The 68,459-nt window shown below is 41.2% G+C and overlaps 3 protein-coding genes across 3 annotated transcripts; 1 reads left to right on the top strand and 2 right to left on the bottom strand.

Moving 5' to 3' along the window:
* Window positions 1–588: 588 nt before the first annotated feature.
* On the top strand, window positions 589–14,054 carry TSPAN13 (tetraspanin 13). Its single transcript, XM_054161152.1, has 6 exons — window positions 589–716; window positions 8,593–8,760; window positions 10,098–10,178; window positions 11,028–11,141; window positions 11,802–11,912; window positions 13,023–14,054. The coding sequence occupies exons 1-6, from the start codon at window positions 654–656 to the stop codon at window positions 13,095–13,097; spliced, it is 612 nt and encodes a 203-aa protein (XP_054017127.1). The 5' UTR covers window positions 589–653; the 3' UTR covers window positions 13,098–14,054.
* A 3,597-nt stretch (window positions 14,055–17,651) lies between these two features.
* Window positions 17,652–21,935, bottom strand: LOC104299900 (anterior gradient protein 2 homolog). Its single transcript, XM_054161153.1, has 6 exons — window positions 21,789–21,935; window positions 21,466–21,529; window positions 21,339–21,391; window positions 20,112–20,185; window positions 19,688–19,751; window positions 17,652–18,773 (listed from the first exon to the last, which is right to left on the bottom strand). Exons 1-6 carry the CDS (start codon window positions 21,916–21,918, stop codon window positions 18,682–18,684), a joined length of 477 nt encoding a protein of 158 aa, XP_054017128.1. The 5' UTR covers window positions 21,919–21,935; the 3' UTR covers window positions 17,652–18,681.
* Window positions 21,936–45,977: 24,042 nt separating this feature from the next.
* AGR3 (anterior gradient 3, protein disulphide isomerase family member) lies at window positions 45,978–55,240 on the bottom strand. The gene is made up of 8 exons (XM_009900108.2): window positions 55,066–55,240; window positions 52,756–52,888; window positions 50,262–50,325; window positions 48,992–49,044; window positions 48,277–48,353; window positions 47,962–48,025; window positions 46,855–46,938; window positions 45,978–46,099 (listed from the first exon to the last, which is right to left on the bottom strand). The coding sequence occupies exons 2-8, from the start codon at window positions 52,859–52,861 to the stop codon at window positions 46,050–46,052; spliced, it is 498 nt and encodes a 165-aa protein (XP_009898410.2). The 5' UTR covers window positions 52,862–52,888; window positions 55,066–55,240; the 3' UTR covers window positions 45,978–46,049.
* Between the last annotated feature and the right edge of the window lie 13,219 nt (window positions 55,241–68,459).

The raw sequence follows: 68,459 nt of genomic DNA on the forward strand, positions 1-68,459 counted from the left end.
ACCATCATAGCAGGAACTAGGAGGAACGCCTTGTGCCCTAAACAAGAAAATGGCCGAGGAGATACCAAATCTCCTCCAGCTATCCCTATATAAGGCCCTAGTAAGTTTCCCCTTTCCCAGCTCATCAGAGCACACAGCCAAGAGCCGCCCCTCGGCTGCCTCCAGCACCTGTGGATGTGGCCCTGGAGCAGGTGAGCCCACAGCCGGAGCGTGGTGGCCGGTGTCCTGGCCCGGGCAGGGCAGCGGGCAGTGCCCAGCAGGCTGACCGCATTCCGCAGCCTGAGGGGTGAGTGAGGCCTCACCGACCTGCGTAACAATAGACTGGAAGAAAGGGGGGCAAGGCCAACACCCCCTGCCCCAATCGAGCACTGCCAAGAGGCGGGGGGTAACGCACAGCCGCCGATGTCCGCCGCCGATGTCCGCCGCCGATGGGCGCCAGAGGCCGGCGGGCAGAGCGGCTGCCAGCCCTCCCAAACCCCTCTGCGCTTTCTCATTTGCATATTTTTACCTTTGCGCCCCGGAGCGGCCAATCAGCGGCTGTAGCGAGCGCCGCTCACCTGCTGCGGCCGCGCCCTCTCGCTGGCGGACTGCGGGGGGCGGAGCGGCGGCCTCCTGCTAAGCGGTTAGGCGGCGGCGGTGGCAGCTGTGTCGCGATGGTGTGCGGGGGCTTTGCCTGCTCCAAGAATTGTCTCTGCGCCCTCAACCTGCTGTACACGGTGTGTGGCTGTCGGCCAAAGGGGAGGTAGGGGGGAGGGTCTGGGCCGCCTTGCTTTGGTGTTCCTCGATCTGCGGGGTCCGCCGCCGGACGAGGAGGGGAGGTGGCGGGTCTCGCTCCGGCCTGAGGCGGCCTTCTCTTGGCAGACTGCTGCTTGAGGGCCCGGGGAATTAGTCGCTGGGGCGGCCGCTCGGTCGCGGCCTGTGGCTGGGTGGGGAAGGTGGCACCGGTCAGGCTAAGCTTTGTCACCGCGGGGACGTGGCTCCCTAGGATCAAAATCCAGGGCGGTTCGGCAGCGGGTGGCACAGCTAACGCTGCTCGCCCGCGGGGCCACCGGGAGATGTTTCCTCTCCTGTGCCGCTGCCGCCGGGCTGGGAAGGGGCAGTGGTGAGGGTAAGCTCGGCCCGCAGGTGCCCCTTTTGCGTGTTCGGAAAGGTCGCAGCCCCAGCCCCCACGTGAACGAGAAGGGTTTATTTTGTTATTCCTCAACCGAGGAGCAGCTCCGGAATAAGAGCTGTTCAGTGACACACGAGTGCCGTGCCGGTGTATTGGGTCCTACGGGACCCGATGAGATCGCAGCACTCAAGGAAAGTCGGGGGGTGCGCTGGAGAGACGCTCGGTCGCCCTGAAGAGCAGATTTCCCTGCTCTTCTCTAGGATGGACTAGCGAGTTACAAAGTCTTGCTGCTTCAGGGTCGTGGGAACATGTGTGAGGTGGGAAAAACAAAATAGCGTGCCAAACCGAAATAGCCGACTTACTGTGGAGTCCAGGCAGGTGCATGCTTTTATTTGGGCAAGTTGTAGGACAGAACAATAAAATTGCCACTTGTGGCATAGCTGTGGGGTTTTCTTCACATTATCTATGTTGAAGTGGCACAGAAATAGCAAGAAGCAGGCACGTAATGGCTTCCTCTCACAGCGCTGTGAGATACTGTGTCCTCTAATGTTTTGTGTTAACGACCATGGTTGGGGCTGTCTTTGGACAGACTGAAATTGGGGTCAGCCAGTGCGCACAGGCAGTTGTATTAGTGCTTTTCTGAAAGGACTGCCTGCTCTCCACTTAAGGCAAGACCGGGGAACAAACATGTCTAACGCTATTCATCAGAACAAAAGGTTCTTCTAGCTGGAGGTTACTTGACCTGATGTTGATCACCAGGATGCAACATAAATGGTTGTAGAAGTGCCTGTGCTGAAGCCAGAGTTGATTGTTAGTATGTTCTTTGGTGTACGAGCTGATCCTTGTTCTTGAATGGAAACCTTTAATATAGGAGAGGCTGTGCAGTAGAGGAACTGTTCCATCCTGCTTTCTCTTGTTAGTAAAGCAGAGGTTAATGCAGGACTTCTGGTTGTTGTTGCTATTATTTCTTGAATGAAAGAAAAGTGAGAGAAATCTGTATGTAACATAACGTGTACAAACCTCATTTTGATGTCATGGACAGCAGGTGTTTTTGCTGAAGACGTCACTTGTACTGCAGCCACACAGCAACAAGGTGTAAGGGGCCTGGTATGTCTATTAGGAGTATTTGACCTCAGCAAGGGTGGGTTGATCTTTGGAACCTTTGTAGTTCTGCTTGTGATACCTGTATGATGCACCTATGACCTTAACCTTCCTCTGATGTCTCCTTGAGTAGAATTTACTTCCTGGGTGTCACTTTGGTATTTCATCTGACCTATACAGATTACAGCCTTGTGCTGAAGGGAAGGAATGATTTCTTTGAATTATACTAATTGGAATATCCAGTTGTTACTGCTTGTGTTGCTTATTAGTTGTAGGCAAGTTACAAGACTAATGCTTTTAAATTCTGATTTTCAGCAATAGCATTAGATCAACCAATCTAGCCAAATGTGTAGATTCCTCAGTTCCTTGCTTGGACAGAAACCTGACAGGGCAAGACTTGGATTGCAGTAGCACAATGCATGACTGACTTTTTCTTTTTCCTTTTTTTACCCATCTGGAAGAAAAAGGACATTAGAGGAAGTACTTCATCATCATCTTTTAAAACAATGTTAATTCACAGTACTAATTGATGGGAAGGGTGTAAGAAGAGATACAAGGTCAAATAAGTAACACCTCTTAAATGTTTTTCCAGCTGGCATTGATGTGTCTATCACACACTTGGAATGAATTAACCCTCAGAACTGTCTATTGGAGGTGACAGTTCATATTCTGGGGTTTTGGGTTTGTTTGTTTTTTTTAAACACTTCTAGAATAGGATATTGGCGCTTGATTTTTTTTTTTTTTTTAAATGCTGTCTTGTTTTACTTTTTGCACTAGTGTACCAAGAATAATATGTGCCCTGGCAGTAGGAAATCAGTTACTGGTTTGGGGCAAGAAACCAGAGTTGCTTGCTTATCGTTCTTAGCAGGGGGTACTTTGCTGATGACTTTGGGTGCTTGTCTGGACTAAGTTAATGTCCTTGGGCCATGGTTCTATTTTAAAATTTGGTTTATGTGAGTAATTCTAGCATCTGTGCTGATTATTGCTGACTCCAGTATGCTTCCATATGGGTATTGGAAGAGTAGAGAAAAATAATTGAGACTGTTGATTCAGTGTGTATATAGTGACATGTATTGCTGGAATAAAGTCATACATGGAAGAACTGCTGGCATACAAAACCTTTAAAATGCTGGGTTTGGATATCTGACCAATCTTGTCTTTATTTATTCAATCATGTTTACATTTCCAATCGAATGGCAAACCCATACAAACTGTTTAAAATGCCTGTCCACAGAACTCAGCCAAATTCAAAGAGGTGTATGTAATTCAAGGCTTCTAATCTTCCATGTAAGAGAACCTTAGATGCTGTCTCCAGTCATATTTGCTCTCTTTAACCAGACAAGGATTTCCTTAGGTAGATGGTGTTCCTTCCAAGGAAGTTTTGAGTCATGTTGAGGTGTGAACAGTTGATATCTTACTTCAAATCAGAGTCCCAGAAAGGAAAGGGAAATTCTTAAGTCCTAGCTAGTGATAAAAGAATGAAGTGGTAGCCAGACCACAAGATTAGATTAAAAAAACCCCAGTCAGTTCATTTGGATGGTGTGTGCTGGTTTTGTCACCCAAGCAGCTACTCAATTATTGCTGCAGCAGCAGACATGATCTGTTTGTTGTCAGCATGGAAAGGTCAGTATGTAAACATGTTTCCTTTGTTTTGATAAGCAGGCTTTCAGTTTTTCTTACAACTAGAGTGGCCATTGGATTTAAAGTAAAACCCCTGTGATAGAACCAGCCCTTTGAATGCCCTTTAGTAGAGTTGTAGCTTAAATCATTAGTAGTGTTTTTTTTCTGATGCTGTTTTTGAGTGAGATATGCATGGAAGAAAGATCTCTGGGGTCACCAAGCTTCTTGAAAGTGTTTCGCTTCTTAAACAATGAAAAAAGTGAGGAAGCAAAAGCAAACCTTTCAGAAGTTGTTTCTGCTACACAGCAGAAAGCTTGCATTTCAAAAATCAAGGAGGATCAAATGGGTCAAATCTCACAGCCATTTTAACATGAAAGAAGCTTGTAACATGTTCAAAACCAACAGCTAATGTGAAGAATTCTGAACTAGGATGTAATACTGAAAGAACTGTCTGTCATTATAAGGGACAGGAATGCTGCCTTTCACTTAACATTGCTTGTTCCACATCATGTGTCTCAAGGCTGTTCAGTAACCAGGCTATGGTTTGCCTCTCACTTAAATAACTCATCTAAAGGTAGAAGATTCCGATTTCCGATCTCCTTTGGAGATGCCCAGAGCTTTATTTACTGTAAATGTAATGTACTTAATGTAATGCCCTTTGCTTTCAGTAAAGCTGAAGAAGTGCTGTAAGGAGATGAAGCCTGCTTACAGGTCGGTTAGCTTGCTGCTGTGATGGAAATCAATTTAGCTTAGTCTTACCTCGCTAAAGATGCAGCACTGCGTACAGCCTATTGCTTAAGGTGGTGTTTTCAGATGAAGTGCAGGGAACCAGAAGGATTGTATTCTAGGTTCTCTATGGCTGTGCAGAAGAGGTTGGCCAAGTTGAAAAGGAGGGTGGTAAAAATCTCTAATTTCAAAATATATACCATTCAAGGCTTAAAAAATTAAGGCCCCTTAAAGTGGGGTATGAAATTATGTGGAGAGGATGCTTCATCGTGTGTGTACCCTCTCTGGTTTTAGTTCCCGTTGCATATCCAGCCTGACAGCCATTCTGTGAATGTTTCCTTTGCTGATACTCCTGGAAATGCTGTATAGTCTCTACTCAGGAACGATGAGGCTGTATTTCTTGATATTTAAATTCTGAAGTGCAGTTCTTTATAACTCCTTTTTCAGCTGAGGCTGCAAGAAAACAGTGGGAACATGAAGTTCTGCATATGACTTCCTTCCTAGTGAGCAGTCCAAGCTAAATGAAATGCTGAAAAGTTGCTAGTTAGTCAAAACAGCTGATTTGCTTGTGGCTTGCTGTTGAATGAAGGAGGAATTGGGTTTGATACTTGAGTTGTTTCTCACTGGTGCTGTCTAGAAAAATAATTTGTTGGTGCTTTGGTTTCTTTTTGTAATGTAGACCAGCAGCCTGTGGATCAGTACACAAGGGGTAAGTGTGAAGAGAAATACATTTCTCCAGTACAGGAGTGAGAGTAATGAGCAGCTATATGCACAGAACAACTTGAATTTAAAGGATAGAGCAAACTACAAGGTTGATGGGGCTTTGTGTCTTTGTTGTTTTGGTATTTTTGTTGCTTCTGAAGTCGTATTTTATGCAGCAGTAAGGGGAAACAGCTCCCAAGTACAGTAAAGGCTAATGCTTTAATCATTCTAGGAAGTTAACTGGAGAGCAGGACAAACAAGCTTGTGATGACTTTACTTCTGTGACAAACTTTTCTCTGCCTAGAAGTGTGATTATTTCTGAAACGTCACTCTGATTTGCAGATATGTGTGTGTGTGTAAAAAACAACCAACAACATCATTTTATATATGTATATAAAAAGGGAGTCAGTTAAAGTGAAATCTGATGCATTCCACTGATCTTGAACTTGCAGTTCCTAAAATGTTTTCTCCAGAGGTGCTGACATTGGAAATAACAGTTTGTCTGTTGGTAATATGCTTGGGTTTTGTTGTTGTTGTTTGGGGTGCGTGTTTGGGGTTGTTTTGGGTGGGTGGGTTGGCTGGTTGGTGTTGTTTGGTTTTGTTGGGGATTTTGGCTCTGTAGAGAAAGGTCTGGGATCTCATAGTGAGAATGACTGCTCTTCACTTAGGAATTGTGCTGCCCATAGGCTTGTTCCAGGGCAGCATTTACTTAATTTCAAGTAGATTATTTTATATAGTGGATTATGCCAAGCCTGTGTTTGCATGTGTGCTTTTTAAATAAGGTTGCTTGGGTTTGTATTGATGGAGAAGGCAGTATTTAGTCTGTGAGGATATTAAATTGATAATGCTAGCTGTCCTATCTCCCCACACACACGTACCCCATGTCTCTGTTGCTGTTCTGGTTTGTGGACAGTGTGTGCTTGTAGTATCCCTCTGTGAGGCAAATAGCTCGACTGAGATGGTAATAAATTCTTTTATGCTCAATGCCTTTTGGCCTTCTATGTCAACATGTCTTAAGTGAAGAGAAGCTTTTAAAACACTTCTCAGAACAAAGCTTGCACTTATTTTTTTATGTTCAAGTACTCCCGAAAACTGTTCATTGCTTGTAAGAAGGTGTGTTGTTGATACGGGGTTTGGGAGCTGGTGGTATTCTTGATTTAATGAGCTAAGGGGTAGAGAAGAATCCTTGCCAAGTGCTAAATCTGTTCCTTATTGGTTTATGGTGTGGAGAGCAGCAAAATTTCCATGGTGGAGGAGTTGGCTGTGGTGTGTGCAAGTAGAGGTTGGAATGGACTTCAGGGGCTCACCTGGCCAGGTTCCGGCTCAGAGCAGGATTTGCTAGCTGTGGCTTTGTCTGCTGAGCCTGGAAAACCTCTGAGAAGAAAGACTGTAATTTCTGTTGAACACAGTATCAAACTACCACTCCAAGCTGAACCTCCCAAGCCATTATTTGTTGTTGCCTCTTGTTTGTGGTTGGTTAATAATGACAAGTGTTTGCCTTCATTGTTGTAAGGCACCCTCACCTTTAGTTGCTGTTAGATTATCCATAGCTTGCTTCTTTGTTAAACAAAACAAACTCGCCTCCCATCACTCCCTTTTCAAACATCATCTTCAAGGCTCCAGGCCATGTTTTTGACTCTTTCCAGGTTCTCAAATTCCTTTTCAACCTGGAGGACTTGAAATAGGACACAGTATTTGAGCTACAGTCTCACCAGCATTGAGTTTTGTTTGATTGCTCTCTTCTTGGCTTTTCCTGTTTGCAATGAGAGCACTCTCTTGGCTCCTATTCTACTTGACAACCAGTGTGCTCCCCAGGTCTATCTTGGTAAGACTGTTGTTAAACCAGTCTGTTGCCAGAGTGCACTGTAGAACCCCAGGAGCAGAATTTTGCACTGTTTCTGTTGGCTTATTGCTCAAGTTTATCACCGTCCCTTTGAGCTGAATCTCTATTTGGATAGTCAGTTGCTTTTCCTTATGTGGTATCATTCACAAATTTTCTGAGAATTCATCCTGTCTTATTACTCAAGTTGTTGATGAAGGTATTGTATGTTAGTGGCCCCAGCATCCGCCTTTGTGGTGCTCCTTCCTGCTACCAGATAGATGCTGAACCATTGATGGCTACCCTTTAAGCTCAGCACTCCAGCATGTTGCCATTCAGTCAGAACAGGCCAATTCTCCAACTCATGCCTTCTCAGCTTGCTAATGAGAGTATTGTGGGGTAAGCAGGTAAGTCCTAATCACTACAAACTGGGCTGTGATTTCACGGATTTCTGGTAGATTGATCAAGCAATTAGAAATTCTGGGTATGTTTTGGTGAGGTCAGGGTTTTGGTAAGCTAAAACTTGGAGGTTGAATTGGTGTTATCAACCATTACAATCTGTGTTAAATATGTTACCTGTAGGTCTAACTGATTCGGACTAGGATGTTGGATATTATGTACTGGACATCTGAGTTGGCTTTGTCTGCTGCTTCCCTCCTGTTGTACCTCATTACAGCTTTCTCTGCAGCTTTTCATGCTGAGATTTTTTTTTGTTGTTGTTCTGTGTTTTTGGCATGGAAACAGGAAAGGCTGGAGCTTCCTGCCCTTGTAAACAGTCAATCCCAGGCACAGATTCTGCCTGCCTTCCCTGAATACCATCTTTAAAAGGAAGGAAACAGCATAAGAGTGTTTTGGGTATTGAAATAGCTGTATGGTGAAGTCAGTCCTGTTTTCTTGGAGAAACATGCAGCAGAGACAGGACACCTTTTTAATATTTTGCTACATGAAATCCTCAACAAACAGATCTAAAAGTGTTTTTATGTGACCTTGTTAACGCTTGGCTTACATCATCAGCTATGTAGGAGTTTCTCTAATGATTTATTACTACTGTATTCCTCATGACAGTAAGTTTCAGCAAAGGGCATTTTTTAACCTGTTCAGAGCTGTGGGGCTATATATCCTATTTTCTTTAAATGCACTGCCTGTTTCATAAAAGATCTGGAAATTTCATTCTGTTTCCATTCTGTGAATTAAGGGCAATGATTTTTAGCTTGTCAATTCTGTTATAATCTACATTTCAGTATCACAGAGAATGCAACATGGCTTGACTTGCAGGTAGATTCAGTTGTAACAGCTCCCCGTTAACAGGGTTGAAGAATATGTGTGCCTTGAAACGTCTGGAAACGAAGTTACCTCTGCAGTGAAGAGGAGGATTGGTTTGTTCGGTGTTGTGCTTCTCTTTACACTGGGAAGAAAAAATGTACCTTGCTAATAACTTTAAATAATGTATATGTGTGGGGATTTAGCTAACTCTATTAATATGCAGACTAACTTTGTTTTCTCTTCCCTCCAGCTGGTCAGCCTGCTGCTGATTGGAATTGCAGCATGGGGAATCGGCTTCGGCCTGATCTCTAGTTTCAGAGTTGTTGGAGTGGTCATCGCAGTGGGAATCTTCCTCTTCATTATTGCCTTAGTCGGATTGATTGGTGCAGTGAAACATCATCAAGTATTGCTGTTCTTTGTATCCTGATTCATTACATGGATTGCAGTTTAGTTCAAGCCATGTAAACAACCTGCTCTGTCAGCTGATACTAACGTGGGAGGTGCTTCAGAAAAAGAACAGAAATTCCCGGTCTGATTTTGGTCAAGTGCATTCTAAGTTAAGCTTCCTTCCTGTTTAACTTTTATTCCAGCTTCCTTTTTCTTCCTTGTTTTTGCTCTGAAGACAAACAATTTTTAACAATCACAATACTTAAATTTTTTGTTTTTTTGAGAGCTTTTTATGGTGGGTCACTCTATCATAGGTTCCTCTTACTGTGAGCTCAGTCCTGCACCAAGCTAGAGTATGTGAACTATTAATGTTTAACGACAGGGAAAGCTGATACTTCCAGATATCAAGCTGGCTGTAGCTGGCAGGGGAAGGCAGTGTGGGTAATACAGGCTGTCAGGAAGCACTTTCTTTTCATACCTAATCTTTACTTGGGAACAGACAGACTTTCTCAGTATGCTCTGCTGCCCCTTTATGCTTGCTGACAGCGTGTAAGCAGTCTTTGGTGCTGTCTTACATAACAAAATTGATCTGTTTGGAGGAGAAAAGAGGATGATCAGATAAAATTCCTATTTTACTGTTTGGGGCCCTTGAATAAGTGGCGACTTCCACTTTACAAACACTTTAATCGTGTGAGAGAAATACCTGCCTCTGAACACAGCAGCCAAGTTGTGAGGTCAGTGACCAACTTTTGAAGTGTGATCTTTAGTATCAAAGTTTGTTCTTTTTGTTTTATACTGTTTTCAGATGCATTAGTCCAAAAGTGTGTGAGGCTGTGTTCTAGGAACGAGTTTTACCTTTTCTTTTGCTTTCCTCCTTTATTTGTTTTTGTTTGGGGTTTGTTTGTTTTTTAATCTGGGCTAAAATTACCATTTGTAATTAATTACAAGACTGTGTCTTTGCAGGAAAGAAATTTTCAGGATATGCAATACTGAGAGAATTATTTTACTTATTGCTTTATTTATGGGTAGTACCTTGGAATGACAATGTGAGTCCCTAAAGCTGGAGAAAGTGGCTGTGGTTTTTTCTCTCTCAAAGCTCCTTTTATTAACTTTTATGCTCATGTTGTCTTGCTATGCAAGAAACATTTAACCAAGGGACACCAGCTATGTACAGTAGTAGCCAAAAGGAGATAAGATATGGTGATTTAGTTCTGGAGACATTATTTAGGTCATCTTTTCCACATGCAGTCAGAATATACTTCTACAGTTTTAAAGAATTTATTGTTACCCAGTGGACTAAAGAATACTATTAGGCACATGTGTTATAAAAGCACAATTTCAGTGTGTATCCTTAACTACCATTTTTAGTACATGATTATTCTTTTGCTAGTCTTTATTGTCCAGTTTTCTGTCTCCTGCGCCTGTTTGGCACTAAACAAGGAACAGCAGGTAAGACATTTCCTGGCTTCTTAGGTAATCTATTTTATAATAGTATAAATTTAGAGTACACATGCACTTATTTTCATAGATATGAAAGTAAGTGTGTACCATATAAAGCACTTACATAGTCTTCCACAAAATGGGGAGAGCGTATAAGGAAGTCAGCATTATCCTTTTAAATAAGGACTAGACCTTAGGCAGTGCTTGGCTGTGATAGCAAGAAATGCATCTACCTTCTAAAATTACTTTCAGCTGTCTGTTTTGGTGTTTTTTAAGCTTTCTGTGTAGGTTTCTGGTCACAAATGTAGCAGAATGTTATCTTGACTGTATCATGTGTTCAGCAATTTCAGATTAGCTGATGAAATGTTACAGTAATCATAATGTAAAGGCGATAAAGCCGCTGACTTGTTCTTGCATAATGGAAAAGGTTGCCACTGCATTTGGAACAGAGGTAACCCTTAAACTGTGAAAGTAAAATCAGCTTCCGTGGGGTATGAAGAATAAGAATCAGGCAAGGGTACAGGGACTAAATAACCACCTTCCTACATGAAACTGCACTTGTCAGCAGTCATGGTTAGACCAGTTGGATGTCCCATTTACCAGCAGTCTTAATGGGCTTAGGAAAAAGGAAAGAAGGAAATTAATTTTAACCCTGAATGTGCTGCTGGTAGGGGCTGCTATTTCTTTAGCCACATACTCTGTTGGAACATTTAAATCATACTTTAATATATTACTCTGTTAGACTTCAGGATCTGAGGCTTTTAGTTAGGAAATTCTCATCTTGGCCCAGTGTACTGGTTTCCAATAAAATGCAAAGCTGTTGAAGTAATATAATGTGTATTTGCTTATTCCTTCTAGAGTCAACTTCTGGAGGTGGGATGGAATAACACCAACAGTGCAAGAACAGATATCGAAAGAAACCTGAATTGTTGTGGATTCAGAGCTTTTAATCCAAATGAAACCTGCTCCTCTGTAAGTTCTTCCATCATGAAAAAGCTTACAGCTTCACTTGGTTTGTTCAGATATGGACAGCTCTATCTACAACTACCTAAAGGGAGATTGGAGAGAGGAGGGGTGACAAGCAACAGGGCTGGAGGAAATGGTTACAAGCTGCACCAGGGGAGGTTTAGGCTGGATATTAGGAAATAATTCTTCACTGAAAGGGTTCTCAAACATTGGAATGGTCTGCCCAGAGCAGTGGTGGTGTCACCATCCCTGGGGGTGTTCAAGCAGCGTGTGGACCTGGCTCTTAAGGACATGGTTTAGTGTCGACTCTTCAGTGCTGGGTGAAGGGTTGGGCTGGATAATCTTTGATGTCTCTTCCAAGCAGATGTATTCTGTGAACTGTTTTCATAGCTGCAGAAAGCAGACTTTTTTGTTTTCTTGAAAAGTGTGAGGTAGTTGTTACAGTGATACTAAGTTCTTTAGATTACTTACTGGAATTGTAATCACACAGCACCCTGCAAAGGTTGTACTCCATTGCCATTTGTATACTTGGCTTTTTGGAGTCTTTTAAAGATGCTAAAGTTTTCTCCATGGCTGGCAGTCATGTATAGAGCTAACTAGATTGTTTTTTTAAAATCAGTGAAGTGTCATTTGAAAATGGAGTGAAATTCTCTGTATCTGCTGCAGGATTGTTTTAGAAGTCACCAGTGTCAACCATGTGCACCAATAATAGAAGAATATTCTGGGATGGTGCTGAGATTTGTTGGAGGCATAGGACTCTTCTTCAGTTTCACAGAGGTGAGTAGCAGGTTAGAGAATTGAGTGCTTTTTTTCCCTTCTTCTAAGGCTTGGTTTTGTGAAACTATTAATTTTAGGGTATTTATTACAGGAATTCTCAGTACTATCAAAGGAGTCAAATAATGAGGTCAAATTTTCTCAAGCTATCAGCTAGCTTAAGCCTGGCCGAAGGAGAGCTTGTCTTTACTGTGGGAGTTAGTGCAACTTTGTTACTTAGGCTACAAACCACAACCAGATACCACAGGAAAACGTGGTGCTGTAAACTTTTAAGTTTGCAGGAAGCTAGCTATTCTTCTCCCAAGTCTGGGGGTTTGGGGATTTTTTTTTGTGTGCTTCCCCTAGTGTAAAGATACCTAGTTTCGTGATGAGTCAGCTGTATTTGAACACCAGGTTAGAAAGATCTTTGTGCTTTAGTGTCCAGTTTATACATACACTTGTTTTATTGATCAGTGGATAAAAATCCTCAGAGCAGGTCTCTCATAACACCACAGCAGAGCATGTGAAAATACTCCTGCTGCTTAGTGCAGTTTTTCAGAAAGTTTGTAGGTATTACAGCAGCAGAAGGGACACAGCAGCTTGAACAGAATCACTCTGACTTCTACCCTCAATTTGTTGACTAAAAATGTGAAGCTGGTGGGGGGAGAGAAGGTGGTGGTTGGAAAGAATGACAGAATTTGACAGTATACTAGAAAAATAGCCTTAGAGTTAAATGGTAAGTGTAAAATGAAATAATCTGGAGGATTTGTTTATCACTGCACTAAAATCAGGTGTTTGAATATTTATCATTTGGGGAGGGGAAAGAATAATTCAGTACTAGACATGGCTATAAAAAATATTTTACCTTGAAGACAGAAGTTTGGCCCTTTTTTGTGTGTTGTGTGTTTTTCCTTCCCTCTGTTGCTAGGTGTGAATTCTTTTCTGAGAGGGTTCCATTTGCTCATTGAGAATGCTGGTGTGTGGTTGAGCAATTTTAGCAATAATAGTAAAATACCCTAAGCTCAGGTACTGGATGTTCATTGTCAGGATTTTGTTTAAAACAAATATTGTAAATCTTTTGGAAGATGGGGTGGAGGCTCTCCCAGTAATAATATCTTTGGGTTTTGTTTTCAGATTCTGGGAGTGTGGCTGACATACAGATACAGAAACCAAAAGGATCCTCGTGCAAACCCCAGTGCATTTCTTTGATAAGTTTATAGAGGACTGAATCTTCCCTCTGCACCCTCTACTTCAAAGTACTGGTTCTTCACAGTTGTGGAATCCCTATTGCAGATAAATACCAGTGTACCCAAAAGAAAACTTAAATTTCCCAGAGCAATCTGTACTTTCCTTATTTAGCATCCCAATTCTTTTCCTCCGAGAGTGTCTTTCTTGAAGTAGGCTGGTCCATTCAGTAGCTGGGCAGAGTCAGGCTTTGCCTCTGAGCTGCTTAAATAACTCTGCTAAGACTTTGGTAATCAGTGTGGTGAACTCTATACAGTGAGGTTTATAAGTACTACTGGCTTCTCAAACAAAACAAACAACAAAAAATCACCACAAAAAAACTCAACCCAAAAAAACCCACCCAAAAGTGTTTCCTGATGTATCTATTGATTACAAAAATTGACAAGATTGCTCATTAAAATGATGAAAACATACAATGGATGGTTGGACTGTATGATTTGATTAGGTTTTAGGATGAACTCCAGTCAACTTTTTGTCCCTGTAATGGTCTCCCACTTTCCTGTTAAGGTAAAACTTAAAGTGCACATAAGTATGTGTTCATGACTACTGTAGTCTTCACCCCTCCCCTTCTTTGTTTGTTTGTTTTGGCTTTCTGGTAGCTTTAGAGTTTTGTTAGAGAATAAAAATAATTCTTGACTTCTAAATGGATATCTTCACTATGAGAACAATGAAGAAAACCAGAAGAATGTAATCTGCAGCTGATTAACTTGAAACTTTTTTTTTTTCTTTGACAAGTGAATGAAGTTTGGTATTTGCACAACCTCAGAATCAGTAGTGTTTTGTAATCTTTAATGTAAGAAACTTGATGTCTGGGAAATTGTTGTACAGCTAATTTTTCAGATGGTGTAAAATCATTGTTACAATAACTTGGCTGTGTATGTTCTTCTGTCATGCAGTTCATGAGAGATAAAATGATGGGGAGGGGGGTAAAAAGGGATGGTTTCCAGTAGTTTGCTTAGTTTTTGTTTGTTTGCTTGCTTTTTCAAAGAAAAGGATTAAAGTTAGAATGGTACATTATCCATGTAGTATTGTTTGAGCTGAAGGAAAGTATAGTCCCTCTTCCAGCTTGATTGATGCATCACCTGGAACATCAGACATCTAAACCACCCAAGGTATGTAATTGTTACATTTGGTTCTGATCACACTGAATTACAGACCTGCCCTGGACTTTTTCTTCCTTCACTTTCTTCTGGTAGGCAGCTGCTGTAGCCTTAAAGCCAGCTCCTCGGGAGGAAAAAGAGGAGTATTAATGCCATCTGCCAAGGAATGCAGCAGCTGAGCAAGGATGAAACAAAGACAGTGAGGGCAGACAGAAGTGGGTTCTCCTACAGTCTCCCTTTACTAGGGAGGTGTCTCCCTTCCTTCTGCAAAGGAGGCAAAAAGTTGAAATACACACCCACTTTCAGACTTCCATTTGCCCAGTGCTCCTAAAGAGGAGTAAGAGACAATAAGAGTTGAATCTGACTGCAGAGGGACGTCAAGAACTTGCTTCTCTCCAGGTGTAGTTGGTTCAACATCTGCTGTCAGCGCCATCTCCTGGTGTTTGGTTTGTGAATGGCTGCTCTGTTGAGAAGTAGTGATGTCTGCTTCAAGCATGTACTTGTACATTCACTGTTAAGAGCCTACTCGTGTGCTGAAACATCTTGAGAGCCTTCAGGCTATTACTGAAGTATAAAGTAAATGTATGCAGCTTTTTTTCCCCCAAGTGTGGTCCTGTGTAAGCAACTAACCAGCCGTTGTCAAGAGGACAGTGCTCATCTTATGGCTGTCTTTAGCAGCAGTCAGTTTTCCTATTCTAGATAGGTTCTGTATTTTCTACATTACTGTAATAAATTAAAAGAGGGACTTTCAGGAGAGGGTGTGTGAAGCTTGAAATAATACCACATTGCTGCTTCAAATTTGACTTTTATTTTTCCCCCCTATTTGTTCTTCGTGCTTAGTTCTGGGTAGATGAGGTTTCATGAATATAGTAGATAATATTGGAGTGTGAATGTGCATCACTGAGAAAGTACTGAAAATGTTACTGCTTGAGAAACTCAAGTCTCTGAATTTTAGTAGTCAAAAGACAGATCAGTGGATCATACGATTTAAGTTTTTCTATCCTATTAATAATACTTTATCTCTTCAAGGCCGATTTTAAAACCAAATCAAAACAACAACAACAAAACACTCAAAAAACAAGCCAAACAACAGAACACAACCCTTGACATTCACATCAGAGGCGTATATTCACTTTCATAACCTAAGAGAGGCAATAAACCACAGAGTCTGACCTTGGTTTTGAGGGGAAGAGAGCAGCCTCCCTCAGGAGAGGTCTGACTCACACCGCAGTGTACATGAAATGTACTATTTTGAGGTGTGAGCATTTCTTACCAATATTTCCTCTTGAGAAAATTTGGATCATATAAAATGTTTTTGACTGGTTTCTAGAGAGGCATTTTAATTTGTGTCTCCTTGCTTGAGAATGAGACTTTAATTGTAACCATTATTTTCCAGAGGCTGTTTCATATATGAGTATCAACAAAGTGTGATTTAACTTTGGGCATTCTTAATGTGTCATTAGATATCTTTTGATCTTAGTTATGTTGAAGTGCTTTCTTCAAGCTTGTTATGCTGAAAAATGTAGAATTCTGTCCTGACTTCCTTCAAGACCCCCACACTTTGATCCCATAAAAATAATGAGTTACAAAATAAAACTGCTGTGCATCTGTGCAAGAAAGTGAATCCAAATCTTAGCTAGCATGCTAGTATCACTCTACAACCTCTACCTCCTTTCATATGAAAAGAAGTATTAAAATAAAAGGCAAAAAAGCTTGCATAACTTGAATTGGTAACTGTGAAAATGTACCTTTAAAACCTATAGCTGATAAGGGAATAGGAGGGTGATGGAATTATTCGCTTGCATGACTATTTCTAGCCCTAATTTAAAGGTTGTCTGAATGCTGATGCGTTTCTGGAAATCTCATCATGTGCACTTTAAGCTGCTGAGCATATATACTTCTGAAATTATGTCCTAGTTGCTCCAGCCTCCCTCTGGGCTCTCCCTCTGCTCAGTGGTGTAACCATTTACTTTTTGTGGCTGACAGCTGATTCTAGAGAACATTTCTGCCTCCACTGCGTTCTTTTCTGCTGTCTTCTGGATACTGCAGTTAATGTCTTGGTGAGCTGTGAGGGAGTACTCAGCTGCATGTCTGGGGCCATTTCCAGGTACCATTTCAGATTTTCTGTTTGGTAGGGTTCACATAGCTTGCCAAAGGATAGGTTCCATGCTTCTAATTTTGCTGAGAAATTGCTACTCTTACCTGTCCTGGCCTCCCAGGCATATTCCTCTCTTGTGGGTCTCATAACAGCTAGTACTGGTAGTAATGGCTGACATTGCCAAAAAGCTAAGATAATGGAGGTATAGTCCTGAGAAAAGTTTTTATCACTGATGCTGCTGCTGAGCTGTTAGATATTTGAGGGAGGAAAGTCTCCTTTTGGTTTAAGTATTAAGGTGATGTGTATTCCCATGGTGTTCAGCTGCAGTTTCTTTTTGTTCTGACCTGTTGCTTTGGGGCTTGTAAATTAGCAATCACAAGCTGTAATGCAATCCCCAATCCATCCCTGTACTCAGTACAGTATCACTGCTATTGATCATCTCAAGGCTTTACTGAAACCTGATGTAAACAAGAGTCTTTTAAGGAATACAGGTTGTGTATTTTAAAAAGTAAAATGTAATTTAGGTGATCACTTCAGGATGCAGCCAGTTTTAAAAAAGAAGCAACCCCTCTCCACACACAAAAAAATCCTGTCCTTCAGGCTCAAGCACTTTCCTGTTAAAGGTTTGCACATCTTGTTATCAAACTGTAAAGAAAGGGCTGATAACAGCTTCACATAGGCTGGTGCTACAGAAAATGGAGGTAAAGCCGGCTGAGCACTACAGAGCTTTAGCTAGCTGGTGAAACTGGAGATAAAAAGCTGCCTTCCTGTACTGGGTTTGGCTGGGTAGAGTTAATTTTCTTCATAGTCGCTTGTATGGTGCTGTGCTTTGGATTTGTGACCCAAAGAGTGTTGATAACAGGCGTGTTTTCATTCTTGCTGATGCTTACACGGAATCCAGGCCTTTCATGCTCCTCAGAGGACCTCACAAGCAATTAGGCTGAGGCTGCACAAGAAGTTAGGAGGGAACACAGCCAGGACAGCTGACCCTTCACTGCATACCATGTGACATCAGGCCCACCCTGTAAAGCTGAAGGAAGAAGGATGGGGGCAGGGGCAGCATGGGTGTATGGAGTGATGGTGCTTTGTCTTCCCATGTAACTGTTGGGTGTGACTGGGGCCCTGCTTTCCTGGAGGTGGCTGATGAGGAGTAGTGAATGGATCCCTTGTTTTGCTTTGTTTGCATGTGCAGCTTTTGCTTTGTCTATTAAATGTTTTAATCTCAACCCGTGGATTTTTTCATTCTTACCCTTCCCATTCTCTCTCCCATCCCTCTGAAGGGGATCAAGCAGTTGCTGTGTGGAGCTCAGCTGCTGGTTAACCCACAACAGCCCATTTCCTTCTAAAGTGCTTGGATGCGAAATTGGAAGCTGAGGTCTCAAGTAACACAGCAATGTTACTCTGATAGTGGTAGATAATAAGGAACAAACCAAACCACACCAATGTTTTGTATGTAAACACTGGAAATGGATTTATTTGTTAAAAAAATCATTTTTACAGTTGGATCATACAGTATTCTTCTGCATGCCTTACAGTAAAAGCTTTCAGCTTTTCAAAATGCTGTCCAGTACAAAAGTGCTAATGTAAAACTGTATTGTTTATGTATATAAACCAGCACTACACATCACTAAATATCACTAGATAGTCTCTTCACCAGTTTCAATGAATGGAGAGGAGACGGAGGATCGTAGTACTCGAGGGCTTCCTTCTTCCCCTTACAGCTCAGTCTTCAGGAGCTTCAGTGCTTTCTGCATGTTTGAATACACTAGAAATGAAATATTCATACATGTTATTTTTTGTGGTTGCAAATTCCTTTGCCAGCAACTCCAACTACTGGAGAGAAAATGTCATTAAAGCTTTTCCTCACATGCCTACTGCTATTCGGATTCTGATGCACTGTGCTCTTCCAAGCACTTGTGAATGTCATCTGTTTAATTTTGGCTGGTGAGAACATACATCTGTTAATCCAAACGCAGGCATTCACAGGGCAGAAGTGAGAGCTGTGCAGTGATGTGGTGAGGGCTGTAGCTCACAGCTCTTCCCTGCTCCCAGAGGGTTTCCTGACCTGGCCTGGCAGGGCTTGTTCTCAACCAGTGCTTGCTGTGAGTGCTGCTGAATTATGCAAGTTCCTCTTGATGTATGCTGTCCTTTAAAACAGATGGATGCTTAAGGCTCTAGGGCTCTGGCATCATTCTCTTCACCTCGCTGAGTTTGAGGCTAGCATACTGTTTAATTCTAGTTCACTGTCTTTCAGCAGGTACTGATTGTGAGAGTGTGTAATACCTGGTGTTACTCCTTGTATGAAAAGCATGACAGCTTTCAGAGCATATCAGACTATTTCCCAGACATCCTACTTACACAGTGAAATGTCAGAGGGCTCATATGCATAGAGACGGTTTGAGTATCTTCCAGTAATATCTGCTCTCACAGTCAGGGAAGGATCTAAAGAAAAAGGAGGAGAGAAGTTGCAGAGAACAGGATTAACCCCAAGCAGAAGGGAATAAAACTTCCTGTCTTTCTTCGTGCTCCTTAAATGCTTCTGCAAGATGCTTCTGCTTCCTCTAATAACAAAGAGGTGATTCTTGGACTCAGTCACTGACATTTCAATTTTAAGTGTTTTTGTGGGTTTATTAAGAAGGGGATAGGTTTAATTCTGATCAGTGTTGATCACTGTTTATCAGCCTTGCACCCTGTGCCACTCTATTGTACCTGAATGACCTCGGAGGCTGCTTTCAGGCTGCAAATGTTATTAAAGAAATAACAAAGGAAGAGATAACATGACAGTTGCTTGTGTTGAAAATGGTGATTGTGCCATAGATTTATAAAGGTATTTGTTAATGATGCATGTATTCAGTGTGCTGCTTTGGAGGAGGGAGTAGCTGGGTATTTGTGACCACTAATACGTCTCCAGAATTCAAATGCTTTGGAGGAGTTTGTGGCACACAGAACTGAGTGCAGAGATCTGAACATCAGCCAGTGAGCATCGAGGGTCACTGCTGTTCCTGCAGCTTCCAAGATAGTGCTACAAACTGAGACTAGAAAGGTTTACAGTGTTTCTAGAGACAGGAGGATGAGCAAGGCTGAGCCAGTGTTTACCCATTCCAGTGACACTGATACCATGTTATTTCAATGACGTGATGGGAAGAATTCCATCTTTCATGGAATCCATGAGATAAGAATGCTGGACCTGTGAAGATAATGACCTGTCTGGGATTCCTTTGAAACTTCACCTAACAAAACCAACTAGGAATTTTATATTTCTCATGGAATCAAATCCCATTAATAAACCTGAGGATTTGAGATGCATGGTGTGGCAGGGACTTCAGCCTGAGATCAGCTTTGGTGCTTGAACTCACCTATAAACAAAATCCGAGGGACATACTGGCCGTCAGGAGCAAGATTCTTGTCTGTGGTTTCATACTTGAAGAAAACAAAGTGAGTTCCTGGTCAAAGAGGGCATGTGATTCCCCCTTCCCCCCCTTTTACTTTCTGTTACAAAATACAGCTCAAATAATGCACTTTGCTGTCTGGGATGCAATCATTTAACGTCTGGAACTGCAAACTGATGATAACAGCTCATGTTCTTATTAAACTTGAAATTCCTTCATATTTTGAGTTTATGATAGCTACAGATGAAAAAGACTTGTTCCTAAATATATTATGCTTCAGCTCTGGCCATTTTCCTAGCCAGCCCTAGCTATCTGACTGACTATAGCTAGAGAAGCCATAACTAAAAGTAGAACTTTGTTGCTTTTAATGAAATATAACTGGACAACTTACCACAAGGTTCAGGAGAATGAATTTTTCAGCCAGTTTCTGTATATCTTTATGTTCAGCAAAGGCCTTCTTGAGGGCTAGAGTGGAAACAAATGGGAATGTAAATAGGAAATATGCCCCTGAAACATGCTGTCCTTGAAAAACAAAATTGAGCCAAATGACAGAACAAAAATGAGAATCTTCAGTTTACAATTAGAGCAAATGAAGACTTCATTCCACAGGAAGATGATCAGCTTATTTATCTTCTGCAGTAAAGAGTGATTCTAAGAGTAAAAAATGTCCTTCCTTCCTTCAGATGATGCAGCTCACTCAAATTTGTCTGCTCAAGTTTGAATTTGAGCATTTGATCCTTCAAACTGCCTACTCCACTATTGCAGTTTCTGGCTCTGGTTCTTAAGGCACTGGCAATACAGTGTGTAGGACTTCGGGCTGAAAGGTATGGAAAGATTTTGATGCTTGTACAAAGATCCTTCTGGAGTTACTGGAGCTATGGATGAGCACAAAGGTCTTACTGTGTGGATTGGCTTACAGGAGGAAGGACCTTCAGATAAATTCAGAAACACTGGGAAAAGGGCAGTCCCAGTTACCAGAAATCCCACAAGAGCACAGTTTCAGCCTGGTTTGATTGAGTCCCTGGCTTGATTCAGCCTCAATCATACTGAGAGCCGAATACAGTCATGGAATTACTTTGTTTGGAAACGACCTTTAAGACCATCTAATCCAACCATTACATGGCTTTTTTGTGTTAATTCTGACTTTTTACTACTACTGGTCTTGCCATAGGTTTTGGCTGATGGTGACATGAACCAAAATGATGTTTGTCACAGGGCAACCCCTGCTGAGCACATTGGAAAATACATACATGGCACAGTGGCTGGAAGAGGACTCCCCATGCTTGTGCAAGGTCGCATATTTTACCATGAGGGTCGTGGAACACCGGAATGGGTCACCCAAGGACGTGGTTCAGGCCCCATCCCTGGAGATATTCAAGGTGAGGCATGACAGGCCTCTGGGCAGCCTGATCTAATTGAGGATGTCCAGCTTACTGCAGAGGGGGTTGGACTGGATCCTTTAGGGGTCCTTTCCAACCCAAACCATTCTATGATTCTATGATTTCCTGAGGCTTGCCCAGCAGCAAGCAGGATGGTGGCAAACTGCAAACTGTCTTTTTAAGCAGCATTTAGAAATGGAAAACCAGATGATTGATTTTTTTCAATGCAAAGGACTTACCTTGGCTGTGTGGGCAGTCTTCCAGGTGATGGATGATCATCAGGGGTTTGTTGCTGGAAAAGAAGAGTCCTGGTTAGGGGCTGGGGAGGTGCAGGGGGTCTCAGGGGTGTGGAGCATGGTGCTGTACCTGTGCTTGGCACGGAAAAGGGCTTCCTCGTAGGTCTGTGTCCAGATGAGCTGGTCTCCCCAGCCTGTGGGGGAGGACAAATGGCACATTATAAGCAGGGATAGTGACCAGGAGTAGGGCTTTGAGAAGCCACACTGCCAGAGGGTTTTAAATTGACAGTAAAGGGGAAGGGGGTGCTAGGAAATGCTAGAAAATGTATTTGCAAAAGGAGTTGCTGGGAAATTAACCTATTAAGAGCACAGGAGTCAAAACTTCAGCAGATTGCACTTAAAACAAATTGGTTTGTTTGGGGTTTTTGTTTGTTTTTCTGTTTCTTTGTTTACCTCTGGAGAGTGTCTGAGGCAGTTTTGGCTTAGCCGCAGTTTCCTTTGTCTCCTTCTTGCCTGCATCCTTTGCCAGAGCACAGGAGATCACAATGAGCAGCAAGAACACGGACATGTAACTCTTCTCCATGGCTGCTCCTGCGACAGATGAGGGAAACTTCAAGTTGTGCTGCTTCTCACACTGGGCTTGCCTTGAGGCACACAGCAGATAAGGACAAAGAGCTGCACGTCAAGTCACAAGTATGCAGCAGGGTGAGTCAGGGCTGAAAGAAGCTGCTCCAGGCAAGGCCAGGGTTTGGGGGAATGTCCAGGAAGCGTGAAGTTTGCTAAGCAAAGTACTGTGATGGACCTGGCTGCATTCTACTGCTCTATTCATGCTGTTGGTTTGTGGTCCTTTTAGGATGCACACTTACATGTTAGTTTCTCTCCATGTTTATTGAACTTGCTCAGAAAAACAACTCAGTTTTGGCAATTTCAAAAGTACTTGCAGGTCCTACTGTGTTTACACTTCTACCTCAGTCTCCCACTGTTAACAGTAACCCAGCACCAGGTACTGAAACATTAGTTTGCTTCCTTCATTGTGCAGCAGGAACCACTCAAATGAGAAGTGAAAAATTTAAGCTAGGTTTTATAGTGAGCTGCTGGTGTAGGCACAGCTTAATGCTGTTCTTGAAACGTCCAATTGTGTCTTCCCTCTTCTCATCTAATCCTTAAAACAAGTAGAATCTATAATACATAGAGTGAGGAGGAGTTGCTGTGAACAGTAAGAACTGAAAAGCAGTTTGCTGGTTTAAGCAGAACAAGTCGTAGAATCATGGTTTGGGTTGGAAGGGACCTTAAGGACCATCTAGTTCCAACCCCACTGCCATGGACAGGGACACCTAGACCAGGTTGCTTAAGGCCCTGTTCAACCTGGCCATGAGCACTTCCAGGGAGGGGGCATCTGAAACATTCTTGGGCAACAGGTTGCAGTGTCTCACCACTCTCAGTGTAAAGCATTTCTTCCTAATATCCAGTCTAACGCTCCCTTCTTCCAGCTTAAAGCTATTGCTGCTCATCCTATTACTACAAACCCTTGTAAAAAAGTCCCTCCCCAAAGCAGAAGACTTCTCATGAGCTAAACGCTGGAGCATGTAGAGGGAGACAAGACATATCTGATGGGAATCTCCTCAGCTGGGATGCTTCTTTGAGGGGGTAAAAGATTTTAGCAACATGACCATATGTGTCCTCATTAGATTTCCTCCTAAGAACTAGGGCATCAGTGTAATAGGTACAGCAAAAAAACTGAACATGTTCAAAAAACAACACAGAAAATTCAAAAGATTCATGCAAAAATATCTACAGGCTGAAAGCTTTAAAATTCAAGCAGTGAAACTGCAGGGAAACACAAACACTTTTTCTGGGTAGGAACTGCAGGAGGAGACCTTAGCTTTGTAGTACAGTGCTCTTAGCTGCTATAGACCTAGATCTCTACCAGCAGACCTCAAACACCCAAAAAGTCACTGGGCATAAAATATGATTTTTGCAGCAGACTGCTTTTCAACGCTAAGAAAAGTCTCCCTGGCAAGGAAGAAAATTGCATAAAGTTAAATTAAACCCAGTGGATTTTCAGGGTTGCCTCAAGAACTGGTTTGCTAGAGTTGTATAGCAGAAGTAATGCTTCTTGAGAAAAGAAAAGAGCAAACCAACCAAAACCCAACTGCAAAAAGACAAAGAAACCACAGACCAGGCAAATTTTATGCTGTTGCTGATGTAGAATGCAGAAAGCAAAGACAGAGGTACATTAAACCTGCTCTTTCAAAGCTTCTCCTCCAGCAGGCTAAGTGCACTTTTTGCTGTGTTTCCCACCCTCCCCCCAAACCCCTCCTCTCCTGGCTATTTTAACCTGCAAAGCCAACATTTCTCTGCACTTTTTTTTGGCTTCCTAGCAAGCTGCGTGGAGTTGTGGCAACACGGTTGCAGCTTTTTCTTTCCTTTGATGAGCTGCACCAGCCACAGCTAACTTGGGCTCACAGCTCCCCCAGGTCCTTTCCCAAGCAGGCAGTGAGCCGTGCCGTGCTGTGCCTTACCTTGTTGTTCGTCCCAAACACCTGCCGGAGTGTGCGAAGTGTGAATGCTGCCCTTCCTACTGCCTATTTATGCACCTTCACACACCCAACTCCACCCACAAGCTTTCAATTTGAATACCACTTCAAAAGAACGAAACTTTCCAGTTTTCTCCCCACCAAAACATATAGGAGTAAGCTGGGAATTAAAGAACATTGGTTTCCTCTCAGATGCCGTATCTGAAGTTCAGAGATGTTTCTAGAGGCTTTGGGGACATTTATTAAAAGGTGATTTTTTAAAATGCTGGCAAAGATCCAAGTCCAGGTAAGCCTGAGTCAAGATTCCTGATTTGCCCAAAGAGTGATTTGTCTGTTTTTCATTGGTTGGAGGAGCAATATGGGTTGGTGTTCTTTTAATCCTCTGAAACAGTTAAGTGGATGAACTTTAGATGATCAGCTGTGCACCTCACACAGATACGTGTACACTTGCACATGTGACACCACATGGGAAAACTGCAACAAAACCTACAAGGAACTTTGTAAAGAGCTCCACCAAAAAAAATGTATTTGGAAGCTATAACAATAAATGGGGTTTGCAAGTGGAGGTCTAAATAAACCTTAAATTCAAATTCTATGGCTTGTTAGATGTCTAGGCAACTATTTTTAACCATAATGTCAAAATCAACCATTTTATGTTTCAGGTACATGTATCACACAATCACAGAATTGGCAGGGTTGAAAGTGATCTCAAAGATCATCCAGTTCCAACGCCCCTGCCATGGGCAGGGACACTTCACACTAGATCAGGTTGCTCAGAGCCTCATCCAGCCTGGCCTTCAAAACGTCCAGGGATGGGGCTTCCACCACCTTCCTGGGCAACCTCTTCCAGTGTCTCACCACCCTCATGGTGAAGAACTTTTTCTTGACACCCAATCTGGATCTACCCATTTCTAGTTTTGCTCCATTTCCCCATGTCCTATCACTACCTATCACCCTAAAAAGTCCCTCCCCAGCTTTCTTGTAGGCCCCTTTAAGATACTGGAAGGCCACAATAAGGTCTCCTCAGAGCCTTCTCTTCTCCAAACTGAACAATCCCAGTCTGCCTCCATAGGAGGGGAGCTGCAGCCCTCTGATCATCCTCTTGGCCCTTTTCTGGACATGCTCCAGCAAGTCCAAATCTTTCCTGTAATAGAGGCTCCAGAACTGGACACAGTACTCCAGGTGGAGTCTTGACAGAGTGGAGTAGAGGGGGACAATCACCTGCCTCTACCTTCTGGCCATGCTTCTCTTGATGTATAATACAGTACAATGCATAGGAAAGCAAAACTTTTTCAGGAGACTGGAAGAGCATCCCTAGTGTTGCACTAACTGCAGGTGATCCTTCCTGAGAGGTCAATACTATTCTGTCCTCAACAATACATGCTGAAACTACAGTGTGTTCTCCTTGACACATGCCTCATATATTTCAGTGAGATTATAATCATGTGTTCATGGGTAGTGAACTCTTAACTGTTCAGCTGAGTAGATGAAATCCATCAGATATGGATTTTTCTGCTCAGTTTAGTGGCCATGACAATGTTGGATTGATGGTTGGATTTGCTTATCTTAGAGAGGTCTTTCCCAACCTTTATAATCCTATGAAATTCACAGTGCTCTCTGATGGCTACTAACAGCGCCCTCTTTTCCCCCCAAGAACACACTTAGGAGAAGGTAATGCTTTGGATCACACTTTGGGGTTTTTATTTTGTTTTGGTTTTAATCTTTTGCAATTCGTGAGGAGCTCAGCCTTTCCCACATCTCCCTTCTTAGGGTCTGAGACTGTACCCAGCCACTGAGTTAACTTCTGACTATTTTTCTGGGGCTTCTGACTATTCATCCTTTCTCTCAGTGACTAAATCCTGTAGGAGTTGCCCCAGGGCAACCTGAAACAAATTAGGACTCTCCCAGAAGATTTTTCCTTCTTATTTTAGCTATAGAGATCTGACAGGTCCTGACAGGTCCTTTTGCTGTTAATATTTAACATCTTTGTAAGACCAGTCACTGGGCTTTTCCTTTGTTTTTCATTTCTCTGCTCTGAAGGTACCTGTGGTCCATATATTACACAGAAATCAGCACAATTTTGGTGACTGGTATTACAGCCATTTTAAAGGCATTTCTGAAGTGCTTCATTTTGGCTTGAGTTTTGTAATACATAGGTTTTACAGTTCCTAGAAGCAAGGGAAATTCAGACAGTTATCCTAATTTCATATCAAATGTGCGCTTCCGAAACTTAAGAGCTGAGATACCTCTGACACCTATGGCTAAAGGCAGATCCCATTCTATTTCCCTCTCCCACTGAAATAATTCAAATGCTTATCTTGAAGATTATAGGTTGGTGCTCTCTGGACTGGGATATGGCATGGTGATCCATGTTCCCAGTCACCCATGGCAAGACCCTTTCTTTTTGTCTAATAGCCTTTTATGCTGGAGCAGGTGCCAGACCTCAGGCACTCCACTTTCCAGCTTAGTTCTTGGTTTGTTATGCAAGAAATTGATTTTTCTTGCACTGGATGAGGAAACTTTTGCTAATATGTGCACAACTAAATGAGAGACAAGGAAGGACTTGGTATCTTGTAAGTGATCCAGGGAGGCAGTGAATAAGTGAGGGATTCTTTGATAAGATTAGGAAGCTGGGTTTGCTCCACAGCCTTTGGTGGTGGTTTTTGTTTGTTTGTTTGGTTTTTTTTTTTTAAATTTTATTTTTTTTTATCAATGCCTGGTAAATCTATCTGTTCAGGGAAGTTCCAGCTGAACCCACTCAGACAACTGCTTTTTTTGCCCCATGCTAATAAACATTACTTTTGCTTTCACAGCAGTATCCTAATCAGCATCACCTCTGCAATGAGGCTTATTGGCTTTGCCAAGTTATCCTCTGTTACGAAGAGTGTTGGTCTTTTTCTCCAAGCTGTGCAGGCTCTAGTGGTTTTAGCACCTTCTGGTCAGCTCCTTGGTTTGTGTGTTTGTCACAGAATGTGCAGTTCCAGTCAGTCACACAGACTGACCATTCTGCAGCAGGTCTCACAGTTGTCATGCCTTAGATATTCTGCCATGTCCCCACCATGTCCACATGACAGTACCATTTTTTCTCCCTCTACTCCAGCCTGAACAGGATGAGAGTCTTTGCTTGAAGAGCACCTTCTTCTGTTCTTCCTTTATTTTTCTTCCCCCCCTCCTTGAGTTGGGGTGGGAGTGGGGGTGGAGAAGAGAGTGATAGGACATAGGAGGTGTCTCTTCCAAACACCCTGAGTGCTGGTCTCTAAATTTCTCTCTAATGCCATGGTGAACCTTCTTGACTAAAATTCAAGAAATTGTCTGGGCTTGTGTAGTTTGTTGAAGAGGAGGACAAGGGACTCTTTCTAACTAACTGATGGAGTACTTTGGATCCTTCATCTTTGTAGCACCTGTTCAGGTAGTGATGCAAAGTTGTGCAGCTGCAGATGTGCCAATACATGCCAGGGTTCAACCAGATGGAAAATGACCAAGGACTCCTGGTGGACAGCAAACTGGACACGAGCCAGGGGCATGCTCTGACGAAGGCAACTGATAGCATTGCCAGCGTGGAAAAGCAGGTGAGGCCACATCTGGAGTGCTAGGTTGAGTTCTGCAACTCCCCAGTATGGGAAAGATGTGGGCATAATGGAACAAGTCCAGCAAAGGCTTTAAAGATGGTGAAAAGATGGAGCAGCTGCCACTCGAGGAGAGACTGAGAGAGCCTGGAGAAGAAATGGCTAAAGGAATCTCATCAGTGTGTGTAAATAGCTGCTGAGGGAAGTAAATATGGAACCAGGCTCTTCTCTGCATCATCAAGTGACCAAATCAGAGGCAATGGGCTCAAAGTGAAATTCAGGAAAAGCCACGCAAATGTAAGACAGAACTTTTTTTGTGATGTGAGGATGATGGAAGACTGGAATAAGCTGCCCACAAAAGTTGTGAAATCTGCATCCTTGGACATATTCAAAACCCAGCTGGATACAGCCCAGAGCAACTTAGGTGACCCTGCTTTGAACGGCAGTATTGAACTAGACAATCTTCAGAGATGCTTTCTGTTATTTTGTGATTCTACATATGTGCTGTATACAAAAGAAAGGTTAAATAGTACAGAGGTGAACTGATAATTAGACCTACACATATGCCACTCTCAGCTACAGCTGACCTGTTGCCACATAGAGGATAAATTAATGGAAAGATACCATACCATGGTCACAGCTCAGGGTAGTGTGGCTGGAACAATAACAAATGGCTCTCAACTGTTACCCATGAGGTGCTCATGTTTCACCACCTTTTGGGTCAGAAAATGCACAATTATAGTTGTAACATCCCTATCTGAGCAGTTGGCTGGATATTTAAGCCAAATATAGTGACTTAAGGCAACGTGTACTTAAAGTCTTGTTTAAATGTTACAGCCTGGAAATGGTGCGCACACTCCCGCAGGTGGTGACACTAAACAAGCAGTGTCAGTCACAGGCAGCTGATAGGAGGATGGGTGTTCCTGCTCTCCTGCTGGCCCAGTTCCAGCCACTGGCATGATGATAGCCTGACTTTGTCCTGGTCTTCAAATGAACAAAGCTCCTTTAAAACTTTCTTTATTTTTCTGGTTTTGTTAGCTGGCATAAACAACACTATCCCAAATCTGATGAAGTACTTCTAGTGCTCCAAAGGCTGAGATATGTTTCAGTTATAACTCAGAAGACTCAGAAACTGGGACAGCAGTCAGCTCTCATTTCCCCTCCCTCCCCATAAGATAATTCTGGCAGCTGAGAATGGCTAAAATAGAAATGGGCTCAAGCAATGTGGACTTTTTGCATCCAGCTGTTCCCTGTATCCAGCTGCATAACTTGGAGATTCCCTGGGAGGCAGGGAATTCCTACATAGTCAAGTCTCAGGTGGTCTAATTTCTACATGTCAGAGGTGGAGATGTGAGCATGATCTGAAAGCAGAACCCTTGAATCTTCCTGAGGAGCCATATATATATATGTAAAACTGTGCATGCTATGGTTGCAATGTCAATGGTCTGCTAGGAGCCACTCAGGCTTTCAACACATCTGAAAGGAAATTGTGAAATAATATGTCATTTCTTATTTTCTGTGCAAAGACCTGCTGCTATCCTACTTTGATTAGTCAGGTTTTCAGAGCTGAATGCACTGAGTCATTACAGCTTCCAGCATGCTGGGATGCCATTTCCTCTGCTCTTGTTTGATACTGTGCAGCTGCAAAGCAATCAGGTAGCTGGTGGAGAGCTGCTTGTGGTCAGCAGCCTGCTGCACTCTGCAGGTGTTGCTGGGCAGAAATAACCTGGTGCCAATTGTTATCATCCACCTGCTTTCTAGCATGGGAGGTGGGAGGGTGGGATATAAATCAGCAGCACAGTAAGAGTGAGGGAAATGTTTTTGCTTGGTTTGTGGGAAGCTCTGCTGCTTGCTGCTTTGGTGTATTGGCTAGCAGTGGTGAGACCCTAGGCGTTAATTCAATATGCAGTGCTGCTCTCCCCACTGACTGTAAGGTTTAACTGTCAAATATCTTGCTGACAAGCAAAAACAGCCAAAGAAACAGATGATACCAAATAGCAGTCAGGTAAGTGACATCAGTTACCTGGAGAGAAGCAAGTATTCTATGCTATACTTTTTAGTAATGCACAAATATGGGGGTGCCCTGTGTCAACAGACTATAGGCACAGAAGCCTCTAAGTATTATCATTTTCATTGAAAGTTTATGTGATAAAGGTTGCTTTTACTTGTTTCATATGATGATCAAATAGCAGCCTGTAAACAATTGGTAAGCTCCATTGTCTCCCTATACTTTCCACTTTAAAATCCTGAAAGGAATATAGAGAGATGTCCTCTAAAAGTAAAAAATTACCTGTAGCTTTAGGTGAATTTGGTGTGGGCATGTGTGGGCTGCAAATGTCATGCTTGTATATGTATGAAGCTTTGCTCTGTAGTTAGGAGTCAAAAATTACCTGCAGCGTTAGATGAATTCAATGTGGGCACATTGGAGGTTGCAAACGTCCTGCTTGTGTACATGTGAAGCTGTGCTCTGTGAAATGTCTTTCTTCTTTTAGAAAAAACTGGGTCTGTCAGATGGTGTTTCAAACTAAGGATGCCATCATCATTCTTTTATTAAGGGTGTTTATTATACTCGGGTTTCTTCCTTTCACTGTCCAATCAGATTGCCACACATGTATTTCCTTGCAAGCTTCCTGGTGGCTGTGCATCTAGTTTGCTTGACTTTGACTCTTATGTAGGTGCTATGCAGAATCAGTCCTGCTTTGTGTTCATTCTTATCCTGGTTCAGCCCCCAAAATAAATAACGTGCTTACAAATGGTTGTTTAAAGCAGAGTCATCATAAAACCCTAGGAACTGATGTAAGCAGTAGCAAGCTGCATCTTGAATTGTGAGACCATCCTTTTGGTGACTGGCACTGCTCTGTCAATGAAACTTAAGCATGAGTGCACCACTATAACAAATTTTCTAGCTGTCTCTCTGAGGCAGTCAGGTTGGTTTTGAAATAAAACCACCTTGTTTCTTCTTCAGAAATACAGGGTTATAAATCTCCTGATGCAAATAGTTCTGCCTTTCAATTGCAGGCTGAAAGCAATTGTGGGAGCTGCCGAATTGTTTGAATCTCTGTGTGAGCTTGGACTGCTAGAGCCGGTGGTGTGAAAATGTGTAGTACTAAGCACATTGTGAGGTGCTCCAGTGAAGGTGACGTGACCATTTGCTGTGTGTGTGTGTTCAGCTAGCAGAGCTCAGGTGTGAATCAATCACAGCCTTTTTAGTGTGCCTTCTAATTCAGGGAACCAGGGAAAAGAGTTTAATTTAACAAGTCTGTTCCAGGTAAATGGCATGTCTTAGAAAAATAAAGGTACTTAAAGATGTTCATGTTAAAAGATCTTCATTTAGAGGAAGAAGTGTTAAATTCACAGAAGTGTGGGGGAAATGAAAGTAGAACTTTGTGTTTGCAGGTAGTTTAAATTGAAGAGAAAAATTACTCCAGATGAAGTTTTCTTCCTGTCACTAATGTTGCTCATATAATGCTGCTGAAAGGCTCCTTTTGCTCTGCAGCATCCAATTCTATTCCCAAGGTGAATATTTAGCAGGGTGAATCTATTATCAAGGACCCCTCTGGGAGAGTCAGTTTTGCCTTCATGAGAGCACACCATGTTGACATGGCTTTTTCCTGTTGCCTGTTTGGTGAGCAAACAAACCTTCTGTGAGTTCATTCAGTGATCTGGTTCATACTAAGCAGAGAGGCTTAAGCTTGCAACTCTCTTAAATGTATCTTAAAGCAACTTCTAAAAATTGGTAGGTTACAGAAAAGCTCTGTTCTTGGTCATTTGTCATAAGAATTCTGCTTGATCAGAATTCTGAGTCCTGCTCAGGACTACCTGCAGAGCTGGTGAACAGGAATTTCTGATAGTAACAGCCCTGGGTGTTGGCTGTCTCCTCTGTGGTACCATAGCAATTTGGGAGTGGTTTTGTTTAATTAATAATCAAAATACTCTACTTTCTGCCTTTAGTTTTATTAGGGGAGGAGGGAGAGGGAAGGAGAGAGAGAAAGGGTGAATTGGAGGCTTATCACCATAATGAAGTTCACATGTTATGGTGGATAAATGGCACAAACTTTTTTCTGTCCATGAACTAGGATATCTTTTTACTTTCCTTTTATGTGTTTTGTGCAGGGTGGTATTACATTCTGAACATACTGGAGAGGGCAGGAATGCAGTTCTCAGTCAGCAAATCTGAGATGGCTAGAAGTTTATCGTACATGTTAAACAATAGCTTGCAGCTAGGTTGTACAAAGAATGTTACTGCAATTTTGCTAACAGGAAGTGAACTGAATGTAAAAGAAAATACAAATAAAAGCTCCATCCTACGATTTTGGGGTGGACATTATAGCATTCTCCTTTTCTAAGACTGCTTTATTCTCCAATTTGTGCTAAGATAGTTTTGAAGATACTAACGAAGAACCAGCAACATTTATTTCCTACTAGCTTCAAGTAGCATTTTGGAAATGCTGCAATAATAGCAGTAGTTGTTTGTTTTAATGAAGATACCACTCACCCCAGGGCATATTCATAGCTTCTGCACCACATACAACTTCGAGATGGCAGTGGAGACAGATTGAGGGCACTTTCATTCATTTATTCATCATTTCATTCAAGCTTCAGCAGAGGGGTCAAAACAGTGATTTAGGCTACACTTTTGACAGGGCAGACTGGAGGTTGAAGGAGTTACTTGTTGTCAAACAAGCAACTTTAAAAGAAAGATAACCTACTTGTAAAAAAATTCCTAGTGAAGCCTTCCACTGCTTATTTCAAACTGTAGAGCTCCAGTCTGAAGCCTTACAGTGGTATCACTGAAGTGTTTTGGGATACATTAAAGTCTTTGCGCCTAAGCTTTGAGTGTGTGATCAAAGATTATGATTTTTACTGTGCCAGATTGTCATTTTGGAAAAATAAAAACAATCTGAGAATGAGAAGTAAGATGATTTTTTTTAATTATTACTATTCTTTCTTTGAAACTTCCTCATACAACAGAAATAAAATCTCTTTTAAAAGTAATTACTTTGGCCTTGCTTCCCAGAATGAAATTGTGTTGAGAATTGCCTGCGTTACCTCCGAGTCACGGACATCTAGTAAGAATTGGCAGTGTGAAGAATCCTTGAAGTGAAAGCATGAATCAGTTAAAGTCAGTATTTTAGAAAGGATCTAACAGTTTGGTGGCAGATTGGTCAGGTGAAATAGGTTAAATTGTAAGAAGATGGTTAGGAAAAATGTGGCATGAGAGATGAAATATATATTTCTTCACAGGAGTCTTCCACTTGAGGCAGAAAATTGGGTAGTGGGATGTCACCTTGAAGGGTAAAGTGAAGTTTTAGTGCTTCTTCAAGTGCACTGAGCCTTTTGAAAATACTACAGCTAAAGATTTTTTTTAAAGTTCTGTTGATTCAACCTGTAACTACAGGACAAAATGTCATTGAAAATTGAGCAATTTTGGACTCAGCACCTGGTTCCACACCCCAGTTTTGCATCTGATGCCTACTATTATTGAATTTACTTGGGTCTCTCTGCTCGGTTACCCTGGTGGTGTTCTTGGTTAGAAACACTTTGTTAAATGTGGGTTAGATGTTTAACACTGCACAATGACTGTGGTTTTTACCTTGCCTGGGGAGTTTGTTTTGGATATGAACCTGGGGCTTTCTAGAGTTCTTGTTGAGCATCTCAATATAACATCTGCAATTTAGGTCTATTTTTTTTCTTTAAAGGACCTCTGTCATTTATGGCTCCAAAAAAGAAGGCAAATAACCAACAACTGTAAACACTTTAAATGGTTACTGTAGATTAAGAAACTCCTAATGTTATAATATCAGGAAAAGAAATACTATAAATGGAAATGTGAGAGCACAAAGTGCTTGAGAGGTTGCTGGTGCCAGAGCTACTGAAGAAGAGTGATGCTGTAGCTGCACAGGGCAGCAAAGGAATCAGCAAGTCACAGGACAGCTATGTGAATATTTGGGAAGTCTGCTGTTGGGTGTGAATTCTTGGTTTATGTGATATGATACCATGAGATATATTAATTCCTAAAGGAATAAATTTGACCTATGCAGCACTGCAGTTATTTGGAAGATAGTAGTGATCATGCTGTCACTTTGACAGCTGGAGGGGAGGTTCATAATTATAGGTGGTTAGGTAATTGCTTAGGCAGGTGCCTTAATTCCTACATGGTCCTTTTCGCTAGTCACTGACAGATTTCCCCTTTCCTCTTGGGTCAGCTTTGCTACATTGCAGAAGAACCTTTCTGTGGTAGGTTGAGAGAGGGCTTAGCTCCCCCTCCTCCACAGAGTAAGAAACCACAACTAGCCCAGTCGAAAGAGCAAGCTATATATTTACAAGCATATATGGAAAGCAGGTTATATATAACACACTATATACAGGTATTTACAATATATACACAGAAATATACAGCAAAGAGAAATAACACAACAAAAATCCCTCCCCGAGGGAGGGATCCCCTACTTGGAACCCCCTCTCTCCCCCCCTACCTCCCTTTTTCCCCAAAAAGGGGTTAGAGAGAGAGAAAGGCAAGTTACTAAGGAAAAGAGTTGTTAGTAAGCTTCAAAAGCCCATGCAGGATTAGTTTTTGCTTATCTGAAGGCCAACTCCAGCAGTTCGCAGAAGAAGCAGGCAGGGAGAACAGGCTGAAACTCCAACTCCCCAAACCGAACTGAACTGAGGAAAAAAAAAAATTCCAACTGCTTTACAATCTAAAGCTGCATTTTTTGTCTATCCACCAATGAAATTCGTTTAGAATATCAGAATGTTTTGGTTCTAGTACCGAAAACATCTAGCCACTGTCTCAGCACTGTTTGTTCTTAAAGGCACAGCCTCAAACGACCACACTTTCCTTCACTAGAACTATGTGAAGAGTTTTGCTTCTGCCAGACATGGTTTTAAGAGGTAACATAGCTGAGGTATGCCTGTGTATTATGCACAAATGTTCATTTAAGTCCTGGTTCCTCTCCAGTTCCACGGACTGGCTTTGAACCAAGGCACCAGTTAGAGAGAGATCTCAGCCCACTCCCTGAACATCCTGGGGGCATGGTGTTTCATATATCTGTGATGAGAACTCTTGGTTTTAAAATAACGTGGCAAGGAAAGTTTGTTTTTTTTTTTTACCTGCCTCAAATTTAATTAATTAATTCATTTTTCATCTTTCCCAATTGGAGATGTCAAGGTTTAATAACCTTTGAAACACTCATCCCGTGGCACAGACTGTGGAAATAAATCCTGCATGTGTTTGGGCATCCTGAACCGGACATGCTGGCGGAAGTGTCCTGGAACCACCTTCCTCCTAATTCCTGCTTTTAGCTCACTTACAAAGCTAATTGGATATAGTTTCTCCATGTAAACTGTAGCTTGGCTTGTGCTTCTACTTAGTTTAATGACTAATCTCCTTCCAATCTATATATATTTAATCAGGAGATGACCTGGGTCAGATAATGTCTGCTGCAAATGTCATTCTACTTGCTGTATGTTTCGCTAAGTGATAGCAAAGCTGTGGAGAAGTCCTGTCATGCAAATCCCTTTTCAAACACTTTTACTGAAGGAGATAGTACGTGTCAGACTGTGAATGGCTGCTTCCCTGTTCCTTACTGCCCTGGTGTTTTCAGGAGCAGTTTCAGGGATGCCATATACCCCTGCTATATTTATCCATGGAGGTTTCTGCTTCTCAAGCTGCTGCTATTTTAAGTTTCAAAGAACTCCCTTTGGTATTAAACAATTATTTATAGGCTGGTTATGTTTAGTTAATTGGTCCTAAATCTCAGATCAGTTCTAAATCTTATTTACTTAGATTACTATTATCTTTCCTGCTTTTAATAAATGTGTATCTCCACATATAATTCCAGTCTGCTCTACAAATTTCAAATGGCTGTTTGTGTCATCCCCTTTTATTTTCTTTTTTAAGACACCTATCTATGGATGACTACACACAGACTCCAGAAAGCACAAGGTGGTCTTGCTGAGGCTGTGACACAGTAGGTCTCTTCTTCTGTTAGTATTTAGGAACAGGAAAAGTGTCTTTCATGGCCATTTCAAACACTGAATATCTCTTAAGGCTACTGCTTTGTGTTGCAAAATAAAAAAGCCTCATGGACTTTTCTGCTTGTTTTGTGAAGAATGGTGTCCAGACTATGTATCTGAGAGTTTTTTTTATCATGGTCGACAGCCAACATTTAGCACTAACACTGTCACCAGTGGCACTACCTTGAAATGCCAAAGCAGAGCCATAGCCTGCTCCACTATGAGTAAAACTATTCCAAACCAGTAAGTCATGTGTGGGAAGGAGGACTGTCAATTTGAATGAATCTGCCCACTGACAAAACACATGCTGTCTTCAGCAGAGGCCAGGCCTCCTGTTAGTGCCTGCTCTGGTGTCCATGCCATGGCTGGTGCTAAATGAGCTCACTGCCTCTCTGGTGAGGGAGATGGCAGTGGATCAGATCTGCCATTCCAGACTGAGGAGAGTCTCAGTGATGACTCTAATTGTATTCCTACTGCCAAGGAGCCCAAAATGATTGTCATAGAATGGTCTGGGTTGAAAGGTACCTCCAAAGGTCCTCTAGTCCAACCCCCTCTGCAGCAAGCAGGGGCATCCTCAGCTAGATCAGGTTTCCCAGAGCCCTGTAAACCCATCCTTTGAATATCTTCAGGGATGGGGCCTTGACTATCTCCCTGGGCAACCTGTTCCAGTGTTCCACTACCCTCATGGTAAAGAACTTGCTCCTATGCTAAGATGCTGCATTAAGGCAAATAGGGGGAGGGCAGCCTGTTCAACAAAGCCTCTAAATAAATCCACGTGGGTGAATAGCTGTTATCCTGACCCTGGATGCTTGTTTCCCTTCTGCCTGATTATTGCAGATTAATGTGCTGCTTTTTTGCCCCTGAAATATTCTGGGATTGAGGGGGTGTAGGAAACAGTAAATGCTGTGAAATAAAATGACAGGGAATAGTTTTGGAAAGCTCCATCATTCTTGTCATATTGTTTGCCTACTTTCTTTTTTCCCCCTTCATTGTAAATGTTCTGTAAGACCTTTGATCCCTGAGCTGGTCACATGAAGTTCATTGCTCAGGGTGAGGCCCTGCTGCGCATTCAGTGAAGTTATTGTATCTGTGGAGAAGAATGAAGGGCCATGGGCTGCTTTGTGCAAACCAGCCTGGGAGGCTGTGCTCTGGAAATTCAGCTGCCCCTGCAGAGGGAGCAGCATTGAGGAGCAGGTGGGCTGCTGCAACTGAACCTGCTCTGCCCTGCAGTTTTTGCCTGGCCAGGCAGGAGCTAGGAGACAAGGGACAGTAGGCAGCAGCTCAGGCTACTTTGCCAGAGTGTAGGATCCTTGATGAAACAAGAGTCATCATGCAGTGAAAAGGGAAGAAAGCTGCCCTGTGCTTTCTGTGCTGAAAAGAGAGGATGTGATGGTCACTGACAGCACTTCCAGGCTGTTTCCTCACTGGATGCAGCTCTGCACTGGAGGAGGAAGTGAGGGATCAGGGTGGTGATGCACATGCTTAAGGTGTGAACTTCCTGTAGCATAGGAAAGCATGCTGCTATCTCCCACAAAACCTATAGAAACAAGTGCAACTGCCCTTCACATGAGTGACTTTGAGTAACTCCTTAGTGGAGACTATAGTGAATAGCTGCATTGTGAAGGGTTTGGCTCACTTCTGTTCTCACTGGTGCTTCAGAAAGAAGGATCTCAAGCTAAATGAAGATGAATACAACCAGTGGTATAATAAACCGGACAAGGACAAAGAAGATTTGGGCAACAATCAAAACTCTAGGCAAGGACCAAAAGTTTGCTGTCATGGATACTTGCCTATTTCTGGGTTCTTTATTTGTGCAGCAAATTCTCTGATGCAGAACAAGACCAAGTGCTGTTCTAGTGGAAAAACTATAGTACCTATCATTTTACCTTAAATTAAAGGTGTTAGTACTTTTTCTGACTGTGAAAATTCCTCTACTTCAGGAATAATACTTAGATTATCTGTCCTGCTGATAAAATAGTATGCCAGTCACTTTTGAAAGAAATCAGCTGGAGAAGTATTTCATAATTTACACTCCTTGCCATAGAAGCTGCCACTCTTCCTTTCTTGGATTCATTTACTCTCTACAACTACCTGAAGGGAGGTTGTAGACAGATGGATGTTGGTCTCTTCTCCCAGGCAGCCAGTACCAGAACAAGAGGACACAGTCTCAGGCTGCACCAGGGGAGGTCCAGGCTAGATGTTAGGAAAAAGTTCTATACAGAGAGGCTGATTGCCCATTGGAATGGGCTGCCTGGGGAAGTGGTGGAGTTGCCATCACTGGAGGTTTTCAGGAGAAGACTTGATGGGGTGCTTGGTGCCATGGGTTAGTTGTTTAGGTGGTGTTGGATTGGTTGATGGGTTGGACACGATGATCTTGAAGGTCTCTTCCAACCTGGTTTATTCTATGTACCAGCTCAGCTAATCCACATGGCCTTGCTTTGGTCATGCCTATCATTCTTCTTCACCCTGGGAATGACCACAGCAGAGGCACAGCCTGCCCATATGAGGAAGATGCATGGTCCAGTGATAAGAAAGAGTGTGATGTGTAACACTGTTAATGGGGAGGGCAGATTTCCCAGCTCCTTTCCTGACAAATCCATGCTGGGAATAGACTGCTTGAAATAACTCTGACCAGCATCTTTGGTGCAAAGAATTTATTTTTTCCTATTTTTCATTTTTACAAAAAAGTGTGGACTACATGGAGAAAATGGCCAATAGAGACATGTTTTGCACTGCTGTCCTTTACAGCCAGTGATAATTTTTTCATTGTGATTCCATCTTTTGTTGGGTATGACAAGACACGTGCTAATGTGTATGCCTATATCTATATCATCTATGTGTCAGTGTGATGACCCTACCTCCCCTTGGCAACTGCTGACAGCTGACTCATGCTTCTCTCCTAAAGAATGACAGCCTCGAGGTTTTAATTCCTGTTTTGAGCCTGGCTCAAGTTCAAGAAAATATAATTTAAGCTATATAAAGGAATTTGCTAGTGAATAATTTATTCTTTCTTCCTCTACTGTTTTCTAGATTCCTTCTACCCAGTGTCATTGCTTTATGTCTTCCCCCCCCCCCCACCTCAACTCAAGGGTTGCTAAATTGTCGTGCCCAGTTATCATAGCCTCTCTTATTATCTTATCCAAAGAATAACTTAAAATACAAAGATGAGGTTTAGGTCCATATGGTACATGTGGTTGTGTCAAAATGAAAAAGAAAAAAACAGGTGGACGAAGAGAATACACTTTTCAAGCTTGCTTAATGTGTAGTGTGGCTACCCTGATGCAAGTTACTTACATAAGTTACACATCTACAAGAAACACTTTATGTACATCAACTTGTGCCTAAAAATCCCACCCTGAAACCCCACCAAAAATCTGTATTTTAATTCAGTGTCTACTTTTGCCCAGCATTATGACTTCCACTGTGCAAGCTGTCTTTTCTCTATTAAACAAGCTACTCTCTGCTGTTCTATTCCGGTGGTGTAAAGCTTAGCTTATATAGGAGGTGAGTTTGAAAATGCTCTGTAATTTTTGCATAGCGGTCACCTTGGTAACTGCATGGATAATTAGAGATATGTTTTATTCCTCTAAGAGGTGCATAAAGTAGTAGTTAAAGTTACCATATAACAGGAGGGCACAACCTTTCTCTATTAGGCTTTTTACAGGAAGAGATTATAACCACCCCTATAATTTAACTGTAGAAACACATTTACAATGTGTTTGATGTTTCATGCACTAAGTTTATATCCCTCATATAGGCAATAAAATTAGTAATTGAAAATACCACCACCCATTTTGGGAGAGACAATGTGTTACAAGTATGCGTGCAAACTGCGTTTAAGCACTTGATGTGTAGGTAGATCACGTAGAGTATAGATCCTCATACACTTGTGTACATTCACCTTCAGGTACAAACAGGGGACTCAATGCATCTGTTCCAGCTGAGGCATTTGATGATAGTAATTATTCTGATTTTAGAGCAATACTACTAACAGAAGAGAAAAAGGTATTCTAAGAAAACAGCAAGACTTGGCCGGTAACTCTCTACACACTGAAGACTCTCTGCTCTGAGGTGATCATTGCTCTCTAAACAGGAGCTAGCTCCATATGTGGTAGACACAGGCCATTCCTTTATTCCTTCTGTAGCCTTCCCCAAGCTGTAGTGGCTGCTCTGCCTTTATTCATAATTATTGTTTTTATGGAAGGTTCTACCTGTTTTTCAACTTTTTGGTTTCAAAATGCGGTTAGCAACCTGACATCTTCCTGGCAACTTGCCCCTATAGTCATTCTGTAGTTTGAACATTTCCATGATACTGCTACATACTGAGTGTACATGACTGAACTATACACACCAAGTAATGACAAAGTATTTACTGGTACTGGCAGTGCTTGCTATTGTTATGCTTGCAACCACAATTTCTTCTTTAAATTAATTTTTACTTTACCTGGGATCTAACATAATACTTCTAGCCCTGTAGCTAAGACTGTGGAATTATCTGGTTGCCACAAATATCTCTGTAATTTACTATTTCTCAGAGATATTTTTCAGGGTGTTTTTTTATGGCTCAGTAGAGCATATTATGAAACTACATAGCACAGGAAGAATTTACTTTTAGCTTTCATCTTGAGTCATCCTTTCTCTAGAGGGACATGTATCATTTGGTTTGTCTCAGTGCAGGAAGGAAAAACCTTAAAGCATAAGGTTTATGTATTGATTACAAAATTGTGGATCCTCTAATTTATGTTGGCACAATCCCCTTTCCACCTCAATTTCAAATATTTAAACACTTAGTAGAAAACATGGCACAGAAAGAGGTGGCACAGATTAGTTTGTACTTATTTTCGTTCACATCAGCTGGATCAATGTACCTTCAGTTTCTTGTCCTGATGGATGCTTTTTGTGTAATCTTAGCCTGCCTATGTTTTACTTCCTTCTGTATAAAAATACAAAAAGCTAAACATCCATAGCTCCTGTGACTCTCTTCAGGGTAAATAACCGAAGGATTTATCAGTCTCTTTAATGCTACTTCCATATCACAGGCAACCTTCAGGCAGCATACCTGCCTGCTGCTTAAGCTGCCTGGTCCTTTGTGCTCTAGAGATGCCCTACAGCTGTACCTGGGGCTGAGCAAGTTCAGCTCCCATCTGTGAAATCAACACATCTGGTCAGGAAAGGCAGCCTTGAGGTGTTCCTTGTAGTCATAATCACTGGTGTTAATGTAGTGGATACCACATAAACACTTAAGGTAGGTGCACTGTTGCCTTCTAGAAACATATGACAAAATACTTATTCCTTTAAAAAGCAAAATGAGACATCAATAAAGTTGTTTCTTGGCTTTTATAAAACCAAACAAACCACAAATCTCTTAACTATCTATTCCTTTAAATGACTAATTTCATGTCCCATATCTTTAGTCTGAGAATGCAGAACAACCCATAACACTTTTCACTGGAGTGTGTCTCCCTGTGTATTAATTTGTTTGGTTAGTAAATAAGAAAGGGTGTTTTTCCATGGAAGGAAAGACTGGGTTTCCAGGCCCAGGTTAACTGCTGCTCTGAATTACCAAAAGGGAATTAATTGTGGGATTTAGGGAGTTTTGATTTTTATTTTTGCTGTTGTTTTATCCCCAAGGTTGAGACTTTAAGAATTAATTAGAACTAAATTCACTGAGGCCATGAGGGAATATTTTCTTCCTTTAGGATGAGAATGCTCCTCAGTGGGCATGCATATGTGACAATACTTGATAACAGTAACATATACTGAAAGTGGGTTTGTTTCCTAAGAGAAGCAGTGCAGGTCTGGGAGATGTGAGCTCTTGTTCTGCTGTTAGAGTACTCTGATACAAATGCTTAAGAACTGTAAAATCATTGACTCACTTGTTTGTATGCTTGAAGCAAAAAAAAACCAAAACCTTTTCTCATTGTCCTACACAGTACACCTCACCTTAGGGTGTAGGTTCTTCTCCAGGTAGCTCCTATCCTCTTCTGTGTATGTGAATGTAGACAGCAAAGCCAGAGTTTTGTATGCATCTATGAACTCGGCTCTCCCCAGCTGGCTGCGTGACAAATAGCAGGGTGGGTTCAGGTGTGCCAACCTTTCACAAACATGCATCCAGGGTGTGCAAAGCAGTGATGAATGGTCTTCAATGTGCACAGAAAGGTAGCAGAAGACACAGTAGATATTTTTGAAGAATTTTTAGGGTTTTTTTCCAGAAGCAATAACCAAGTCTAAGCACCAGAAAAAAAAACCACTAAGGACTCCTGTCTCATGAGTGTTATAACCTTGAAAACTTACAGTATCTTTTCTCTTTCCCAGAACTCACACTTAGACATGAACAAAAGATGATTTGATGATCACCTGAAGAATGGTTGGGGTTGGAATTAGAGGGCAATTTTGAAATGCAGTGCTTGGTATGGTAGTGTGACCTAAACTGTATTTGGGTTCGTTCTTATTATGTGCAGATTGGAGAAGCTGGGTTACTTTTTGGTGGGTTTTATCTTATTCTTAAGGGTTAAACAGGTATCTGTTACCTCTTAAAAGAAAAGTCTGCTGAAATAGATCTGCCTGTAGTGATTAGTGGTTCAATTACTTTACAATGTGCAGTAGCAGTCCAAGATGGTAAGTGATGAATATAGCACGAGAACCTCAAACAGCAAGGAAAAGGTATGAGTATATAAACTGCACACTCTGGAGATTTTCTGGTGGAAGAATAAATATTCCTCCCTTTCTAATTAGTGTTTTGGCACTTTTTAGTTGCCATGGAGACCTCTTCTTTCCACCTGACTTGTACTGTGGAGCTGTGCATTCGAACGAACAAAGGAAGAAAGGAAATGGAGCAGGAAAGTGACTTGGCTGATCCTGTGAAGGACACCTTAGCCTTTGGAAATTTCTGTGTCAGCCTTTGGCAAGAACACGGGTAGCACATGAAACGACCCCAAGTATATCAGCCATATTCTGCAAGGTAAAGTTACTTTTGCACTTTAAGTGCTGAGGTGTCCCACAGTCTGTCACCCCCACAGTACACAAAGGTATGGTGGCTTTTCTTTTGTTCTGGTCAAGCGCAAATATTTGCGCATGGGAAAATGCTCTAGCTCTGCAGACCAATACATCAGCCATCTGCCTGGAAAAGCCAACGCCTTCCTGCGCTGAGACGGATAGGTAGGGGAGGATCCTGTTCTGTCAGTTCTCAGATTCCTGTGCCTCACCTCACTGACGTTAAGTCCACGTTTGTTTAACTGCCCATGGTCTGATTACAACAGATAAGTCCAGACTGTAAAATAGGCATGGATATGTGAACAAGAGCAATAAGATTTGCTTCCCAGGATGTGTCATGTTCACAGCAAAGGCAGAACACAGAAGTCTTTTGTGGAAGACATGGACTTCCAGAGGTGATTCTATATCATGCTCATGTTAATATTAGCATCCATACATATAGTATACAGGTCATGAGTTCTGTAAAAGCAGTCTACACAGGTAGCCATTCTCAGCTGTTGGTCCTTAATTGTGACTGAGTTTTTTGCATGTGAAGCAACTGCTGCTAAAAAAAATAAATAATAATCTCATTTTCAGTCTTTTATCTTCCTTCAGCTGTAACCCAAACAGCAGAGATCAAATATACCAGGTTGGTTTATTTCCAGTTGAGGGACAAATGGAGTATTTTCCTACTCTTTCTTATGAGAGGGAAGTAAAGAGTAGGAATAAAAAGCTGTCCATAAATATTGTGAATAAAGCTGTGTGGCACATGAGCAGACAAGAATGGAAGAAAAGAGGGAGTAGTGTCTCATACTTTTCATTTCATAGGGAAAAAGAATTATGTTGTGTCTGACACTGCAAAGGCAAGAGCCTTATCTTATCCCAGAGCAATGAGACTTTAATCTGGGATCTGACTTTCTGTTCTGTCAGGGGAGATATTACCTGGCAAAATAATCTTCAAAGAGGAGAAGGCAGAAATATAGCAGCAGCTCTAAAATTAAGGATGAGTGTTGAACTAAGCTGTGAATGGGAGGTGCATGCAACATACTGGGTGTGTTTTACCTGAATATCTAGCTCCACCAATAGGGCTAGATCTGAATCTTTGAGAATCAAAGATTTAGCCCTATTTTTCAAGGCTATGGCTGCGAACAGGTTTTAGCCTGGTACCTATGGGGATGTGAGAAGGGAGAGAAGAGGATGAAAACCTCCTTAGTGAATATGCAGAGTGATCCCATCTGACACAGAGGAATTTATGTGCTTGTGGTGTTTCTGGCAAGTGCTGTGTACTTGGAGGAGTCAAAGCTCTCAAACACTTGTGCAGTGGAAAGCATTGTTCTAGATTACAAATGCAAACAGTATTGACAATACCACTGGAAATTAATCCTTTGGTTTTCTTCAAATATTAAAATAACATGCACATCAGTCTAGATATAAAGGCTAAATCTTGTTTGGGAATGAGATTCAATGACCATTGTACTGTTCTGAAAATGTTTTTCATAATACAGTATTTTATTTCATTCACATAGCTTATTTCATGTCTGTTGGCTCTATATTAAATTCCCCATATAAGAAGAATGGCAGACTGTGAGGTCTAGGTTTCTTCCACAAAACCAGTAAGTGATAATTCTATCATTTATTTTCTGTGTTGATACCAGCCAGACTACAAGGCTTAGCATTTCTTAGCCCAGGCAAGTTCTGGACTGTGGTCCCAAAACCTAAATATTTTGGGTTTCCAGCCTTGTGGATTCTTGACAGCCATTTCTTTTCTTATGAATGGATCTACTAAAAGAAGCAGCCCACATGTAATCCCTAAGCATGCAAATCGTTGTGTAAAATAATAGTCAACATACAACTTCCAAATCAAGCAAGCTGAGACTCATCTCTTCATAGCTGAGTAGAGCACAGGATATGTGCAGGAGTTCGGTGTTTCTGTAAGGACCAGGATGTCTTTGATATCAGTATCTAGTTTTTTAACTGGATACTCCAACTGCTGCATCATAGATGCTAAAAGGAAAGCATCACAGCACTACCCATTTTAATACAAACCTGTACCAGCCAAAATAAGTATGTATCAGTGTGTATCTTATTAGCATTTCTAATGAGCAGTGAAGAATGAATAAACCTTGATGTTGACTGAGTGGAGAGTGTGTGGCATCCCTGTAAAAATCAGAGCTTGCTAGAAAGAGAACTTGCTCACAGTCTGGGAAGTGTTGCCAAATGTAGAATAGGTATGGACATAGGTGATTAGAGTTAAACACAATCCAAAGGAATGTGATTATCAGTTTAATTTTGTTTCTAGCATTTCCCCACAAGTTAAAAAATAATTGTTAACTAGTAATGAAGGCAATATGTTGTCAATGACTAATACAAGATTAGTTTTTGGTGTGTCTTAGTGTATAGGACACTTGCCACTACTCTGGTGGGACATATGGTTACATTCAAATTTTGTATAATTATGTAGGCATAGGTAGGTGCAGTAGAACTTGTGCATAGGTGTTGTAGATTACCAAAGCTGTTCTGCAAAGATCCTTCCTTCTCTTTCATATCTGAATACAGTCAGCATTATAGAAAAGGGTGGCACTAAGAAGTGACACTGGTTCTTTGCACATGACATAAAATATGTGCTTTTACTGCAAATGAGTCACCACCTTTCTCTAATTAAAAAGCACACTGCTGGGATAGCAAACTATTTCAAACTACTTCAGGGTTTTACTCAGATTTAGTGTGCACCTTTGCATGTGGTTATCCTTGGGAAATTCTGTCAAGACTTTGTGCTGATCCTCTCACTAAGCTGCCACCATGTTGTCTGGGTTGTGATGCCACAGAAGAGGGAATGACCAGGGATGAGCTTCAGATGAATCAAGTGCCATTTACATGAAAATAACTAGGAACAAGCCTGCTTATTTTTTCCTGTGTCAGCCTTTACAAACCTCACTTGTCCTCAGGTGTGGAGTACTGGGACTTAACATCTGTTGCTTCACTCTCTGTTTATCATGGTGAACCCTGTAGTTGCTATTTGATGATTATCACCTCACTGAGACCACATGCTTAGTCTGAAATGTCTGTTCTAATTTCAGATAACAAAATGATAAAGAATTCTGGCGAAGAAAGCTGAGCTTGGCTTTCTCTTTTTCTATGTATGCTGTAGCAAGATCTATGGGAAGATTAAACAGCAAAATTTATTTTCCTTTGAGAGATATAAAGTCACTCTAGCAACTTAAAATCTTGTAAACAAACAAAAAAAGGGCTTAGATGCAGCTACTAACTTCTACAAAACGCTGCAGAAACCTCATCAAAAATACTTTTTATAATTGTCAGTCAGAAGTCATACCTCACTTAACAGAGTCATAGCTGGATTAATAAAACACAGCTCCAAGCTGGTGCACTTTTAGTTATTCCAGTCTTTAACAGATTTCTTCTCTTATTTTCCAAATGGACGCTCTAGTCTTTCTGTGTTTGTTCTTCAAATTGTGCATAGAAACTTCTTATGAAATCTGAATCACCAAAGCTGCTTGGTAGAACTTCAAAATGCCAGTGGAGACTGAGAAGTTAACTAAAATACTTGAAAATCTTAGGTTCCTTAGAGCAGCTTCACCTCGTAGAGGCTATGGTCATTTCACTGGTTACAGTTCTGTCTGAATGAGGCGTAGTGCTTTCTTCATGTTCTCTATTACTGAAAGAAAAATAAATAAGGGCTGTAAAAATGTACTTAAAAGTGCATTTGTATAATTACAAAATCCACTTAGCTTGATTAGTATATTGTTCACATTGAAGGTAATGTGTGGTCACGTTATATTTTAGAGCTTGCTATTGCGATAATTCTGGCACTGACGCTTAAAGCAGGAGGTAAAACATTTTATGAATCAAGATGTTTAGCTTGAAAGGATTTGACAAGAGTCCTTTGAACTCCCTCATTTCTCATCAGCAAGTCTGGTAATCAGATGTGACATACAGATTTGTGGTGAGATAGTGCACCGGTTTCAAATAGATGGTATAGAGTAACGACTAGTTCAACCTGAAAAATCACATTCCTTCCTGAAATAGGGTTGTGAGGTGGTATCCAGGTAATCACCAGCGTTTCTTTACTGATTCCCTCCCACCACTGCCTGTTTATATTGTACAGTTGGATACCTTTAAACATAGTGACTTTCACCATTCTCCAGCAAACCGTTCAGATCTTGAACCTGAAAGTTTTCATCCATGATCTTTGAACTTGTCTTACCTGAGCAGTCCCAGTAAATTTAGTGGGACAATAGGTATTTTGCTGGAACAGGTTAGACTGCTATAGTTCATTGCAAATGCTCACACGGAGTCTTTATTCATTACTCTCAGATTGTAGTGCATTCTCAAGCACAAGCATCTGGGACAGTGTGTATCTGGCTGCTTGCAAGGTGAAATGCCAAGTAACCCAGCAAAGGGGGCACTTACAGAATGGAATGTCTTGTGGTTCGTAAGTGTAGAGCCGGTTGGAGTACCTTCCTGTGATATCAGCTCTTACTGTGAGAGATGGATCTGAAAAAGTAATCGCATTAAGCACTGCTTTCTGTTCCCACAACAGCTGAGGGTGATGTCCCTGGCACAATGTGGACAACCCCATTTCTGAGGTGTTCTGTGTTCCTTATGAGGCAATCATGGGGCTGTTACACTGTTCCAAATAACTGCTCTTTTACTTGAAGAAATCCTGAATGGAAACTGAAGCAGCTGTTTTTAAGTGATAGATTACATATGCTTTTCAACCATACTTATAGAAAAATATCCTGTTGTACAAGTTCTGGGGTCACATCAGGAGCGACCAATTTCACAGGATGTGCACATAGTGAGGGTCATGTGCACCTAAGGCAATATTAGGATGACCTACCTCAAGCCTTCAGAATGAAAACCTTGTGATTCTTAATGTTTTCGTCATGGCAGCAAGTTGTGGACAGTTTCCCAGTTTTTCCCAGTTCCCTTTCCAAGTTTTTGGTTAGCTGACTCTTATTACTATGTTGCTCTCCCTCTGAGTGTGGGCTTCATCTCACCTAACTTTGGGTGCCACCACAGGCTCCTGAACTGTCAGTGAAAAGGAACAGGCACTTTGAGGTGTGATGCATTCAATCTGTTCCAGAAGTCAGCTTTACAATGGGTTAAATAATTCCTCAGATGCAACTGACTATTGACTAGCTCTGTGGTAATGTCCACACTGTAGGTATGTGCATCCAGTCAGGTATTTGACTGTTTTCAGTGAGCTTCATCCTATAAAACACAAGCATGAAGCACAGAGAGCACAAGCCCAGATGTTAACAGATATTTAAGCTTCTTGTCCCCAGACACAGGTTAGGTACCTGGCAGAACGTATCCGTAACCTGAGGAAGTGCATGAAGGTCAAAGCTGGTGACAGTGGGAAAAGTCATATCTGCCAACTTCCAGACTGCTGCCATGGAAATGATAAATTGTGAGCTATTTTCTTTTTGGAAAGTGAATCATCTTGATGGTCCCAAAAGAGGACATTGGCATAGATTCTGGTCTCACAACTCTGAGGATAAATATTTTACATACCTATAAACATGATTCGAGGCACATATTGTCCATCAGGTGACAAGTTTTTATCTGTGGTTTCATGCTGGCAGAGAAATTAAAGCTGGTTATGAATGTATTTCTGTAAATTTTGCTAAAGGAGTTGTACCAGAAAACTAACACCAAAATAGGTACTACTTCTGTGTATACACACACACACACACAAATTCCTGTACTCACATATAACTGAAATGCCAGAGATATGAAAATGCCAAAGACATGAAAAACCAAGACAAAGAGAAAATACAGGCCAAAAAAAGAGAACATACCAGTCAAACTGCCCCAAACCCTTCATACCATGAGATTCAGCATAATGAAGTTATTCTGGGCCATTTCCTGTATCTCTTCACTTTCTGCAAAAGCTTTCTTCAGTGCTAGAAAAGACACGAGCATTCTGAAGCCCATCTCAAACACTGCCTTCTCTTCTGAGTTTCAACACCACATTGGCTTGAGACTGGCCACATTGCTCTTCTCTCTGTTGATACACATTCCTGAGGTGGGCATGTAAAGGCTTTCTCTCTACTTCTTGGGTTTTTTTGACCCATGTCAGTATAACCTCCTGGCTATGAAAGTGGGAGCTCTTGTCTGTTATTTATGAAGCCTGTTGTCACAATGGATACCATGTCTCAGCTTGACAAAAGTGCATTATTCTCTGGAAATTCCTATTAGATCAATTTCAGCAGCCCTGTCCTCATCTCCTCCTTCAGTTACCAGCTGAGGAGAGCCAGGCAATATTAAATCTGTTCAATGAGTCAGTAGCAAATCTTGTCTCTTAATTTAAACTGACCAGGGCTGCATTAGGAACAGCAGCGCTGAGCGTTTTTCATGTTCTTTGTTGCATTTCATAGTGGAGCTTTTGTAAGCAACAGCAATAACTGCTTAGCTTTTCAAATATATTTTAATTTATCTCTTTCATAAATGATTTTTAACAAGTGGAAAGTAAATATATAGAGAGGTGCAGTTTGTTATGAAGATATTCACAAATATGTAACACTCAAAACATCAAAATTACCTTGGCAGTACTGACAGTCTTCCAAGTGATGAATTACCATCAGTGGCTTGTTACTTCATTAATAATAATAAAACAGGTAGTTAGATCATTTGACAGGTATGCAAATGGGTGATTCTGCTAGTGGACCAGAAAAGACAAATTGCACTTTATCTTCTGTTAACCCGCAGTAAAACCTTGCAGACATTCTGTAAAGCATTACAAGCACTTTTGGTTTTATTTTCTTTTAGCAAGGGAATAGAACATAGAAGAAAGAAATAGGGAAATAAATTTTCTATATCTGGATTTGTTAGTATATCATCAGGCTGAAGGTGTATTGGATGTTGCCTGGATGTGAAGTTTTCTGTAATTAAGGAAATAAAAATGATGTGTATCAACTGGAATAAAATATTTTTATAGAATTGAATTGATTATCACATACTTCCCAAGGGAACTTTCCTGGGTTTTAAGCTTTCTTGAAGAAATTGTTGGGTTTTTTGCTTTCAAATAGTTTGTCAGAGTATCAAAACTTTCTATTTTTGGATGTCAAAACAATTGTGTGCACTTTCTCCTGTATTTTTAAAACACTACTGTTCAGCAGATCAGTTACTAATGTTTGATCCGGTATCAGTGTCAACAATTGTTCCATTCCTAGCCATTTTCTCATAGGGGATATGAAATGAATTGTCTCTTGTGTTTAAAATACTTTGCCTTCAATTTAACAACAGCTCATGCTATAGTGTTATGATCTCAAATGAACTGACAAAGATGTTCTTTAATTAGTTATGGATTCTCAGATATATTTTCATCTGCATCCCAGAGAAGATTCAGGTTGGAACTTTTATCTCTGCCAAGATGGTAAGAAACTGCACATGTGCCAGCTAATAGCGTCTTGGGGGAAACATCAGAGACAGTAGACCATCATACAGGGACACAGGTAACTCATTTCCAGCTGTTGATTAAGGAATGGATCAGAGGTAACATAATATTAAGAAAAAACTATAGCAGATGTATTTTTAAAATTATAGTGTCTACGTACCATTTCTTACTCAAATGACAATCCTACTATTGTGATAAAGACAGGACAGAGTTAAACTATCAGCCCATGGTATTGCTTTGGAGTTATAAGAGCCCTACAATAGCTTTTATTTATTTATAGACACAAAATCTGTTTTATTTAACTGGGTGGTCTGCAGATCAGCTGTCGTAGTGTTTCTTTGTTCTCTTTCATCATAGTATATTCAGGCATAACTGATTAACATCTTCAGCTTTCAAACCATTTTTAATCTCTTACCTTTTTTTTGCTTGATAAAGCCCTTCTTCATAAGTTTGTACCCAGGTAATTTCATCTCCCCACCCTAGAAATACAATAAAAAGGATCAACTGGTGGCCATGGAAATCACTTACAAGAAATTCCTTTTCTCATCTTTACAAGTAGTTGTATACGAATATGATTTTGGTTTTTAGTCTCAAAGGTTGTGGATGTGCTAATTCTACATCTCCCAATAGATGCACTGAAGGATTAAAAAAACCTCAACCAACCAACTCCCCCCAAACCCCTCAGCTGATTGCATGTCCAGTTGAAATTCTTTGGAAAACCTTTTTGACATCTTTCTAGATAGTCAGAAGCCCCTAAATCAGCGTGCAAATCCTTTGTATCTTTATATTGTCTGCTCCATGTTTCCTTTAGACCCTGGGACTTAAAGAGAAAGTTGTCATAGAAAAGAGAGGGAAATAAAATATGGCATCTCATATAAGGTCGACTTTAATATGGACACTGTCAGAACAGTCTTGTGTGCCAAACTTAACTCTTCATAATGAATTTCAGTCCCTGAAGTTCCAAGTACTTCATATAATTACATAACTTAATAAAAGAATGGCTGTTAAATAAAAATCTCCAAAACAAAATTGTAATGAATCATCCACAGCTGGTGATAGCACTGATCTCAAAAAGATTGCCCAGTTGGTTTCATGCTTTCAGATCCCAAAGATGCCAGCCCCTGTGCAGTACATTTCTCCCTTCCATGCAGTTGTGCTCCAGTCATGATAGCCTTCATGGGAGTTGTAGAACAACTTCTGGATCTGTACCAGGTTAAAGTCTTGAAGGTCTCTTCCAACCTCGTCTGGTCTATCCTATCCTATCCTATCCTATCCTAACAGTGTTTGGGCCAGCTGTGGTTGTGCAAAGATTTGCTGCTAGTCTCCTCATGGGACATTCGCTTGTGATGCTATTAATTCATCTCTTCCTTCATGAGTTAGTTTTCAATTACAGATCTGTTTGGTTGGTGGGATTCTTACCTGCTGACCAGAGTGTTCCTGCTGCTCATGTAGGTAACTGCACAGAGAGGAGTCAGCAAGGGTAATTTTCTAGCAGGTTAATGACCGTTAAAGTGCAAGCACTCCAAAAGGTCTGAAACTGACAGGTGAACTCATCAATATTTATAAATATGTAATGGGTGAGTGCTAAGAGGGTGGGGCCAGGCTCTTCTTGGTGGTGCCCAGTGATAGGACAAGGGGCAATGGGTGGAAGCTGAGGCATAGGAAGTTTCACATAAATATGAGGAAAAAATTTTTCACTGTGAAGGTGACAGAAGACTGGAACAGGCTGCCCAGGGAGGTTGTGGAGTCTTCCCTCTCTGGAGATATTCAAAACTCGCCTGGATGTGTTCTTGTGTAACCTGGTATAGGTGATCCTGCTCTGGCAGGGGGGTTGGACTAGATGATCTTTCAAAGTCCCTTCTGGCCCCTGAAATTCTGTGATTCTGTGAAATCAGGATTAGAGAGCTGACACTTGTCTGTGATTTTTTTTTTTCCCGAAATTGCCAGAATTGAAGGGATTTTTTGATTATTTTTTTAAAAATGCATTTAGGCTTAATTGGATAACAGATACCAGATTAACTCTAACCTTCCTCCAAGGATACCAGTTAGGAGAAAAGATTTGCAATTTGTCTTCGGAACATTTCAGTGTTTTATGGGTTTGGCAAGTGTTTCCTGAGCATTTAGGCTGAGATAGGGCTTGGTGATAAGCAAGACTTTGTCAGCGCTTTGTATGGGAAGATTTCAGATATAACCTGCAGGGTCTGCAGGCTTTGCACTGTTTGCAGAAGAGGTCAAGATGGGAGCTGGAGGAAGAGGCCTGAAGGGAGAGGGAAGATGGAGAAGAGGAAAAGATCTTGGTAAGATATTTCTCTGCTTGTATTTCTAAGGACTGAGCAGACATAAATATCTTAAAATAGAGTCTTTGGTTAACATTGAGGTTGAAAATTATGCATTGCAAGGAAGTGAATTATTCACTGCAAAGCATGACTGTGACTATCTGATGAAAAGCAAAAGGAAAAAAAAAATCACACAGAAAAACACACCAGTGGCTCAAGCTAGCAGTTCCGTGTATAAAAATGGGTCTGTTCCCATAGCAACTGACGTTATGAATCTGTGTTTCAGAAGTAAGTAAATACCATAATACAATAGATTTTAAATGGTATATGAAAGAATATTTTTTCAACAGTAGTCCTGATTCAAGAGACTGTTTGGGTTATTTGCTCCTACAAGGTCACTAAGAGCAGTATAAATTATGCAGGTTATATGAGACCCTCAGCCATATCCATAAGAACAAACTGATGGAGTGAAACGACATGGAATAAGATGCGCTGCTTAGAGTGTCACTTAACAACAGAGTAACACACCTCACTAAGTGTATAGATGTGCTTCCATTTGCATTCTAAATAAAAACATTTGCTGACCCATATGGCAAGATAAGGAGATAACTATAAGCTGCAAATATACAGTACCTCTTGACAGTGTCTGAGGTGCTCGTTTTTCCTTCTTGATTGCCATTGCAAGGTTGGAAGAGACTGCAATTAGCAGGAGGGACAAGGCCAGTGTTGAATGGAGCATTATTTCCCTTTCAGTGCAGCAAGAAATCTGGAAAACAAAGCACCAGCTTTAGTCACATGGATTAGTCACCTGGCACAGTGTAAATTAATATCTTAGTGGTATCAAAACAAAACATACTACTAGTTGTTTGTTCTGTTAGGTTTTTAATGTCAGTGAAACATAACAGCATGGGATCTTTTTTCTGGATGTTAGGGGTGGTTTTTGACCAAAGTTGTCTCATTATCCTCCTCAATTAAGCAGGAAAACTGGCATGCCTCCAGGTATAATAGCTCTTAAATTGGCAAATCCCTCCACAGTGTTGAAATTTCCATAATTATTATTTTATTTTTTTTTAGCCTACACTCTGTGAAGCAGGATGGTAAAGACTGAAATAAATGTCCAAGAAGTTTCCAGCTGCTTCTCACAATGAAAACTTGAAAAATGTCCCCGTTCTTCATGGCATTTTAAAACTGATTTTCAGTTCAGCTCCCGTTGAGTAAAATAACCCATCTGTGCTCCTAGCTGTTTCAGTATTCCCAAGATATCTGCTTCACCTCCTGACAAAGATCATTATAAGAAATTCAGTAACTTCTGGGATTGATAAAAGTTGGAGAACAAAATCAAGGTTTGAGGGAAAAGCATTAACAGATGAATTCCTTAAATTGCTGAGTCTTCTTTCTGCCCAGTACAATCATCTTCAGCCGTTACAGCTCTGATGTTCAGGTGAATACATGGTGGTTTGAACTGAGTTAAAAAACAATACAGGTAGCCCAGTCAGCTTATTAGTTCTTGCTGGAGATTTTGCCTTTCACAGACTGAGCTTTAGGCATTATCAAGTAGACCGGTTGAGAAAGAGCTTTTACACATAAATAAATCAATCTCCTCCAAAGCGCTCGTGCTTGCACTGGTAAAGAAAATGACAAATTTGAATTTAAAAGTGATATCCAGTATGGAATTACAGCCCTGAGCACTGGCAAAAGAAGATGCTGCATGCTTCTTAGGACAGAGAGGCATGAAAAGTGCAGCTGCAAGTTTTGTCCTTATATCGCTAATGTCGCTGTTAACAGTTCAATTTCTAGTGAACAAATTCAAACTCCACTTCCAGTAACTGGCAGTCTCAATGCAAGAAGACCATTCTATTCAAGTGACTGGAAATCACTTTGCATGTTAAAATGTGCAAAGTTTTAGAAAAGAAATTTTTGTAGTAAGAACCTTATATTTCTGAAGTATTCCCCCTAAAAATTGCTAAAATAATTAATACATGAATTAGAACATTTCTCTCCTCAGTCTTGTCACAAGGGTTCCCTGTCCCTCATATGGTATCACAACTCTGGAGTTGTTCTTTGTTTCATGTACTTCCTTAGGCTCATTCATGTTATCCATTGTTGAAGGAATTTTAGAAGGAAACCTCCTTTGGAGCTTACTAATTATGCACATTACTTTGACTGGAGATTTTTGATAGTTCATAAGAAAATGTGAAGTTGTCCTACACTTCCTAAGGAAATTCTATAACCTATAGTTCAATCTGGGGGATGAGGACTTTTTGGCAATAAGAATTCCATTCAGATTTTCCCTATGTTTTTGCAGACCACTTACTGAGGTTAGCAAAAGCAGATCATTACACCCCACTACTACATTGGGTGATGAATGAGTATTCGTAGCAACTCTATGTGAAAGTTAGTAACTATATTTAGTATCACTTCACCTATTAATGATAAAATGTAGCATTATATTAACAAGGTAAAGTTCTGTTTGAACATAAGTAGTTATACCTTTGAAATCTCAACAGATAATATCCCTATAAAGCAGGTAAGGAATCAATCAGTTCTTTCTTTCATGATATATTCATAGAACAGTCAAAGTGTAAATCTCTCTAAGTCACAGGATTAATTACCTGAAGCATAAATAATTGATTACTATCCTATTGAAAACCAATAAGGTTTTGGAAGGATAATTTATGGAGCTGTAACTGGAGGCAGTTTAAATTCTGAATTTTTGATGTTAAATGATGCAATACGAGTTAACAGATTAAAAGTAAGAAATGACAGCCAATGTCATATAGATTGCCTTCATCTGTCAGAACAATTGGGGTTTTTTCCCCTAGCTGCTCTAGGCATCTATAATTTATCCTTTTTAAAAAACTATAATTAGGCTTGTAATGCATTTGTCAACCAAAACTCATTTCTGTACTAAAAGAAAGTTAAGAATGAGAAATGCTTGCTCACCAGCAGTGATCAATTCTCCTGATGGAAGGTCTTTTTTTTCTGGAACTGGTTAGTTAAAAATCAGTGTGATTTAAGCACAGAACACCTGAGCTGCCCAGGTCTCCGTGTAGCAGCAGCAGCACATTCACTCAGGGAACAAAAATAAGAGGAACCTTTCAGCTGAAAATCAAATTCACGTGTTTCCACCCTCCCCCTTCCTTTTCTGCCATCTCTCCAGCTTTTGCTTTTGTGAGTTCCCATGCTTGTACATTGAATCCTTGGTATTCTCTTCATCTTGGATTGTATCAGGTGTCTTGTACGAGGACTGGAAATAAATAGTGGCTTATGTGTGTCTGCTACTTCCCCCTCAAACAGTTCTAGTCTGGCTTCTATCCAGTGAAAAAAGAAACCACCAAGGCAAACTGGAACTGTAGGTGCTTTTGTTCCCAGTGAATGGGTGAGTTCACTGGCGCTGGGAGGTAGATATGAACCTAATAAGAAAACACAAAGGTTACTTTGTGTAGAGGAATGTAATTAACAAATAAAGGGTTTTTTTTTTTTGGAGGGGGGTGGAATGGGAGGAGGAGGTGATGGGGAAAATAAAACTATTTATTTAAAGAATATATTTTAATGTATCTAATACCTGCTTCTGTGAGCTGTAGCTTTAAAATGCTCTGACTTTTTGCACATGATGCTTGATACAATTGTGACCTAGCTTGACTAATACAGGGAAAGCCCTTTATTCATTGTCTTTGCACAAATATGAAGTGAGTTGGATCAGCTTTTCCCTCCTCCTTTGTATAGCTTTTGCAAAGGAGCCAGAAATAATCCTCTTTGGTTCTTCTTCTCCTGTATATTTATTTGTATGAACTATATGGTTCCATTTTTTCCACTTTTTTTTTTAATATAAAGCCTGATTTTTGTGTGTGTTTAATGCTTTAATATCTTGATATTTGTTGCCATTTGTCACTGACAGTATATGATTAATGATGTATGGTTTTCATATTATGTATTACAACCTATTGTTGTACCCAGAAGTGCAAACTGTGACTTTCTGTATTTTTAGTGCTCAGTTATCTTTAATATCTGTGTAGGAGAATTCAAACTTGCATCTCCAGTTAAAAAAAGTACAGTAAATAATATGCTTAAGGGCTGGAAAGGCTGACAAAGGAAGGTTACAAGAGAAATGCAGGCAGATCTTTAAACCAAAGTACTATGTTGCATTTATTCATTTAAATTTTAAGCAAATGAAGAAGACTATCTGAAGTCAATCCAATGATGATTTGAAGAACCTACCTCCATCTAAGGTTTGGGTCTTCACACAGAAATTCCAGGCACTGAAGCACTTAGAAATGTAGAAATTTTCCATGTGGGGAATGGAAGAGAAGATAGCAAGAAGCTGGGGAGTCTTTGGGTCTGCCTTACTTAAAGATGGTATCTCCAGCTAATGCTCATTAGGGACAAGACTGATCATCATGGACTGATTTGGAGGGTTAAATACTTTTGTTGATCTGCTTCTCCAGCAAGGCAGGTTGCTGACAAAGTTCTTTCCCTGTTCAACTCTGCTTTAGCTCATACATGAGCAAGAGATAAAGTCACAGCTCCTGTGACAGTTCTGTTGTTCCAGCAACATCTGTTGATCACTCTCTAAAAGGCTTTTTCAGAAGCCCAATGTGGCTTTGCAAATCAACGCAAAATTAATTGGATTATGCAGACACAATGCCCAAACAAATTTTACATTAAACAGTATGAGAAAGCTTCACAGAGCAGATATTTTCATGGGTGTGAGGTGATCTGGCTCCTAACACAGGTAATTGGTGTGTAGCGTGTCTGGAGCTCAGGGCACCATCCAGCACCAGAACTGAGAACTGTGCTTCAGGTTTCAGTTCTGAGCGTCAGCTTTCACTGCCAAGACGAAAAATGAATGAATGGAAAATCACTGCAAGTGTCCATTGGACTTAGGGATTGACTGACAGCCAAAAATCATTAGGAAATTTCTGGTCCATTTCCATTAAAGCATTTAAAGAAATCTAGATATGACAAATGCACTTCTTTTATTCATTCCTAAAAGTAAAGCTTTAAGTAGTAATCAAATAAACAAGCTACTCCAATGCTCCTTGAGTCCCAGTGGTTTGATTTCAGTGGACCACTGTACTTTGTTAGCTTTCTGTTCCTGTAAAGACATTGTTATGGAACATGAGCATACTATAATAACTGGAAAAATATTTATTGAATTACTTTTTACAATGGTTTACACTGGCTGCAAACCATATTCTCTACTCCCCATGCCAATGTCTATGCCTTCACTTCTAAGCCTTCATCTTATTCCAGGGATGTCATCTCTAACCCCCTCCAGGATTTTCTCTGAATTTTGGGGAAACTGGTTCTTCCATCTGTAAACTGCCCTGTGGTACAGCCCCATGAATATTTGGTTCCAGGCTCAATCAACTGCTGTCTATCAGCTGCTCTGCAGCCCTGTGCCTCTGTGAGTCACTACTCTCTATTGGCTTTCACTTCCCAACAAAATCGTTTTCCTGCCCTCTAGGCTTCTCAGATTTCCCAGACACTTTTACAGATATAAAGTTTTGAAGACTGTCAGGGAACAGTGCAACTTAGTCTTTTTCATTAATTTTGCTGGGCAGATCCTGAGTGACAGAGCACAAAGGGTTGCCACCTGCCTGCTTTTTTTTTTCCATCTCTGAAGGGTCCCTTGGAAACATCTTTTCAAAAGGACCTGGTACAGGCACAGTTCCCTAAGCTGTTTTCTGTTTACGGTTCTTAATAAGGCAATGCAAGACTTGCATGTCCTGCACCCTGTGAGTCTGGAGCACAGCACATAAACCTGAAAATATGGTGCATCCTCATTCCTCTTGTTTTCCTCCCTACCAGCAAACTCTGCCTGTGCAAAGGGTCACATTTGATTTGGCTATAAGGCAGAAGAGGGACCAAGGACAGTTGGGATGAGACTTTCTCTAAGGCTTTGTTGGCTGCACAAGAAACCGAAGAATGTCTCTACCCTCCTTTGATATAGCTTCCTCTTGCTGGACACTGGGCAACTCCACACTGCTGTGCCCATCAGGGCCATCACAGGAAAGAGGGCAGGGATGGCAAAGCAGGGCCCAGGCAGCTCTGGTAATCACCAGCTTTGTATTGAGTTTCATGTAGTGATCTACCAAGCATGTACACACACCAGGGAATCACTGGTGACAGACAGTAGTAGCCTTTCTGGTTCAGTGCATGCTTTCTCTGTTTTCAGTCTTACTGCTTCAGCTACAGACAAATACTTTCCTCCTCAAAGCATATGCCGTCATAAAGATAAAAACATACAGAAACTGTTTTTTTAGCTCACCTGAGCAGACTATGATTTCTTTACTCCAACACTCTTATTTAAGCTGTGGGTCGAGAAAATGATATCTAGGATTTATTTTTGCCCTCAAAATTGTAAATTTGAAATCTTTTCACACTTGCAATGTTTTGTCTATCAACTTCCAAAAGCTGTTAGAATGGCTCATTAACACTTTGGGGAACCTGAAGGAATTTGAGATCTGATTTGATTCTATTTGAATTTCTGGATGATGTGGTGTTTGGCTTCAACAAATGACATGCTGAAGCATTAAGAACATTAAATGCAAACAGTACTCTGGCTGGAGGATTTGGGTGGGATTTCTGGAGAGCAAATACAATCTTGCACTATTTATAGCTGTACAACCCTTGAAGTTTATTGATGTGGTCCGCAAGACGAGAATCTGATGGCTCCCAATGCCTCTAGTTGGCAGTGTTGCATTGCTAATGGCAAAAGGACAAATGGTTTTTGTTTTAACTGTGCAGGATTCCAGTGATACGCTCCGAATGCAAATCATGTCAACATGAAAGCGATTGCACACAAGCAGCCACAACGTGTGGGGAAAACGCTTCAAGTCAATTTTGAAAAGTCAGAATGCTTAAAATGTTTAGTTATTTAAAAAAAAAAATATTATTTTGGGTAATTTTATGTGCACATAAAGTAATTTGAAAGGGGGCAGGGGTAGAAACCCAGACCAGATTTTAAGGAAGAGAGCCAGGAAACTCAACATGTGTTTTGGGAGAGATTGAGAGCCGAGAAATATTCAATGAAACTTTCTGACTGCCGCAAGAAATGAGAAGCGGCTGCATTCCGCTACAGTCAGAGTGTCCCAATAAAGACTTCACAAGCAAGAATGCTCTCCAGAAACACATTGGACTGCTTTGCTGCAGCTGTGGGAGTGAGTCAACCAGGCCTCTGTTGAAAGAGGTGCCTGTTACTGCAATGTTTTTGTGATGTTTTCCTTCAGTGACATCACTGTATCTGCTTTGACATGTAATACTATCTAAAAATCAAAAGACATTATGTGCTGTAAAAATGGGAGTGTTTGCAGTATCCTGTAGTGTTGAAGATTTCTGTACAGGTATTCCTTTAACTTTCACTACAATAAGGGCTTTATCCTGGGGCTTGCTTTCATGAAGGACTGACGCAAGAGGGCATGAGAGCAACTTGGTCTCTTAGCTTTTGTCTCCCATTTTTCTCTCTGTTCTTCAGCCAAACCTTGATCCTGCAAGTTTTTGAGTCTTCGGCTCCAGTCCAGCACAGCACTTGATACATATTTAACTTTAGACACATTAGCAATCTCATTGATGTCCATAGGACCACTCTCATGCTTAAAGTCAAGCATGTTCTCAAGTGTCTATACTGGCTCAGAAAATAAGGAATTGAAGTTTCTGGCAAATCTCCAAGAGGCTTCATCTAAAGAAGCCAGACAAGCTTCTCTTCCGATGTCGACCTGTCCTGGTGCAGCCATGTTTATCCCCAACAGCCAGTTGCTAGGGGCTCCAGGTGATCATTCCTCATGGACTGTGCAGAGCATGCTGCTTTACCAAAAGAAAGGTTTCTACTTTGGCCATTGCAGTGTAAAGCTGTTCACCTAAGCACTTTGTAGAGTCACAACCTGAGGTCCCTGCACTAGCCTCTTCAGTGGTGCTCACCCATTATCCTAAGTCTTAGCTGATTCATTGATCCGTTTGGCTGTCATCCCTTCCTCTCCAACTCTTGTCATATGGAGCACTTTTCTTTCTGTCTGAAATAATAAATTCCTAAAGCAGAAAGCTTCTTTCATGTAATATATGCAAATATTGACTATATTCAGAAAACTTGAATAGAAGTAAAAAAATCCCAACAACAAGCAAAACTTTTATGGCGTGCTATGGCTTCCTATTGCTACACTTCACATCTGAGAAATGGGATGAAATTAGCATTAACTAATGAAAACATCTTCTCTTTGAGTAGAGTGGCAGAGATGGAGAGAGGGGACACATGAAAATACATGGGAATATCTTTAAATCTTGACTGGTACCCCAGGTGCTGCTTTTCTTTATCTCCCTGGTCATTAAAAACCATTAAATATCACAGTCTAGCTTCCACTGAGTAACAGTTTGCTTTTAGTGTTGGAATATATTTTTAGCCTGACCAAACATGATCTTTTGCTATTTTGTTGTTACATTTATAGCCCACATGACTGATGCAGAAAAATCTTTAGCTTTAGCTTAGCTTCTAGCTACAGTAGTTTCTTCTTGTTGCCTTTTTAAAGCCAAGGATTAATAGCAGACAGAAACACAGGACTGAGTTATCAAGTGCTGTCCTCTTCTCCTGGAGGCAGCCACACCATAATATCTTGCTTATATATGTATAAAAGTTACTCAGGAATTTTGCCCAATTTTCTCTCTCAAGCCTGCCTTTGAAACTCAGTCCTTTGAGAAAAACTCTGATTTAACTACCCTAAGCTTATGCCTGGCAACTTCTGATCAAGTGTTCTTTCACCAGCATTGCCTTAAATGATTCTACTCTCTCTCTCTCCTAATCTTTCTGTAAGGAAATTGTATCTCTGCCTGGTCTTCATTCTTCTACACTGAACAAAGAAGAAATTTTGAGTTTCTCATTTCCAGAAAACTCCTTGATTCATCACACCTAGTTGCCCTTATTTTGTATGTATTTGTGGTAGGTTGAGAGAGGGCTTAGCTCTCCCTCCTCCACAGAGTAAGAAACCACAGCTAACTCAGTCGAAGAGCAAAAGCTATATATTTACAAGCATATATGGAAAGCAGGTTATATATAACACAATATATACAGGTATTTACAATATATATACAGAAATACACAGCAAAGACAAATAACACAACAAAAATCCCTCCCTCAGGGAGGGATCCCCTCTTTGGAACCCCCTCTCTCCCCCCCTTACCTCCCTTTTTCCCCAAAAAGGGGTTAGAGAGAGAGAAAGGCAAGTTACTAAGGAAAAGAGTTGTTAGCAAGCTTCAAAAGCCCATGCAGGATTAGTGTTTGCTTATCTGAAGGCCAAGTCCAGCAGTTCGCAGAAGAAGCAGGCAGGGAGAACAGGCTGAAACACCAAACTCCCCCAACTCCCAAACCCAACTGCACTGAGGAAAAAAAAAATTTTCCAACCGCTTCACAATCTAAAGCTGAATTTTTGTTTATCAACCAATGAAATTCGTTTAGAATATCAGAATGTTTTGGTTCTAGTACCAAAAACATTAGCCAGTGTGTTCCAGCAGTGTTTGTTCTTAAAGGCACAGCCTCAAACGACCACAGTATTCTAGCAGGAGTTCAGTGTTCCTGAACAGAAACAGACCACCGCAGTTACAGATATGATCCTATGTTCAACTACTCTGTCTCTCTGGAAATACTCTGTATGACACCTCCCAGTGTCACATCTGTCCATCTTGCAGATGTTGGTTTCTTTAATATTAGCTACTAATGGTGAATCATAATATAATCCATCCTATGGCTGACCATGGACTTCTTTATATTCTGGGAACTGTTTTAACTGACAGGCCTCACACTGTTTGAAATGCCTGCCAGTGGTGTTTCTGAACAGAATTTTTATTGCAGTGCCTTTTCAATGTGTAACTATCTTTAAAAATGTGGATGAGCTGGCCTCTAGAGTGAGGAAAACTGGAACAACTTGCATTTTCCCCGCAGGAATGTTCACTCAGGCTATACCTACCCTAAAGCAATTACTCTCCCTGAAGCCACTCTGTTAGACGAAGAGCATAAAGAGAGATGACTGCAAACATATAGGTTAAGTCTACTCTAAATCACCATCTGGAGAAGCCATATGGGACCCGTATGGGAGGCATTAGATAAAGAGACCTTAGGAGATTGGCTCGTATCAGCTGATGTCAGTCCCTTTAGATATCTTTCCAGTCACATCTTTGGAGGAAGGTCTCATTAGATCTACGTTCTTCCTAAGCACATACATCAAAATGGATGATGATGTATCTCAAAAAAAACACCCAACCCCCCCCCAAAAAACCCCCTAACAACCTTAACAGATTTCAAGACCAAAGATCTAGACATTTCAAACAGTAAAATCTCTGTTGCTGATACTGAAGCTAACCTTAATGAACCTGTTATGTACCTCAGCCATCACCATACATCTGCTTAACGGACATTCTGCTGACAATCCTTTCCAAGGCCTGCATAACAGCTTCCAGCTGTGATACACTCACATAAATATTTTTTTCAAGATAAAGGATGGTCTTTTGTTTGAATTAGTGAGGTGTCTCAGTTGATAGGTGCAACCTGGCAGGTTTTTATTATCTATGACGGTGATCACAGTATCACAGTATCACAGTATCACAGTATAACCAAGGTTGGAAGAGACCCCAAGGATCATCAAGTCCAACCTGTCCCAACAGACCTCACGACTAGACCATGGCACCAAGTGCCATGTCCAATCTCCCCTTGAACACCTCCAGGGACGGTGACTCCACCACCTCCCTGGGCAGCCCATTCCAATGACGAATGACTCGCTCAGTGAAGAACTTTTTCCTCACCTCGAGTCTAAACCTCCCCTGGCACAGCTTGAGACTGTGTCCCCTTGTTCTGGTGCTGGTTGCCTGGGAGAAGAGACCAACCCCTTCCTGTCTACAACCACCTTTCAGGTAGTTGTAGAGGGCAATGAGGTCACCCCTGAGCCTTCTCTTCTCCAGGCTAAACAATCCCAGCTCCCTCAGCCTCTCCTCATAGGGCTTGTGCTCAAGGCCTCTCCCCAGCCTTGTTGCCCTTCTCTGGACACGTTCAAGTGTCTCGATGTCCTTCTTAAACTGAGGGGCCCAGAACTGGACACAGTACTCATGATGTTGCACAAAAGACACTGTAAGAGATTCCAGTGATTTTATCTTTTCCCCTTTGTTGAATAAGAAATGTTATTGTTGGGTACATGTGTATATATATATATATATATATATATATGTAAAGCAAACTGGTATTTGATGGAAAGATTTTGGCGCAGTGTTTTGGGAAGAGTGGTTTGTGGTGAGGTGTGGGTTGCAGCTACTCTGGTGTTCTGATCAGCTTCTGCCACACTGCATTTCCATGTTGAAGAGGAAATTAATGAACTTTCTCTCTCAGCTTACACCACTGCAAATAGGAGACAGCCCCCAGAGAAACCAATGCTTTCAGATTAAATGTTGAGAAGTGCTATTCACATTTCTTAATTTCATGTCACTAGTGAGGCAGAGATTTAGTCCAGGCTAAGACAGACTAAGCTGGACTCCTCTTCTTATTCACCCCCTTGGGGGATCCCTTCTTTTTCAATTGACCAAAAGCAGATACTGAGGAGATTGGCCTCTTCTGCAAAGTGAGGTGCCTTGGATTGTCTAACTGTAGATTCCTCCTTGTTCTGCAATGAGTATTTCCTAAGCAGAAACAAATATGGTTGGGAAAAACACATGATCCCCAAATATATCAGAAAACACAGGTCATTGGGAAGTGTGTAGGTCTTGCATTTATCTTAGCTATCAACTATACCCAAGATGTTTGGGCTATTTTCTGTACTTTTCAACAAAAAAGAACAAAGTCTGGATCTCACCACAATAAAGGGCAACTTTCTCCTTTATGTTAATGGAGCCATGCTGTCACCTCCAGCTGTCTTTTACTTCTGGAGATATGGTGGTATGTCTTCTGAAACATAAGCCCAGCTTTTGACAGCATGTAATTTTACCCAGAAAATTCCCCAACACTTTTGATATTAAAAGTTCTAAAATTCCCTTTCTGTCACTTTTCCTAAGTGATGAAAAAATCCCTATTTTAACCACAGTTATTCAGGATAGTATATAAGAGCTGTTCTAAAGCAGGGCCACAAGAGTCACTGACACACTGTAAAATGGCAGAAATGCTTGTTTATTTTTAAGGGAAGAACATGAAGCTGGCTGAACATGAGCCAGCAGTGTACCCAGGTGGCCAAGAAGGCCAATGGCATCCTGGCATGCATCAAGAATAGTGTGGCCAGCAGGAGCAGGGAAGTCATTGTGCCCCTGTACTCTGCATTGGTTGGGCAATACCTTGAGTACTGTGTCCAGTTCTGGGCCCCTCAATTTAAGAAGGACATTGAGACTCTTGAACGTGTCCAGTGAAGGGCAACGAGGCTGGTGAGAGGCCTTGAGCACAAGCCCTATGAGGAGAGGCTGAGGGAGCTGGGATTGTTTAGCCTGGAGAAGAGGAGGCTCAGGGGAGACTTTATTGCTCTCTACAACTACCTGAAGGGTGGGGTTGGTCTCTTCTCCCAGGCAACCAGCACCAGAACAAGAGGACACAGTCTCAAGCTGTGCCAGGGGAAGTTTAGGCTGGAGGTGAGGAGAAGGTTCTTCACAGAGAGAGTTGTTAGTCATTGGAATGTGCTGCCCAGGGAGATGGTGGAGTGACCATCCCTGGATGTGTTCAATAGGGGATTGGATGTGGCACTTGGTGCCATGGTTTAGTCATGCGGTCTGTGGTGACAGGTTGGACTTGATGACCTTTGAGGTCTCTTCCAACCTTGGTGATTCTGTGGGCATTTGTGAAGGAGAATACAGAAAACTTTTCAGAAAACATTTTCAGAGTGGAGCATTTGGGGAACGTGGAGGGGTGTTTTTACTTTCAAACTGAGGACATGTAGTTTTATAGTTTGTCCCTTGACAGGTGCACACACATTACACACTACTCTGTGACATTCCTTGAGAGGTGGAAAGAAAGTAAAATTTCCTAGTTTTCACCAGTGCTTGAAAGATCTCAGTGGTGAGACTGTAATGCAAGGAATATCTGCCAATGGCCGAGTGGTTTTGCTCATACTGCAGGAAAGACAAATTCAAAGAAATTAATAAAAAAGGAAAAGAAAATATTTAATTACAATATTTAATTATGGCAGGAAATTTTAACACAAATAGCATAGCAAAGGTCAGTGGAAACTTGCTGAAAAGAGTGTGTTATTTGTCATAGGAGCATGAACTAGACTGAATGTTGAACTTGGTCTGCAGTGTAGCATTGCTGCAGAGGTAACTGGCACATCTGTGGGAACTGGACTGCGTGGGAGAATATTAGAGGCTTACACATACTTTCCCCTTCTCTTGCATGTTGATTTAATTCTAGCTTAGCTTGGCAGCAGCCTTACATTGCGTAAGAGGGGTATATGGGCGCCATAGTACAATTTACTACACTTTTGTATTCTAGCTGAGATAAAAGACCCGGTTCCAACATGAGCACAACACAAATGCCATGGGGATTTTCCCTCTTGCAAATGCAAACATCTGCACTGTGTTTCCTCTTGTTCTAATGTAGAATTCTAAAATGGCTTGGTGGAGATTGCTACATTTTGTGTTCCCACTGATTGTAAGACGCTCTCTACAACTACCTGAAGGGAGATTGTAGACAGGTGGGGGCTGGTCTCTTCTCGCAGGCAACCAGCACTGGAACAAGAGGACAGTCTCAAGCTGTGTCAGGGGAGGTTTAGACTGGATGTTAGGAAGAAACTCTTCATTGAGAGAGTGATTGCCCATTGGAATGGGTTGCATGGGGAGGTGGTGGAGTCACCATAATTGGAGGTGTTTAGAAGGAGACTTGATGGGGTGCTTGGTTGCATGGTTTAGTTGATTAGATGGTGTTGGATGTGATAATCTTGAAGGTCTCTTCCAATCTGGTCTATTCTATTCTATTCTATTCTATTCTATTCTATCCTATTCTATTCTATTCATGGAAGGTACATTGACCAGCTCAGGTATGGAAGCATGCACTGTGGACATCTGTGGCAAAGTTGTGTGCAGGGAAATCTGCCCCATGTGTTTCAAATGGGAACGACAGAGGGAGGGCACACTGGAGGAGCCTCTGGAGGATCCAGCTGCTGAAACTAACCTGTCCTAATGGATGGAAATCTGACACTGAGTTTTGACTGAATGGAGGTCTCTTAGATTCAGAATGCCCACCAAACTATAAAGCAAGCATAGGGAACTGATGGGTCATGATAGTAACACAAAAAACATCAGCTATTGTACTACATTGAACGTAATTCAGAGGGACATTTCAGTGTTGCATAATGAGGCCCAGATTAGCTACAGTGCTGAAATGGCATTTGAGTAACAGGGAGATGTTTAAAACCTAATAATTTCTTGACTGTTTATTTATCTTCCCCTTAAATTTACAAAACTCTCTTTCTTGGCCATACTATTCTTTCTTCTAAATCATGCATTTAAAGATGGATAAATAAATGTTTTCTTCAATTGTTTTGAGAGACATCCATTTCCTGTCTCCTAACTGACTCCAAATTAATTGGTGGTGTTTAAATACAGAAGCATTCAAGCTGGAAATGATCTTACGAGGTCTCTAGTAAAATCTCCTGCTCAGGGCAGATTTGACACCGAATTCAGACCACATTGTTTATGGTTTTGCCCAGTTGGGTCTTGAAAACCTGCCAGAAAAGGATTCCATAACTTCTCTGAGTAACCTAATGCTTCATTATCTTCAGAGAATAAAGTTTTGTGTGTCCTTGAGTCCAGTTGGAACCTCCCCTGTTGCAGTTTACAACTGTAGTCCCCCAGTGAACAGCTTGGCTCCTTCTAACCTCTCAGTAGGCATTGGAAAACTTCTGTTAGGTCCTCTCTGAAACATCTTTTCCCCAGGCTGAGCAAGTCCAAGTCCTCCAGCATTTCCTTACAGGGCAGTTGCTCCAGCTCCTAACCATTTTGGTGATGTCTTGCTAATATGCTTGCAAAGATCTGTCTTCATCTTTCATGCATCTGAGGGTACAAAACGATGCAGGTTTATATATGTAGTCTAATCAGCAGCAAGTAAAGGGAAATAATCAGCAGTAGGACTCTTACTATTTCAGTCCAGGATGTTGTTGACCTCTCTTTCTTCCAGGGCATACTGCTGGCTCATGTGGAGCATACTGTCAAGCAGGACCTCAGTCCTTTTCAGTAGAGCTGCTGTTAAAGCTGATCAGTCTCCAAACTGCAGTGAGTTAGCTTATCTCAGGTTTAGGCCTTTGCATTTTTTCCTTTTGAATTTTATAATACCTCAGAAATATAATCACATTAAATTAGGCTTAGAACAAAGCACATCCAGTTCCTCATCCCACTCAAACAACCAGCAGAAATGCTTGGAGTGGAAAAGCAGAAATAGAAAAGGACAACCACCAAATAAATCTATGCAATTAAAACCAGGCAAGCACCTAAAGGCAATCTCTCATTTTGATTTAGCAGTTCACAATTAAAGGTTTAAAGCTCAACCCTGCAACTTTACATCCATAAATGTTCTGTTTTCACAGCCATGCCCTAAAGGAAGGAAAAAATCTTGGGTATGAGAAGAACCAAACCGGTTTTCTGGTTTGTTCACAGCACAGTCTGTTAGCAACCCTTGAGACTACCTTTGACATGCTCATATGTCTCTGATATTCACAGAAGCATGTGGAAAATGATATTTGGAAAACAAAAGTGAAATCTTATATATGTATATCAGAATTGATCCCAGAGGTGAATCTCAAAAGCATTTTTAACCTGTCAAAGAACAGAAAAACGTGGGAAAAAATAATCCCAGCAGGCATAAGTTAAACTATGCTACCATTAAAACTAGTAAACTAACTGTGTTAGTTAGAGAGAAAGGACATTACAAATGTATAAATGTAGGTATTAGATGGGGGAGAGGGAAAGTGGGCTTTAATGTGGAACTAATAATCTTGGACTACTCTAAGCACCTACTCTACATGTTTTTGCAGCTATACTCTTCTTCCTTGTCATCTCTTCATCCATGCCACTGTTCTTTGGTTCTGACTTTAACTTTTTAACAAAATGCTGTGTGCAATGTCCTCAGTGAGCTATTTTATTAATTTGTGCAATAACAACAACAATGTAACTTGATCTCCCTTCTCTTAATCATTACACACACTAAATAATGAATATTTGCAAAAGTACTGAGAAATTATATCACTGAAAAATAAACAGGGACAAAGCTATAGAGTGAGGAAAACAGCAGAAGAAATAGGGGGAGGTCTTGAAAGTAGAGGAGGAGAGGACAAATATCAGATACACCAGGCAAACCTCAGATTGGATGGATGGTGCTTTGCTGCCAGTGTAAGCTG

Source organism: Dryobates pubescens, chromosome 4 (assembly GCF_014839835.1).
Source record: "Dryobates pubescens isolate bDryPub1 chromosome 4, bDryPub1.pri, whole genome shotgun sequence".
In the NCBI taxonomy this organism is placed as follows: domain Eukaryota; kingdom Metazoa; phylum Chordata; class Aves; order Piciformes; family Picidae; genus Dryobates; species Dryobates pubescens.

Bases quoted from the DNA above. Each gene is read 5' to 3' on its own strand.
- TSPAN13 (XM_054161152.1), top strand. From the start codon at position 654: ATGGTGTGCGGGGGCTTTGCCTGCTCCAAGAATTGTCTCTGCGCCCTC. The intron at 717-8,592 runs GTGTGTGGCTGT...TCTTCCCTCCAG, and splicing joins CCCTCAACCTGCTGTACACG to CTGGTCAGCCTGCTGCTGAT. The intron at 8,761-10,097 runs GTATCCTGATTC...TACCATTTTTAG, and splicing joins ATCAAGTATTGCTGTTCTTT to TACATGATTATTCTTTTGCT.
- LOC104299900 (XM_054161153.1), bottom strand. From the start codon at position 21,918: ATGGAGAAGAGTTACATGTCCGTGTTCTTGCTGCTCATTGTGATCTCC. The intron at 21,530-21,788 runs GTAAACAAAGAA...CCTCCCCCACAG, and splicing joins GCCTCAGACACTCTCCAGAG to GCTGGGGAGACCAGCTCATC. The intron at 18,774-19,687 runs GTGAGTTCAAGC...CTTTTTCTTTAG, and splicing joins CCCTCGGATTTTGTTTATAG to ATCCTTCCCTGACTGTGAGA.
- AGR3 (XM_009900108.2), bottom strand. From the start codon at position 52,861: ATGCTCCATTCAACACTGGCCTTGTCCCTCCTGCTAATTGCAGTCTCT. The intron at 46,939-47,961 runs GTATGTAAAATA...TTACTTTTTCAG, and splicing joins GCCTCGAATCATGTTTATAG to ATCCATCTCTCACAGTAAGA. The intron at 46,100-46,854 runs GTAAGTGCCCCC...TTTTTCTTTCAG, and splicing joins ACCACAAGACATTCCATTCT to TAATAGAGAACATGAAGAAA.